The sequence below is a fragment of the Phocoena phocoena genome, chromosome 3, assembly GCF_963924675.1.
Source record: "Phocoena phocoena chromosome 3, mPhoPho1.1, whole genome shotgun sequence".
NCBI lineage: Eukaryota > Metazoa > Chordata > Mammalia > Artiodactyla > Phocoenidae > Phocoena > Phocoena phocoena.
This window is the reverse complement of record NC_089221.1, coordinates 153,470,245-153,535,006: the sequence shown is the minus strand read 5'-3', so window position 1 is coordinate 153,535,006 and position 64,762 is coordinate 153,470,245. Positions and strand designations below refer to the sequence as shown.

At 57.1% G+C, this 64,762-nt stretch overlaps 4 protein-coding genes and 1 non-coding gene across 9 annotated transcripts in view; 3 read left to right on the top strand and 2 right to left on the bottom strand.

Annotated features, from left to right (window-relative positions):
• Nucleotides 1-4,152: 4,152 nt before the first annotated feature.
• PDLIM7 (PDZ and LIM domain 7) lies at nt 4,153-19,916 on the top strand. Of its 3 annotated transcripts, none has more exons than XM_065873404.1 (13): nt 4,166-4,220; nt 5,176-5,281; nt 9,051-9,202; nt 9,283-9,313; nt 10,291-10,307; nt 10,581-10,717; nt 10,879-10,915; nt 11,882-11,937; nt 12,084-12,321; nt 13,327-13,507; nt 19,087-19,207; nt 19,305-19,420; nt 19,576-19,916. In XM_065873404.1, the coding sequence occupies exons 2-13, from the start codon at nt 5,186-5,188 to the stop codon at nt 19,660-19,662; spliced, it is 1,269 nt and encodes a 422-aa protein (XP_065729476.1). In that variant the 5' UTR covers nt 4,166-4,220; nt 5,176-5,185; the 3' UTR covers nt 19,663-19,916. The 3 variants fall into 3 exon arrangements, with proteins under 3 accessions (XP_065729477.1, XP_065729476.1, XP_065729475.1); XM_065873403.1 differs by lacking the exon at nt 10,291-10,307 and adding an exon at nt 9,769-9,887 and having other exon boundaries at nt 4,168-4,220; XM_065873405.1 differs by lacking the exons at nt 10,291-10,307; nt 11,882-11,937; nt 12,084-12,321; ... (2 more) ...; nt 19,305-19,420; nt 19,576-19,916 and adding exons at nt 9,769-9,887; nt 11,122-11,487 and having other exon boundaries at nt 4,153-4,220.
• A 3,955-nt stretch (nt 19,917-23,871) lies between these two features.
• Nucleotides 23,872-23,997, top strand: LOC136121797 (small nucleolar RNA SNORD97). The gene has a single exon (XR_010655806.1). It is a non-coding gene; the product is annotated as a small nucleolar RNA SNORD97 (small nucleolar RNA).
• Nucleotides 23,998-27,929: 3,932 nt separating this feature from the next.
• Nucleotides 27,930-41,771, top strand: DBN1 (drebrin 1). 2 transcript variants are annotated; one of them, XM_065873262.1, is made up of 15 exons: nt 28,058-28,143; nt 32,680-32,735; nt 33,315-33,427; nt 33,608-33,682; nt 33,762-33,908; nt 34,048-34,125; nt 34,363-34,514; nt 34,600-34,663; nt 37,911-37,970; nt 38,059-38,182; nt 38,944-39,081; nt 39,427-39,597; nt 39,982-40,661; nt 40,974-41,076; nt 41,257-41,327. In XM_065873262.1, exons 1-15 carry the CDS (start codon nt 28,058-28,060, stop codon nt 41,325-41,327), a joined length of 2,118 nt encoding a protein of 705 aa, XP_065729334.1. The 2 variants fall into 2 exon arrangements, with proteins under 2 accessions (XP_065729335.1, XP_065729334.1); XM_065873263.1 differs by lacking the exon at nt 38,944-39,081 and having other exon boundaries at nt 27,930-28,143; nt 41,257-41,771.
• A 667-nt stretch (nt 41,772-42,438) lies between these two features.
• Nucleotides 42,439-51,523, bottom strand: PRR7 (proline rich 7, synaptic). Its single transcript, XM_065875149.1, has 3 exons — nt 51,386-51,523; nt 43,238-43,891; nt 42,439-43,014 (listed from the first exon to the last, which is right to left on the bottom strand). The coding sequence occupies exons 2-3, from the start codon at nt 43,647-43,649 to the stop codon at nt 42,617-42,619; spliced, it is 810 nt and encodes a 269-aa protein (XP_065731221.1). The 5' UTR covers nt 43,650-43,891; nt 51,386-51,523; the 3' UTR covers nt 42,439-42,616.
• A 5,024-nt stretch (nt 51,524-56,547) lies between these two features.
• GRK6 (G protein-coupled receptor kinase 6) overlaps nt 56,548-64,762 on the bottom strand; it is a 14,568-nt gene continuing 6,353 nt past the window's right edge. Inside the window, exons 8-17 of one of the 2 annotated variants that reach the window (XM_065875322.1) lie at nt 64,704-64,762; nt 64,227-64,417; nt 63,399-63,436; nt 63,218-63,307; nt 62,009-62,217; nt 61,781-61,918; nt 57,525-57,662; nt 57,308-57,442; nt 57,192-57,193; nt 56,548-56,656 (exon numbers count right to left, since the gene is read on the bottom strand). The exon at nt 64,704-64,762 is cut by the window's right edge and continues 82 nt beyond it. In XM_065875322.1, the coding sequence (XP_065731394.1) occupies nt 56,548-56,656; nt 57,192-57,193; nt 57,308-57,442; nt 57,525-57,662; nt 61,781-61,918; nt 62,009-62,217; nt 63,218-63,307; nt 63,399-63,436; nt 64,227-64,417; nt 64,704-64,762 (1,109 nt within the window). The remainder of the gene's footprint in view (nt 56,657-57,191; nt 57,194-57,307; nt 57,443-57,524; nt 57,663-61,780; nt 61,919-62,008; nt 62,218-63,217; nt 63,308-63,398; nt 63,437-64,226; nt 64,418-64,703) is intronic. The other variant, XM_065875323.1, reaches the window with a different exon arrangement.

Here is a 64,762-nt window from a genome sequence, read left to right as displayed (position 1 = left end):
GCACTGAGGTCACGGCCATGTTCATTACCGCCACAGTCCTGTTCTCAAGGAGTCCTCCCTCCAGAGGGAAATAAGAGTCTCTTGAAGACTTTAGTGCCTGCCTTACTGTCCTCCCCTTGTTGCTGTTCCTGTCACCAACGCTGGGCCACCATGCACTCAAGGATCGTGCCCCCAAAGATCCGGCCTCCTGGCCCCTTGACCTCAACTCCACCTCAGCTGCTCACACCCTTGGTACATCCCAAGCCTCATCTTTATGACAGTGACACTCCACTGTCACTTCACAATGATACAGTCTTTTTTTTTTTTTAATACATTTATTTATTTATTTTATTTTTGGCTGCATTGGGTCTTCATTGCTGCACACGCAGGCTTTCTCTAGTTGCAGTGAGCGGGGACTACTCATTGTGGTGACTTCTCTTGTAGCGGAGCATGAGCTCTAGGCGCGTAGGCTCCAGTAGTTGTGGCACATGGCTCAGTAGTTGTAGCTCTAGGGCTCTAGAGCACAGGCTCAGTAGTTGTGGTACACGGGCTTAGTTGCTCCGCAGCATGTGGGATCTTCCCAGACCAGGGCTCAAACCTGTGTCCCCTGCATTGGCAGGCAGATTCTTAACCACTCTGCCACCAGGGAAGCCCATTTATATTCACTTTTATTTATTTATTTTTTTGCGGTACGCGGGCCTCTCACTGTTGTCACCTCTCCCGTTGCGGAGCACAGGCTCCAGATGTGCAGGCCCAGCGGCCATGGCTCACAGGTCCAACCACTCCGCGGCATGTGGGATCCTCCCAGACTGGGGCACGAACCCGTGTCCCCTGCATCGGCAGGCGGACTCTCAACCACTGCGCCACCAGGGAAGCCCTATATTCATTTTTAAATTGAAGTATAGTTGACTTACAATGTTTCAAATGTACAGCAAAGTGATTCAGTTACATATATACATTCTTTTTCAAATTATTTTCTATTATAGGTTATTACAAGATATTGAATATAGTTTCCTGTTTTATACAGTAGATTCTTTTTGTTTTGGCATACTTTTTTTATTACAAATCTAAACCTTTTTGTTTCATGGCTATTTTTGTGAGGTTCCAACCAGACTGTGGAAGAGAAAGTCTTTGGAAACATCTAGGGAACTGGCCCTGGAGCTGCAGGTGTCCTGACCACCAGGGGGCACTGTGTCCTAGCCCAAGGCCTGTTTCTACCCAGGGGCTGTCTGTGCAGGGAGCTCTTAGTGGCACCATCTAGGTCTGAGCCCTGCCAGGGACCCAAGGAATGGGAGCCCAGGGCCCTCTCTGTTGGAGGACTGCCCGGGGCCCCAGGCTGCCACTTCTTCCTTTGCTCATTTGCTGTTTCACTTTCTCAGTCCTTCCTTCATCTGTTCATTCATATCCACTGTGTGCAGGCACTGGGGAGATGCTGAACAAGACAGACAAGCCCCTGCTCTCATAGGAATGACTTTCTAATGGGGACAAAGGGCAATGAAGAAACAAACACTTAATATAATGTCAAATGGTGGTAAGTGCTCTAGGGAAAAATAAAGCAGGATAAGAGACTAGTGCATTATGCAGGTGAGGTGTCAGGGGGCTGCTGTTTTAGATAGGACAATCAAGGAAGGAGGAGGCAACATCTGAGCAGAGACCTGAACACAATGAGACAACCTGTTGTTTAGATATCTGGGAGAAGGCGTTTCAAGCAGGAGTCACAAGTGCAAAGGCCCTGAGGCAAGAATACATCTGCTGTGTTGGAGGATTAGTGAGGAGGCCAGAGTGGCTAGAGTGGAGTGAGCGAGGAGGAGAGTGATGGGGGGGTGGACCCAGTTTATCAGTGTCATGTATGTCTGAAAGACTTTAGTTTTAAGCACAACGCCAGCCCCCTGGAATGCTAAAAGCTGTGGGTGATGTGGTGTGATTTCTGCTTTAAAAATACCACTTTGGGGACTTCCCTGGTGGTCCAGTGGTAAAGAATCCACCTTACAATGCAGGGGACGCGGGTTTGATCCCTGGTCAGGGAACTGGGATCCCACATACCGCGGAGCAACTAGGCCCGTGTGCCACAACTACTGAGCTCGTGCGCCTCAGCTAGAGAGCCTGTGTGCCACAAATTACAGAGCCCACACGCCCTGGAGCCTCTGCACCACAACTAGAGAGAAGCCCGCGCACTGCAAATAAAGACCCTGCATGCCTCAATGAAGATCCTGCGTGCCGCAACTAAGACCCGATGCAGCCAAAAATAAATAAAATAAATGAATAAAATAATAAACACATCTTTTAAGAAAATAAATAAAAATAAAAATACCACTTTGGCTGCTGCATGGAGAAGACTCTGGACTGGGTAAGGGTAGAAGCAGGGACCTCTATCAGGAGACTGTTAAGACGTCCAGGCATGAGACAAGTGTCAGGGACAACCATGGAAGCCAGGTGTGGAACAGATTCTGAAGGTGGAATTTGCAGAATCTGATGTATGACACAGAAGATAAAGGAAGGAAAACCATAATTTTTACTGGACCAGGCAGATGAATAGTATTGCGGGGGTTTTTTGTTTGGTTTTTTGTTTTGTTTAACCGAGGTGAGGAAGGAGTTAGGGAGCTGGGGAAATTGCAAGTTTAAATTGGGACATGATGATTTGAGATACCTAGTAGATATCCAAGGTTTGACAAGCTGTTGGATACTAGAGTCTGGGGCTCTTGGGGGAAGGCCAGAACTGGACAGGTAAGTTGGGAGTCTTTGGCATGTAGGTGTTATTGATAGCCACAGAACAGGATGGGGTCCCAGAGAGTGAATGTAGAGAGGAAACATCTGACGGCCACTTTGGGAAGTAAATGAGACGCTGCCAAAGGAGGTGGAGAAGGAGCAGTCAGTGGGGCAGGAGGAAGGCATGAAGCCATGGGGAAGAGGGAGTGCACCTGGACCAGAGCTGCTCCTAGACAGGGTAAGAGGAAAGCTGAGAAACCACCATTGATTTGATAACTTGGAAATCATTATAGACCTTTTGAAGAGGGAATTAATTCAGAGGACTGGTGGGGACAAGAGCCTGACTGGAGTGGGTTCAAGAGAGAACGGGAGGAAAGCAAGGGTGGCAGGGCGACAGACAACTCAGAGGAATTTTACTCTCAAGGGGAGTAGAATAAAAGAGAGAGAGCTGGAGAGGGATGTGGGATCAAGAGAGAATTTCTTTAAAGATGAGAACGCTTACATCGGTTTCTGTAGTGAGGGGGTGATGCAGAAGATGATGGTGGAGGGGGGAGAATAGCATGGGCCATGCCCTAAAAGGAGTTGAGAGGTGAACGCCTATTCGTCCACCCACACACTTCGGTCCCTGCTCAATTTCCCCTGCCGCCTGCGCTTAGCTGCCGGGGCTGAGCACTGGGGCAAAGTGGGGACGCTGACACCACCATTGGAGGCGCTGCACGCTCTGGAGCGGGATACCAGGACACAGCCCATCGCGACAGTCAGCGCTGAGCCGTGGTTGCAGGGCCACAGGCTGCTGACTGCCGGGGGGGGGGGTCGGGGGTAGGAGTAAGGGCAGGGCCCACAGGTCAGGATCGGGGCCGAGCCAAGGGCCCTTCCACCTCCGTCCGCTGCCATTATTTTCTGCCTTCGGTGGAGTGTTCTGCAAACTTAACTTCAAGCTCCCCTGTGTCCTCCTCCACTAACCCCACCTCGAGGCACCCCCCCACACACACAACTCTCTACCAAATCCGTCCGATTTAGAAATTCTGGAGCCGCCAATGGCTGTGCCTTACGCCAAACTGTGCCTATCTTCACGGCGGCCCTGAGAGGCGAGTATTATTGTCCCATTTTTCCGAGTTGGAAACTAAGGTTCAGAGATGACTGAGGTCCAGATCTGTCTGGTTTCCAAGGCGGCTTTCCTTTCATTCCTCCAACGGGAGGCGCAAGGGGCCAGGAGAACGGCGGGTCGGGCTCCGGGGCAAGGAAGGTGTCCAGCAGCCCAGTCCCCGCCCAGGCCCCGTCCAAGCCCCGAGGGCCGTGTCTTACAGCTGAAAGTGAGATGGGACTTCGTGATTGGGCGGAGCGGAAGGATTGGGTGGGGCTTCCCACCGCCCGAGAGGCCGTGACTCTGACAGGGGCGTGGTATCTGGCTCCGCCCCCTTACGCGGGCTCAAAGCGGACGACGGCCACGGGGGCGGGGTCAGAACTCGGGCGGCGGATCCCAACGCTGCTCTTTGGAGATCGCCGGCGAGCAGCGCCCCGGCGGGGCCGGGCAGGTACATGCGACAGCGCGGGGCGTCTCGGGCAGGACCAGGCGGGGAGCAGAGGCCTACTGGGGACCACAGGGGGTACTGGGGGTCTTAGCCAGCTCTGCGCTTCCTCCGGTGGGCCGGAGCCCCTACCCCCGCCCCCGCCTTCCTGCGGCAAAGCCGGCTGCGGCGGGGCTGATTGGCGCCTGTGCCGCTGCCTACTCCCCGGACTCGGCCAGTGCATGGGGCCCGGGCGGGAGAAACTGAGTCACGTCTGGATGGTAGCAGGCCTGTGTGGGAGGCACCACCCCCACTGAGCTCCACGATGAATCCCCTTCCTTGGCCACGCTTTGGAGTCCCAGCCCCCACCAGCCTCCGCAGGGGCCGCGCCCCCGCGCAGTACCCCCCTAGCGACCAGGGGTCCCGCCCTGGCTCCCAGCAGCTTCGACTGGGCCTGGAATGGCTAGGACCCGCTCCAGCCGCCTCCCTCCGCACCCCTCCCCCTCGCGTCCGAAGCCCCTGTGTGCTCCCTCCGCTGGCTCTCCGCACAGTGTCAGCTTACATGCCTTATATAGTCCGAGCAGGCTCCAGTCGAGGCCTGCCTGCCGGGACCTGGGGGCGGGGGAGAGGAGCGCCGGCCCCGGACTGGCCTTGCCGTCCAGTCCGAGGCTCAAGGTTGGCTTGGGAGGAGGCCGTGCCAAATTAGCCCTGCGATCCACTCCTGGATGAGAGGAACCTCAAGACTGGATGCGGGCTCCCCTCACCCTCCCAGTTCCTTAGGGAAGGGGGGTTGCCCCTGTCTTTCTAAAGTGAGGTCTGCCAGCTAGTAGCCCAGCCAAACCTAACAAGGTGCCCGCCTACCCTCCCCCTGGGTGTGCTCAGCGTCTGCCCGTGCCTGCCTGGCACTAGTCCGAGGCTGGTGTCCTGTGATGGGCCTGCCTGTGCACCCACTATGCATCACTCACCTTTTCTCTCCTCTCAGGAGCGGCACCATGGATTCCTTCAAGGTGGTGCTAGAGGGGCCAGCACCTTGGGGCTTCCGGCTGCAGGGGGGCAAGGACTTCAATGTGCCCCTCTCCATCTCCCGGGTGAGCCTAGGTTGAGACAGGGGCTCCTTCAGGAATCTTTGGGTGCTCAGATCTCCAGTGAGTGATGGGAGGAGTCTGAGCAGGAGTGAGCTGAGGCCAGTAGGCCAGGAGGTGTCCAGGTCCAGAGATGTGGGCTCCTGCCACAAGGACTCCCAACTAGGCAGATACTAGGAAAGGAGCTCCCACACTTCCACAGCACTGCACTGTACCTGATGCCAGTCCACGAAGCTCCTGGGGCCACCTTCGAGGCTCAGCTCCTGGGGCCACCTTCGAGGCTCAGGGAGATGCCATTTCTGGAGGAGGGGAGCCTCAGGTCTCCAGGAAGGGTCTAAGCTGCTTCAGGGAGCAATGCTTGGAGCTGGACCCCAGGCAGGGCACTCTGACTGCAGGATCTCACTTCATCCTCATTGCCACCCAAGGAATAGCAACTGTCATCCTGTTTATCCAGTTGAGATAACTTGGAGAGGTGAAGGGGCTCCTTCAGCGATTCCATGGCAAAGCAGGGATTGGAATTCAGGCACAGGGATGGCCTGCAGTTTTTGTGGGTGGGTGGGTTGCCTCTCCCCAGCCTATGTGAGGACCTTTATCCCAGCCACTGGTCCCATTCAGGATGCAGTGGCCTTTGACCCCAAGCAGGGGTTGGGACCGGGCTCTAGGGCTGTGACTTCAGTTCCCAAGAGCCTGTTCTGGTGGGGGTGGAGCTGAGGGCTGGCTCCTCCCTATGGCAGGGGGATTGCCTTATAAGCCCAAGAATGCAGTCCCATGCTGGGATGGCCAACTGGTGGCTGGAGTCTGCAGAGCTGGAAAAAAGCTGGCCTAGGCCTGGACCCCTGAACCCCATGAGTGGGCCCCTCAGCTGATCACCACCAGGCTGTGGCTCCAGCTGTGGGGTCAGTTGTGGGACATAGAACAAACTGCCTGCACTGAGAGCACGAGGCCAGCCCTTGGGTTGGTGTCTCTGACTGTGGCCTGGGGGTCAGGAGGGGGTGGGGACTTCCTGTCACCATATCCGCTTGTCCAGAGAGGCCCACCCATGCTCCTGGTGGGCAGGCAGCTATTGGCAGGAAGCCCAGGGCAAGCACAGCCTGGAGGGGGCCAGAGGGCCCAGCTAGAGGGGGCCCCAAGGCAGAGTCTGTCAGAGTTGGGCTTGGTGGCCAGGGCAGGCAGGCAGTCACTGTTCCCAGGGACCCTTCCACAGGGTTCCCTGGAAGCTGCCCTACCAGCATGGTAGCCAAGGGCAGTGGTGTCCCTACCACATACACCTATCCCACACCCAGTTCTCAAGCCTTGCCAGCCCTGGAAACCTACCCTATACTCCCCTCCCTGGGAAAGTGCTGGCCAGTGTGGCTGGGGCCTTGGCTGACCTCTGAGCCTCAGTTTCTTCATTGGTGGGGATGGGCAACAAAGTAGCCTAAGGGGTGGACTTTCAGATGTGGCCTGTTGGGGGCACTCTGAGCCCAGGCTCCCTTGTCGGCAGCCCCAGCATGTGGGTGGGGCCACTAGCCGAGCCCATCCCTGGATTTGGACCTAGGCCCTGGTGGGTGGGTGTGTGGGGTGGTCTTTTCTGCGCTGGGCTGGCACCCTTTCTCTCCCCTGACCCCAACATGGAGGGGGGCAGGGAGGGGCTAGGGCTGGCTGTAGGCCCGGGCCTGGGAGATGAGGTAATGTCTGGGACTTGGGGGTTGGGCTGCTCAGTGGAGCCCTCAGGCTGACTCACCCCCTACTCCATGCAGTGTCCAGCCCCCTGGCTTTTTCCCTCCTTGGTCCCTTGGGCCCTCTTGCTTCTCTCTCCAGACACACCCCGCCCCCCCCGCCCCCCCCTTCTGCTTCTGTCTCCACCTCTCTGATCACTCCCCTATCCCTCCTGTGCTTCCTATCCTCCTCACTCGAGAGAAGGAAGTAGTCCCCAGCTCCCCAGCTCCTCTCTGGGAGCCAACTGCTCCTGCTCAACCTGAGACCCCCACCTCAGGCTTAGCCCACACCTCCCAGGAGCCAGCCAGTGTGGGTAGGGAGTGGCCAGACCAGGTTTCCCGTCTACTGACTCACCACGACCTTGAGTAAGTCACTTCCTTGCAAGGGCGTCACTTCCCCATGCCCATTATAAGGGGTTGGATTGGACTAGAGGTAAGTAGGGGATCCAAGCCCTAAACCCAGCTAGGAGGTCAGGGGGTCTTTCCAGCCAGAGGGCTGACCTCTGAGTTGGGCCCCAGCTCTCAGCAGAGATGGCCTGGTAGGGTGGGGCCTTAGGGTCAGGGTCCTGGCCTTGCCTCTTGAGTTGCTAGCTGGGTAACTTGAAGCAAGTTACTTAACCTCTCTGTTTTTCCATGTGTAAAATAGGTATATTCCCAGACTCTACTCCACAGGGTTGTTGAAGGATTCAGTGTGTGGCAGTACTAGGTACTCAATAAGCGTAAGCTGCTATTACCATTTAGCAGGTGAAGAAAGGGCCACCCAGCTGTCTTACCCTTCTAACTTCCCAAGCATGAAATAGAGCCATCAAACCCAGTTCTCCCTTCTTGCCCTAGTGCCATTAGTCTCTGCATCTGGTCCCTCTGCCATCTCTCTGGAACCCCTTACCTCCTCTCTCTGCCTCAACTGAGTCTGAGCATCAGCCTACCTGATGAGCCTCATGGGGCCACAGGCAGCCTGTACCCCTCAAATCTCACTGTGAATTTGCCTCCCAGCACTTCCCCACAAGCCTGCTCAATGCCAGGCCCCTTGCCAGATGGCCAGGCAGCCCTGTGGGCTTAGACTTATGAACAGCAGTGCCACTCCCGCCTGTGTTGCTGCCACTAGGCTAGAGGGCTGGGAGGGCCCAGTGGGGTTCTTCAGGGTCACCTCTATCTGGACCCTGGCAAATACCCCACCCTGGGCCTTAAAACTGCTGTTGGTTCCTCCCAATCTCAAGGCCAAATCCTGGTTCCTTCCAGCATTTGAGGGCTTCCTAAATAGCTGGACTCTCTCACACCATAGGCAGCCCATCCCACTCTCCTTTCGCCAAAGCCCACCACTTCCCAGAAGTCATCCTGATGGTTTCAGCTCATGCTGGTGGTGACCATTCTTTCCAGCCTAGTATTGCTTCTCATTTGCCATGGGAACCAGGGATTCACAACTCAGAGCCTGAAGGATTGGGAGCAGAGGGTGATGTGGCAGTTGAGGGCTTGGGGGTGACATCCATATTTATTTACAACCTATGAAGCCCCAGCTGACATTTTGGACCCCATTCAGTCACACTGATCACCAGGAACCTAGAGGTGGTGGGGCCTCTTCCTGGTGCTCGAAGTGTTCCGATAGATCCCTGATGATGGCCCCAGGACAGGGTGCTAGGAATGTAAGGGGTCAATGAGAGCACCCAACAGTGCTCAGGGAGGTACATGCCACACGCACAAGCCAGAGGGCATGTCTGGTGGGTGGAATGGCCTGGGCGAGAGGCCAGCAGGGGCCTCAAAAGGCTGCGGCTGGAGCTGAGAAGCTTGGCTTTTAGCCTGAAGGTGGCTGCTTGTTGATGTCAGCAGTTTCTGGACTGTGGGGAGGGTCCCTGGAGGTGAACGAATAAATAAGCAGGGTGATTGGGGCGATGGTGACGCTCAGGTGAGCCCCACCCCCTTCCAGATGGCTTTAGTATGCAGCAGCTGCCCAGAAATATGTTGAATGAAGAGGCCTCTGGGTTCTGCAAGTGGGGCAGCTAAGGAAAGGCAGGGGTGGCTGCTGTTGGCCTGAGTTTGGCCTGCAGAGCCTTGGGCCTCCATGATCCTCTGTCTCTCCATAGCTCACTCCTGGAGGTAAAGCTGCGCAGGCCGGCGTGGCCGTGGGCGACTGGGTGCTGAGTATCGATGGCGAGAATGCGGGGGGCCTCACACACATCGAAGCCCAGAACAAGATCCGTGCCTGCGGGGAGCGCCTCAGCCTGGGTCTCAGCAGGTATGCGGGCGCTGAGCAGGCCTGGCAGGTGGGCATGCCATTGGGGCTGCCCATCAACACCCCTTTCCCTTCTCTTTTAGGGCCCAGCCGCCTCAGAGCAAACCGCAGAAGGTACATGAGGGGCTTGGGACATCTGGGTGGCAGGCGGGGTGGGATTGGACGTCCGGGCTGACCTGCCCTCCCTGGTGCAGCCTTGGTACTCCCATCCCTGGCCGGGAGTAGAGGGTGGAGGCCAGAGCTGGGGAGTCTGGGGACTGGGAGTTGGGCCGGGGGCTGCCGCACGGTCAGGGTACCACGCGTATCTGCCTGTCTGTCCGTCTGCCTGTCTGCCTCCCGCCGGCCTGTGCTGCAAGCTGCACTAGTACGCCCTCGCCCTCGGGCCGCGTGGGCTGAGATCATCGCTCCCAAATGGGCCCCTTGAAACCCGAGTCGCCCCTTCCCCGTAGCCTCAGGCCAGATGTGTGGGGGTGGGGCTGGAGCGCCGCAGTCCTCTCCGCACCAGAGGGGCACCCCACTCTAGCCAGGTCCCCGCCCCTGCCCGCCCTGCCCGCTCTGTCTCCGCCCAGGCCCTGGCCCCAGCCGCGGACGCCCCGCGGTACACCTTTGCACCCAGCGCCTCCCTCAACAAGACGGCCCGGCCCTTCGGGGCCCCCCAGCCCGCTGACAGCGCCCCGCAGCAGAATGGGTACGTCCACCCTGCCCGCCCACGTCCCTCCTGCCCGCCCACCGCCCACGCCATCTGTCCACAACCCCACGCCCGCCCGCTGCCCGCTGCTGCTCAGTCTGCGCTGTGCCCCAGCCCGGCCGGAACCGTGCGGCAGCGACCCCTGGCGGCCAGGGCGGGGACTGCAGGCACAGGGCCCCACCGAGGGTGTGGCTCCTGCCTGGGCACTGTCCTCCTGGAGGCTCTGAACGAGGCAGCGCCCCCTCGCTGGTGGCCTGGGGTTGGGGTTTAGTGTCGGGCTGTCTGAGCCCTAGACGCTCAGTGCAGCCTTGCCTCAAGCTATTCTGACCCTTTGCCGTCTTTCTTCCTCCCCTTGTCTATTTCTTTGTCCCTTTATCTGTCCATGTGTCTATTTCCTTCACAGGTGCAGACCCCTGACAAGTCAGTGAGCCCCCTCTGCCTGTCCCTCTCTTTCTTCCTTTTGGCACTCTGGGTGGTGGCCCCTCCCCACCCTGGCTGCCCTACTCTCACCTTGATTGCCCTCCTCCCCTCTCACTTACCTACCCAACCTCCCACCTCCCAGGGCACCAGCAGGGCCCTGGCCTTGCCCTTCCCCACTCTGCCATCACCATAGCCCACATGTACCAAATCTGGGGAGGGGCTGCCCCCACTGCCCACCCCAGCATGAGGTTCTGAGCCACACCCTCCCCACAGACAGCCGCTCCGACCGCTGGTCCCAGACGCCAGCAAGCAGCGGCTGATGGAGGACACGGAGGACTGGCGGCCGAGGCCTGGGACAGGCCAGTCCCGTTCCTTCCGCATTCTCGCCCACCTCACGGGCACCGAGTTCAGTAAGTGCCATCCCAGGGCAGGGCAGACTCTCTTCCTGGCCCCCAACCCGGGCCTGGGCTTAGCTGGAGCCTGCTCTGGCACCCTGTGACCCTCTGCCAGGGCTCAGGGCTGGGGTGGCCTTCTGTCTGCTCTTGGTCAATGCCTGCCTCTGCCCTCTCAGTGCAAGACCCGGATGAGGAGCATCTGAAGAAATCAAGGTAACAGGACGAGCTCCAGCCCCTCTTTCTCACTTCCTGCCTCTCCCATTCCACCCACCATCCTGTGTCTGCTCCTGGCCATCCCTAGCCAGGCTTCTCCATTCTCCTTCCTTTCTTCAGTCCTCCCTCCCTTCCTCCCTTCCTCCCTTCCTCCCTTCCATCTCTCCTTCCTTCCACTTTCTCCTCCTTCTCTCTCTGCCCCTCAGGGAAAAGTATGTCCTGGAGCTGCAGAGCCCACGCTACACCCGCCTCCGGGACTGGCACCACCAGCGCTCTGCCCACGTGCTCAACGTGCAGTCGTAGCCTGGCCCTCGCCGGCCGGCTGCCCTCTCTGCCTCTCTCTTTCTGTTCCTCCTCCCAGGCACCCCCCACCCTTGGTGCCTCCAGCTTCTGCCTACCTCACCCCTCCCTTTCCTGCCCCTGGACTGAGCCTCCTACTGCCCTGGCCTCGGCTGCCCTCCTGGCACAGGGCCCGGCTCCGTCTGACACTGTCTTCACTCTTTGCCCTATGGTACTGCTGTCTGCCAGGTCTGTGCTGGCTTAGGCATGAAAATAAACATGCTCGGCCCTGCTTTTTCTGCCTCTGTCTTCTATCTTTGTAGGCTTGGTTTGCATTTGGGGTAAGGGGGTGTTAGATGGATAAGATCCAGTATGGGCCCTGCCAGTTTGGGTCTCAGTGGGTGGGGGTACCCAGAAAAGGGGGCCCTGCCATCAGAAGGAGACCCAAGAGTTGCCCCAGAAGTGAGAGCCTTGCTCCACCTCCCAGCCCTGTGCCACAGACCAGCCAGCTGGAACCTGGCTAGGAGAAGCTGCCCTACCCATCCCTACCCCAGTGGGACCTGGAGTCCAACCCAGCAGCTCTCATGCACCCACGCATCTCCCATGGGGCCAGCAGGACCAAGGTTGGGGGGTGGAGCCATGCCAGGAGCCTTAGCCGTGCAGGGCCTTGAATGGCAGATCTTACAGCCAGGTGCCCAGGACAGAAGCCCCAGCTTCAGCTACACCCCAGGAACCCTGGCCTGGTGAGAGGGAGTGGGCTCGGGCCTGGGGAAGGGTGGGTAGCCTCCAGAGGCATGGGGGTGGGCCCCTCCAAGCTGCCCCGGGGTCTCCCCACGGTCCTGTGGCGTCCCTGGGCACCCCCCTGGAGTCACTTTCCTGGCCTTGGCAGGCCCTACCACCCCCAGCCCCACCAGCCGCCCGCCCTGGGCTGTGGACCCTGCGTTCGCTGAGCGCTACGCCCCGGACAAGACCAGCACGGTGCTGACCCGGCACACCCAGCCAGCCACACCCACGCCCATGCAGAACCGCACCTCCATTGTGCAGGCTGCCGCTGGAGGGGGCCCTGGAGGCGGCGGTGGCAGCAATGGCAAGACTCCCGTGTGCCACCAGTGCCACAAGGTCATCCGGTGGGTGGCCCTGTTCCTTTCCTACCGTGGTCTTTCCTGACCTCAAGTCCAGCCCTGGTGTCTTTCTGATCTCTGCTCCCCCATCTATCTCCCCACTCATCTCAGCCGCCCCTGCGGGAGGATGAGGATTCGGTTCCCTATTGGAGTGAGGGTAGGGACCTGGGCTGGTTCCTCAGGTTCTGAATCCCGCACTCCTTACCTGCAGCCCACCCGTCACTACCTTCTGTTCAGCATTTGCCCTGGTGAAATGGAGGAAGTGCCAATGACACAGCCAAGCTGCAGCCCTAGACTCGCTGCTCTCTGGGCAAGGAAGGGCCTCCCCTTCCCAGTCCCTCTGCCTCTCTCCTTCCTGCTCACTTGGTCTCTCTCCGCTAAGCCTCTGAAGTCCCTCCCTCTCTGCACTGCTCCCCGGGGCCCAGCAGAGTCACACAGCCCCCCAGAATCAGTGTGACAGTGTGCCTTCGTAGTTCTCATCCCAGGCCCTGCACTGCTCTAGATTCCTGTCAGCTCTTAGGCTCTGTGAAGCACCCCCTCCTTCAGACATCCCCATTTCTCTGGGACCTGCAGGGCCCTCCCCAGGCCAGATGGAACAGGCAAGCAGGACAGGGTGGGCACCAGGCTCAGCTCAAGTGCCCACTGGTCTTCAGGGCTCACGGGCACTCCAGGCCTCCTGCCCTGCCCCCCACCCCCAAAGGGCACCAATTCCCTGGGTTCAACTTATTAGGCCCAAATCAGCAGCTCTCACCCAGTGTAACCTTCCTCCTTTTCCAACACTGCCCCTCTCCCTCATCTCCTGTCATCAAAACAGTGCAGCTTTGTCTCTCTTGCTGTGTGACCTTGGGCAAGTCACCTCCCAAGCCTGTTTCTCCCCTATTTGGAGATGGAGAGAATGAACTTTCCCTTCAAGACTTCATAGTAGGTGTTGGGTAAACCCCGTGGGGTTCTGGCCAGGAACCCCGACTTCGTTTGCATCCATTCCTGCTCATTGCCCTTGCCTCCCGCCAGGGGCCGCTACCTGGTGGCGCTGGGCCACGCGTACCACCCCGAGGAGTTTGTGTGCAGTCAGTGTGGGAAGGTCCTGGAAGAGGGTGGCTTCTTCGAGGAAAAGGGCACCATCTTCTGCCCGCCCTGCTATGACGTGCGCTATGCACCCAGCTGTGCCAAATGCAAGAAGAAGATCACTGGCGTGAGTGGGGCTGGCGGGTGGCTGGGAAGGCAAGTCTGACCCTTGAGTGTTGAGGAGTGTTGCTGAGCAACTCCTGAGCCTGGGAGCTCTCCCTGCAGGAGCCTCGTGGAACCTTACCAGCCTAACAGTCGGGCTGCTATATTGACCTTACTTTTCATTAATCAGGATCCTCTTAACAAATGACCTAAATCCTACTCAAAAGGGCTCAAGCAAGAGAGTGTTGGCACAAATAATCAGAAAGGCTGAGGGGTGCTAACTTCAGGCCCAGCTGAATGCGTATCCCGGGGTCATCAGGAGCCTTTCTACTACTTGCCTCTGGTTTCATCTTTGTTGGCTTAGTTCCCAGCATGCTTTTCCCTAGAAAGCGGCAAAGATGGTGTCACAGTGGCTCCAGGGTTACATCTCCCCAGGTTAGCACCGCAAAGTGAAAGAGAGCATCTCTGTGCCAGTTGATGTATAAAGAGTCCCAGTGCTGATGCCCATCTCTGAACCAAGCCCCATGACTCTAATTGGCCAGGCCTGGGTGACACCCCCTCCTGGAGTGGGGTCTGGTAGCCTTGCCTGAACCACAGGACTGGTTCCTTGAAAATAAAACCAGGATAACATTACCCAAAGAAGGGAGGTAAGTGCTAGTCAGGCCAAAACAAGAGATGGCTGCTGTGTGGGGATTGCATTCAGCTTCGGTAATAGAAAACCCCACTACAGAGGTTGAAACAGAAGGAGTAATATTTACTTCAATCACAAGAATTCCAGGGGTGGAATAGCAGCTCAAGGATGCCTTTAGGCTTGTTCCTCTTTTTAAGTTCCAAAACCCTTAGCATGTAGATCTTTGTCCTCAAGTGTATTGTATCATGGTTGGGGGCAGATGCTTTCTTTTAATGAGGTTTTGCCTTTTGACTCTGGAAGAAAAACCAGGAACTTGAATCTTTATCTCAGTTGTTGGAATTGTTATCCTGTGAGCACCTGGACCATGGGGGAAGCTGGCAAATCCAGTATTTTAGCTTCTGTCCTCTGTAAGGGAGAAAGGCAAAAGAGAAGGGGGTTGTGACAGGCGTTTGGGAGGCTAATGCACTGTGTCTGCCGCCCCTAGTACATATGAAAACCGGAAACTCTGAAAGATGACTTGATGGGCTTGAAGGACACAGGACTATTGATTTGCAAAGCCAGAAATTTAGGCTCAAAATCTTGTGATTCAAAATCCTGTTCTTCTCGCTGAGGCTAAATATGCAGCATAGCCTGGCCTGGTCTCCTGCAGGGCAGCCTAGCTACCACCCAGAGCTGGGCTTGGGACTTGAGTCAGCACATGTCATGGGTTAAGAGTGATGCACTGTCTACCTTCTCCCATTCGTTCTCTTTACTGAGTGTGGGCAGTATGCCCCACGCTAGGGACACCTCGTGAAGAGACAGGCGTGGCCCTGCCCCCAGGAGCTCACACAGAGGAAGGGGACTCCGAGGGTGTCAGGGGCTCAGCAGCCTGAGGAAAGGGGAGCATAACAGGCAGAGTAACAAGTTGAGGGGGTTTTCAGTTGTACCTGTATGGAAACTGAAGTCCAGAGAGAGGCAGAAATTGCCCAAGGCTGCAGAGCATGAGGGCCGAGCCAGAGCAGCCCCAGGCAGTGCTGACTTTCAGCTTGGGCTCTTCTTGCCGCTCATGCTTCTCCCCATTTCTGGATTCATAGGCAGAGCTTCCAGATGTGGCTAGAGAGCTCTGTAGTGATGGTCATGTTAGTGACGATTACCTTGACCGCAAGTGATAGAAAAAATAATGGCGGCTATTACTCACCTAAGAAAGTCCAGAGGTGGGCAATCTGGGACTTGTAGGCAGATCCAGGCTCCTGGATCTTGTTTCTCGGGCATTCTCAACATTGGCTTACTTACCACTCGTAGTCCAAGATGCCGCTTGAGCTTCAGGCAAAATTTCCACGTTCCAACCAGCAGGATGTTGGAATGAGAAGAAGGCTCTTGGGAGCCATCTTTAGAAGAGGCTGCCACCCAACCCTTCCGCTTCCATCCCATTGCCCAGAACTCAATTGCATGACCACACTGAGCTGCAAGGGAGGCTGAGAAATATAGTCTGGTATAGATATGTGCCCAGCAAAAAATGGGGGTTCCATCAGTAGACTGGAAGGGAAGAAAGGATATTATCACAGTCTTGTGTTGTGGGTCATTTACTATGTGTAAGCATCCAGCTAATCGTACTACGAAGTCAGTTTGATGATTCTCATCTTACAGGTGAGGAAATTTTGCCCAAGATCACAGTAATTTCTCCGCCAGCCTAGGCCATACCCTGTTGGACTGTTCTAGCAGAACGGGTTGGATCCCAGGACCTTTCTTAAGCTGGCATCTGGGTTTGTTTCCCACAGATCAAGGCCCTTCTGTTCGCTGATGGCCCTGCCTGTGTTGCATGGCACCCTTGTTCCTCCCTGCCCCGATTTTGGGTGGGCAGGGTTATCACCCAGGCCACAGATGAGGAGGCAAGGCTCACAGAGCCTGACTGGCTCCTGGGTCCTAGAGTAAGGTGGCAAGCCCTGCTCCTGCCCCAGCCCAGGCCAGTGGTTCCAAGGGCCCTCAGCTTCCCCTCTTGCAGGGACTCCAGGGCCTGACAGACCCCAGGAAGCTCCTACCTCACCCTCCCATGGGGCAGGAAGCTAACCTTCCCATTTACCACGCGCTTTGGGCTCTGCCTGTGCCTGGTGCTTGGGACTATGCCTGCTCTCGGAGCTCCGAGTGGAGCATGGGGAGAGAAACACAGGGCAATCACGTTGTTTCAGCAGAGTTGGAGGGGACACATTAGAGGGGACCTGTCCCCTGGTCTGGGGACCCTCTGGAACACTATGCTCTCAAGGCTCACCACTCACCACCAGCCCCCCTCACTCTGTGCTCCAGCCACATGGGCTTCTCCATTTTGCCAGTGTGCTGTTCCCTTCACCACAGGACCTTTGCACAGGCTGTCCTCTGCTAGGAATACTCTTTAGCACTCTCTTTACCTCATTTCTTCTCATCCGGGACTCAAAAAGCACTTCCTCTGGGGTACTTTCCCTGATACCCACCCTCCCCACCAGCCCAGGCTCCCCACTGTTTGCTCACTACCTTCCAGTCCTGTTGTCCCATCTCTTCCCCAGGGTGCACTTCATGGGTTGGGACCAGGGCTGTTTTGCTCACACATTATGCTGTGCCCAATATATAGGAAGTGGTCAATTAACACTTGAAGGAGTGGATGGAAGTGGCCTCTAAGCTGAACTTAAAACATGAGCAGGAATTAGCTTGGAGAAGGATCAGGGGAAAGTGCTCCAAGAGGAGGGAAGAGCTGTGTCACAAGGCAACACCCAGGGAGGGTGTGAGATGAGGCGGAAGAGGGGGGCAGGGGCCGTGTTAGAAGTTCAGAGCTGGGGACTTCTGAGGTCAGGTGTGCCTGGCAAGCTTCCCTGGGGCAGGGGGAGACAGCTAGAGGAGGAGAACTGAGCTGCTGGCCCTGGGTCAGCATGGTGGGATGGGAGAGGCAGATAGATTTAGGAAGCTTTGGGCATGAGATAGGGAACACTGGCTCACGGGTTCTTCTGGATACTGGCAGAGACCTGCCTCCCTGCCCATGCTCCCACTGGGCCCAGCTCTGGGCTCCCCATGCTCCTGCCAAGACCCTGTTCTGTGGGCTCACAGCCAAGTTCCTTCCCCTAGCCCTTTGTCTTTTCCTTGCAAAGAGGCAACACCAGGCAGTGGGAAGGGCCAGCTTTGTAGCGAGCCAGACTTGGGCTCAAAACACATTTCCACCATCTATTGGCTGTATGACCTGGGGCAAGTCACTTTCTCTGGGCCTCACTAAAATGGGGGTGGCAGTAACTTCCTGGCCAGGGTGGTTGAGAGGTATATGTGAGATGTGACAAATTTTTTTTTTTTTTTTTTTTTTTTGGCCACTCCACACAGCTTGTGGGATTTTAGTTCCCCGACCAGGGATCGAACCTGGGCCCTCAGCAGTGAGAGCATGGAGTCCTAACCACTGGACTGCCAGGGAATTCCTGTGACAGATTTTATAGAGGTCACACGGGCCAGCTGAGAGTTAGGTGCTTCCCACACTTATGTCTTGTCTTACTTGGTCCACACTTCATTTTTAAATTAAAGGCCAACATTGAAAAACTGGATTTGACTTTAACACCTAGATTTCCACCTGAGCCTTCCAGGCGTTCCTGAATGAAGTGGTCAGCACCAGCCCCACAGGGAGAACAGGTGCTCTCCCACAGCACAGTCCCCACCTGGCCTTGGCAGGCACTGGGTCTGGGACCCCTGGCTTTAGATGTGGGACCATCTTTACAACACCCCTGCAAAGCTGGGATTAGGCTCTCAGTTCAAAAGGGAAGGAGCCAAATGTAAAGAGAAGGTAAAGCTGTTGGGCAAGCCACACAGCTAAGGTCTGGCTGAACTCAAAGATCTGATCCCCCCTCCGGGCTCCACATTGCCTTCTGCCTGCTCCGGATAGGAATGCTGCTGCCCTGGTTGGCCCAGGGGTCCCAGCCCCAGGGAGAGCTCAGCCCACCAGCAGCCTCTGCTTTGGCAGGCCTCCATTGGAGCAGGTTAACTCAACTCACGAGCACTTGTGATGCATACCCATGGACCAGGCACTGTTGGGATATACCTACTAACAGGACAGTTGGTATTTCATGCCCTCCTGGACCTTACACTGGATCAGGAAGAAGAGGGGGGTGGGGAGCAGACAATAAGCAACGACAAAATAGGTAAATTACCTGGTAGTACGTTATGGAAAAAAGGAAAGCGCTATTGGGAGTGTGGCTTTGGGAAGGCGGGTTGGCCTATGAACTGGTGGTGTCAGAGTGGGCCTCATGGAGAGGGTAACCTTTGAGCAGAAACTTGAAGGAGGTGAGGGGTGGGCCTTGCAGGTATCTGGTGCAGAGCAGTCCAGGTAGAGGGGACAGCTGGCGTGAAGCCCCAAGACGGTGTGCCTGGTGTGTCAACCGGGGATGAGAGGCCATATGAGGAGAGCAGAGGGACAGAGGCCAGACTTGCTGGCCTTTGGGCCCTTCCCAGGGCTTTGGCTTTTGCTCAGAGAAATGTGGACTAGGCAGGAATTGGGGCCGAGAAGGATGTGGCCTGGCACAGGTTGATATCAGGCTGTAAGGGCAGAGGGAGGAGCACAGAAGCCAGTTTCATGCAGTCATCCAGGTCAGAGGTGTCCAAGGCTCACATCTCACATCAGGGAGGCTGTGAGAAGTGCTCAGAATCTGGACGCATCTTGAAGGTGGACCCATCAGGATTTCCTGGTGGACCTGAAGTGAGGTGTGGGAGAAAGCAGGGAATTTGGTCCACGCGGATGGAGTTGCCATCAACTGAGATGGAGACAGCTGTGGGAATGCGAGAGGTGTGGGGTGCAGAGATTGGGAGCTGAGCTTTAGACGTGGCGTGGTGGACAGCCACGGGGAGACCTCAGGGTTGGAGAAAGAAAGTAGCAGCAATGCGTGTGCAGACGTAACATTTACCCTGAAAGAAAGAGGACCCAAGCCTGCTTTCCTGTGTCCCCGGCTCTGGAGAGGAGGGTGCTGAGCTGCCAAGTGACTGTCGCTTCCTCCCAGGAGATCATGCACGCCCTGAAGATGACCTGGCACGTGCATTGCTTCACCTGTGCGGCCTGCAAGACACCCATTCGGAATAGGGCCTTCTATATGGAGGAGGGGGCCCCCTACTGCGAGCGAGGTATCGGGTGGAACAGGCAAGGAGGCGGGGCTGGGTGAGGGGGCGGGGCGCGGGCAGGGGAGAACCCAGGGGCCCCTTCCTCTCTGTGTGTCTCCAGACTATGAGAAGATGTTTGGCACAAAATGTCGAGGCTGTGACTTCAAGATCGATGCCGGGGACCGCTTCCTGGAGGCGCTGGGCTTCAGCTGGCACGATACATGCTTCGTGTGCGCGGTGAGTGCCCCTCCTCCGACTCAGTCCCCGCCCCCAGAGCCCTGTGTTCTTCACCAGCCTCCCTCCCACCCCTGCCTCTGGGGTTCCTAAGAGGTTGGGAAGGGGCCTCTCTTGCCACCTCCAACCCCATGTAACTGGACTTTGGCTGTTCCCAGATATGTCAGATCAACCTGGAAGGAAAGACTTTCTACTCCAAGAAGGACAAGCCCCTTTGCAAGAGCCACGCCTTCTCCCACGTGTGAGCCCCTCCCACCCACTGCTGCCACCCTGCCCTGTCCAGCTGGAGGGCTTGCTGGTTCTGGAGTCATCGCCCCAGATTTCTGGGTAGGGCCAGCAAAAGTTGCCCAACCCCGACTCTTGGCCCGAGCCTGCAGTTCCCCGAGCCCCTGCCCACCCGCTTCACCTCCCCCGACTCCCTCCACCACCTCCGCACACTGGTGCTGGCCTCACCGGCCCCTCTTCACGTCCAGTGCCACAATAAACCTATATCCAGCTGTGTCCAGCGTGCACTTTCCCCTACGCATCAAGAAAGGTGGGATCTGAGGCACGTAGCAGGGTGGAGATTAAGTTTTCCAGGGCTTACTGTCCTGGTGGTCCTGTGATGGGGACATGGAGGACGCTCAGTCAGCAGGAGGAGGCAAAGGGGAATCGCATGTGCTGGGCCCAGCACCCGCAGAAGTGGGGGGCACCTGGGCTGGCCTGGCGTGGAGGTCAGAGAAGAGGAGTTGAGGGGCATCCTCAGGGATGGGACGTGGAGAACAGTACACCAGAGTGAGGGCCTAGAGGGACCGCTGCCATCTGTATGCTGCAGGCAAAGAAGGTGGGGCTGGAGAGGGCAGCCCTCCGGTCCTGGGAAGCCACAAGTGCCAGGACAAGGAGCCAGGACTGCTTCCTGAGGGCAAGGTGGCGGTGGGGAGATCAGGGCACAGAAGTGTTCAGATCTGTGTTGTAGAAAAAGCCCCGAGAGCCGTGAGTGGGGTGGACAGAAGGAGAGAGACTGGGAGGAGGGGCAGGACTCAGGGGAAGAGAAGAGCAACAAGCCAAAAGGCAGAGATGGGATCCAGTGACAGGTCCCAGGGAGCCCAGAGTGGAGACCTGGGATGAGAGGTGAGGAGAGGAAGGAAGGCAGGTTTGCTAGACATCTGGAGTATACCAGTCATTCCTCACATCATCTTACATGATCCTCCCAGCAACACTGTGAGGTACCTGCAGTTATTCTCATTTTATAGATGAAAGCTTAGGAGACCTGACCAAAGTCGCACAGATGCTGAGCCATGAGCCAGACTAGAAGGCAGGCACGAAGCTGGCTGCACTGCCCTGGGACTGGCCGGCACTGAGTGCCACGCTCCAGGGAGGACGCTTCGGAAGCTTACTTCTGTCTGCTACCTCCAAACCTGGAGGCTATGGTGGTGGCCCCATCTTTCCCTGGGGTCTCTTGCTTCCCACTGGTGCCCTCCACTACCCCAGGGGGACTGTCATTTCTCCTGTTCCAAGTTAGGACTGGAGAAGGACTGAGGAGAGGCCCCAAACTAGGCCAAGACAATTCAGTGCGCCCGTGGCCACCTGTCCTCCAGGGCTCCCTTGGCATGAGGAACCTCAGCACATCTAAAGTTGTTGGCATTCTCAACAGATGCTTGGGCCTGTCCTCTTTAAGAGAAGAGAAGGGCCTCTCTGTTGTGTTCTCTCGAGGACCCCTGGAGCATGAGTGCAGGGCTTCCTGTTATTGGGTTGGCCAAAAAGTTCATTCGGGTTTTTCCCATTTCATGATGTCTTGCCAGAGCCTAGAACAGTGCCTAGCACACGGTGGATGCCCAGTGAATGTTTGTTGAATGACTGAATGAGGTGCCTATGGGACATTTAGGAGACCAATTCAGGGAGCAGCAGAATATTCAAGTCTAGATTCACCTTGGATTCAATTTGGGAGTGAGTTTGGGGTAGTTATCACAGATACTTGTCTTTGATGCCCAGAGAGGGGCCCAGGCGGGTCACAACAGGAGTAAGGCAGGTAGGATGTCATTTTCTTTCAACATAGTTATCCCTGGCTTATTTTTTTTAAGAATTTCTTGTTGCCTTTTTAAAAATATTTATTTAATTTATTTTTTTTGGCTGCGTCGGGTCTTTAGTTGAGGCATGCGGGGTCTTCATTGAGGCACGCGGGATCTTTCATTGCGGCATGGGCTCTTCGTTGTGGCGCACGGGCTTCTCTCCAGTTGTGGCGTGCAGGTTTTCTCTCTCTAGTTGTGGCATGCGGGCTCCAGGGCGCGTGGGCTCTGTAGTTTGCGGCACACGGGCTCTCTCGTTGAGGCACATGAGCTCAGTAGTTGTGGCACTCAGACTTAGTTGCCCCGTGGCATGGGGGATTTTAGTTCCCTGACCGGGGATCAAACCCATGTCCCCTGCATTAGAAGGCGGATTCTTTACCCCTGGACCACCAGGGAAGTCCCTAGACATCCTTGGCATATTAAATGCAGAGTATCTTTCACTTCCACAAAGAAATATACTCCCTCCCACTTCTCTTGAACCATGAAGCTCTCTCAGTCCATCCTTGGTTTCCATGGAGAGGGGTGGATGGTGAGTGCTGCTGGAAGCCGTCTGTGGGGGTACTTCTGGGGGCAGCCGTGTGGGAATGCTGAGCTGTAGCCAGATCTGCCAGTTTACCAACAGCGTCCAGAGATTCAGACTTCTATGTGAAATTTGGTTTTTCAATGTTGGCAACTAAGTTAGATTTTTTAAAAATCCTATAAAAAAAAAAATAAACGTGGACCAAATCCAGTGTGAGGATGGCCAGGGCCGCAGCATAGAGAAGACATGAGAGATGGAGGAGTAGCAACATCAGAGCACAGGGCAGAGAAAGCAGAAGCAGCTGCCAGAAGTGGAGGACCACAGCCTCTGGAGGGAGGGAGCTTGAGGCAGGGAAGCCCAGGTAGGCCAGGAGTGTTTCCAGAAGTCGCCAAGAGTGTCAACCAGGCAGGTAAGGCCGAGGAGTCCCCATGGCCTTTTGCAACAGGGTGAAGTTTGCCAGATCAGTTTAGCAGAGAGCTGGGGCCGATGCCAGGATTGGAAGATCAAGGGGAGGGTGTAGAGAGTGTGTAGATGAGAGTGTAGACTGCTGTCTTAAGAGGCTTGGCTGTGGTGGGCCCAGAGGACCACTAGCAGTCGTGGTCAGCTGAGTAGCCAAGAGGGGTGGAGGAGGCAGCTTGGAGGCTCCTGCCAAGGGAGGGTGGTTGAAGAAATTGGAGGGCAGATGTAAAGGGAGAGTAGAGCAAAGAGCAGAGAGCTGGGGACTGAACCTCAGGACTGAACCTCAGGAAAGCAGAGCTGGTCTGGATGGAAGTAAAAACAAGCATGGGCACCTGCTCCGAACAGCCACGTCTCTCTCTGCCGGAACCACAGAGCAATCTCTTAGATGTCATTTAATCATCAAAACATGCTTAAGAGAGATATCATTAAAGATGTTCAGATGAGGGACCTGAACATCTGAGGGACTTTTCCCTCAGAGAGGGAAAGTGACCTGTCCAGAGCCACCCAGCCTGAATGGCCCGGGTCTGCTGCTCCATGGATCAAAGGCCAAGGTACTCCCCCATGGCACCTCCAGGCACCCGCCCTCCCCAACACAGAACTGCAGGGATCACGGTGTTCTCAAGCTTGGGTGTGAGGCTATGCCGGTGGAGGCCAAGGGTACTGGGAAATGTCTTTGTACGGGGCATGGGAGGCCATTAGCACCCTTGGAGAGTGCAGTCCCCCCAGCCGAGGGGGCAGAGCCCTTGGCGGGGGGCTGAGTGGGCAACTGGAGAGACAGCAGGCCAGGGAGGGGCATTTTCCAGCTCTGAGCAGCTTGAGCTCATCGGAAGTCAGCAGGGAGACAGGCGGTGGAGTACAGGGTACACAGGCAGGAACTGATGATTCTGGTGCTGCCTTCTTGGTGCTGGGCCCCACCTGGGCCTTGGAACACTCACAGGGTACACAGGGTCCTGCTATAGGAAGGGAGCTGAGGCTACGGGCTAAAGGCCCCTACCCCATGGCACACAGGGGGCAGCAGCCAGGGCTGGGATTCGAACCTGAGTTGGCCTGAGTCCAAAGCCAAACCTGAGAGTGGAGGAAGGGCTCCTCCCCAACTGGGACCTAAAGTGGGGCAGGGTAGGGCATGTGGGGGCGACCCTAGGGTTCCAGGAGCTATGGTGGGGCAAGAAGAAGCTTGCTGGGAGCCTGCGGAGAACTCAGGAGGCTGGGGTCAGCCCTGGGAGACTGTGCAGTGGGGTCACTACAGAGTGGCCAGGGAGAGTCCCAAGACCAGCCTAGGTTCTCCCACTCAGGGCCCGGGAGCAGTAGAAGGTCAACTCAGCTTTCACCCATGTCCCTTGCCACTGACAAAAATGACTACTACTTGGAGACTAGGTCAACTAGGAAGGACCCTCAGCTGCATTTCAAACTAGTTTAAGCAAAAACAGGGATAGCCCAATGATTATAAAGAGACACGTTATTAAGAGGACTCAATGCTGGAATTCTTTACCTTCTTTCTCTCTTTTCTGTACCTCTATGTTCGCCTGTCAAAGAAAAAAAAAAAAAAAACAGGGATAATCTGTCTCATTTAACTTAAAAGGTTAATGGCTTCAGACATAGCAGGATCCAGTACCCATGGATGTATATCAGGAGTCTCTGAGCCCCCGGGTCGCTGTCCGCACCCCCCACCCCAGATCTCCCCCCCACCTCCATTTCTCAGTTCTGCTTTTCTCAGTGCTGGCTTTATTCTCAGGCAACTCTCCCCATTATTAGCAAAGACGCCCCTCAGCCAGCTCCAGGCCCACATCCAGTGGGGCCAGCTCAGGGCTGGCTTCCATTGGACTGACTTGGGTCATGTGTCCATTCCTGAAGCAGTCACTGGTTCTGACCCACTGGCCTGAATCACATGCTCCCCTCTGGAGCCTGCAGTGGAAAATCAACTGGAAGACGGGCAGGGATGCCTGACCATGGACATCCACTGCACTGGGCAGACATCCTGCTCTCTACGCCTAGGATCCCTGCCCCCTGACTCCTTCCCTAGACCCCACAGCTGTAGCCTCAGGAGCTACTACCAAATTCCAGGCCAGCCCCTGGATGCAAAAATGGGGGTGCTAGAAGGGGAAGCAGGGAGGGTGTGTGCTATGCTGAAATGATGCAGGACAGACTGGGGTTCCCATACAGATTTTGCCACTCACCAGCTGTGTATTACAGGGCAAGTAACTGCCCCTTTCTGAACCTCGGTTTTCCCAGCTGTGAAATAGTAATAATGGCCAACGTATGAATAGCACCTACTATGTGCAGTTGCCATTTTAAGCATTTTCTAGATACTTTTTAAAAATCCTCAAACAGGGTCTTCCCTGGTGGCGCAGTGGTTGAGAATCCACCTGCCAATGCAGGGGACATGGGTTCGAGCCCCGGTCTGGGACGATCCCACATGCCACGGAGCAACTAAGCCCATGCTCCACAACTACTGAATCTGTGCTCTAGAGCCCGTGAGCCACAACTACTGAGCCTGTGTGCCACAACTACTGAAGCTCGCACGCCTAGAGCCCGTGCTCCACCATGAGAGAAGCCACCGCAATGAGAAGCCCGCGCACTGCAACAAAGAGTAGCCCCCCCCCCTCACCGCAACTAGAGAAAGCCCATGCGCAGCAACAAAGACCCAGCACATCCAAAAATAAATAAATAAAACAAACAAATTTTAAAAAAGCCCTCCTCAAACAGACCCTATGAGGTGGGTACCATCATTATCATCCCCATTTTATAGTGAGACAAGAAAGGCCAAGCAGAGTCTAAAGTCACACGGTAGTCTCTGCAGCTCAGGAGCACAGTGGTGAAAGTGGCTGGCCCCATGCCAGGGGCAAGACCTGGAAAGTGCTGGGAGCATTGTAATGATGAGGGGGCAAATTCTGAAGGTGTGCTTGGTAGGAACTTGCAGAGGGAGGGTGAGGGCAGAGAAGGCTCCACCAGCTGGTGCTAAAAAAGTCCTGAAACCTACATGTCAGCCTTGAAGCCTTCTCTGAGAGGTGTGGGGGAGTGCAGAGCAGGAAGGTGGGCGTGGGAGGGCGGGGCTGCAAGGAGGAAGGGGAAGGGGTTCTTGCTTCCTAAGCCTTCATCCAGTCATATCTTATCCTCACAACATGTTGTCAAAGAGGAAACTCAGAGAGGGAAAGCATTTTCCTCAAGGTCACACAGCAAGTGACCAGCTTCTGGATCTCTTTCTTGGCTTTTCCACTCTGGGGACCCAGAAGCCATTGGACTAGGCTCCCAGTGCTGAGCGGGGGAGGGGCAGGGAGGAGCTGGAGATCTAGGAGTGGGAGAGACTTGAAGGGTGATCAGTGCTGGGAGTGGTAGACATGAAAGGCTGGTGGGAGGGCCTCCAAGGAGGCACCCAGCACCCACCCACCAAGGCTGAGTGTGTGGGTTTCAGGGGCAGCAGGTAGCTGATGGGAGGCAGATTTGCAGAAGAGGTAGTGATCATTGGTCACCCTGCTCCCACCGGTTGAGGAAACTGAGGACTACAACAGGGCCACTGAACTTGGCAATTTAGTGGTCTCTGGTGACCTTGGCCAGAGCAGTGCCAGGGAAATGCGGGAAGGAGACAGACTACAGATGTACAAATTATAGGATGATAATGATGTGGAGGGGTGAAGGGTAGGCTCCAGGGAGGGTGAGCAGGGAAACTTCTTGCTCCCCTGAAAATAGAGAAAACTGGGCATGGGGCATATGGGGACTCTGTACTATCTTTGTAATTTTTCTGTGAATTTCAAACTGTTCTAAAATTAAGTTTGTTTAAAAATATAGATGGCAAAGAGGTAAGAGTGGGTGTGGCTGGAGTTTGTAGGTGGCTGAGGGGAAGTAGGAATTTGAGGAAGGGAAAGCATGCAGGTAGGGCTTCTGTTTTTTGGATGTGAAATTGAGTGAGCAGGAGGCTGGGGAGGGGGCTTCGGGATGGGAAGATGAAAGGCATTCTGGGCTGGGAAAGGTCAAAGGAAGCAGGAAGGGACTGAGGCTGGAGATCCCTCTACCTACCGCTCCCAGGCACCCCTCAGCCCTGCTGTGGGGTCTTCCTCCCTCCCCGGAAATCCTACTGACTCTGCCTGGGACTTGCTCCAAGTGGGGGCCGTGGAGAAACTGCCAGGCCCAGGGGTCCATGGGCATAGTGGACGCAGAGAGTTCCCATGAAATGTATTGAGTTTTAAGAGGTTCTTCCCACCCCAAAGTGCTGGGGCCCACTGCTGGAGATCAGTGCACACACTGCTCTCCTCCTCTTGGCCCAGCTGGTTACCCAACTCAGAACTCAGAGGCCCAGCCCCACCACCTCCCAGATTGGACCAGGTAAAGTTTGCTCAGGTTCTGTCACCTCCTCTGGGAGGACAGGGGTGGGAGGCTTTGTAGGTGGTGGTAAAGGCTTCTGAGAGCTGCAGAGGGTTTCAGGATTCCAGCTCAGACAGGAGCAGAGATGCTCCAGGAGGCCCTGGCAGTGGTGTCCACTTCCCCTCGAGGGACTCCTCTTAGGCCCCAGTGTTTTCTGTGTTCAGAGCTTTGGGAAATTAAGGTGCCAGGAAGCTGGCCCTGGAGTGTCCTTGGAGGAGCCCTGCCCTGAGAGTCTGGGGTTAGATTCCTCTGGGAGGCCTGAGGCTTGGGAGAGAAGGCAAAGGATCTCCTAGTCTGGCCCCACCTGAGAGGACTCAGGGGGCAGCTGGTAAGGGAGGGGTGCTCCGCATAGGGTAGGACAGGGATGGGGTAGAGGTTGGCAATGTTGGGTTAAGGAGCTGAGAATGGTCTAGGAGGCAGGGATGGAGGGGTGTGGTTGGGAACAGGGATCAGAATGGGAATAGGGTAGGTTGGAAAGAGGAGGGTGCAGCTAGGGATGGGGTCTGATGAATGGGTAGTGGGTGTGTGCTAAGCATGGGGTTGGGAGTGGGGCTGGAGCTGGGAGGGGAAAGAAATGGGCTGGATTTGGGGATGAAGACAGCAGTGGACAGTGATGGGGATGGACTAGGAATGGGCCTTTCAGAGGTGGGGATGGGCTGCAGATGGGCCAGGGGTGGCTGGCACAGGAACTGGGTTGGGGCTGGAGGTTGGGATGGACCAGGGATAGGGGTGAGGCTGGGTGGAGATAAATTAAGGACGGAGTGGGGCTGGGCCGGGTTGGAATGGAGTGGATTTGGGATTGGGACCGGGAGCTGGGAAGGAGAGGGATGAAGCTGGGCCTGGATAGGGATTGGAAAGGTGGGGACGGGGCTAGGTTTGTGGCTGGGGACACCACAGGTGAGAATTTGGGACACGGGAAGAATGGCCCCGTGCAGATGGGTATACCCGCCCGGGCGCGGGGTGCAGGGACTGACGGCGAGGGGCGTGGGGGCGCCCCGGGGCAGGCCGGGAAGGGGGGGCGGGCCTCCCCCCGGCCGGGTCGGGGCGGCGCTAGGACCGAGCGCGCGGAGTGAGCGAGCCGGGCGGAGCCAGCGCCCCCCGCCCCCCGCCGGCCGGCTCCCCTCCCCCGGCCGCTGGCTCGCTCGGCTCGCAACGCTGCAGAGGCTCCGAGGCGGCGGCGGCGCGGCGAGTCCCTCTTTCCCTCCCTCCTTCTCCGTCCGTCCGTGCGTCTGTCCGTTCGGCCTCGGTCCGGCCCGCAGCATGGCCGGCGTCAGCTTCAGCGGCCACCGCCTGGAGCTGCTGGCGGCGTACGAGGAGGTGATTCGGGAGGAGAGCGCGGCCGACTGGTGAGCCCCCGCCCCCGCCCCCCAGCCCCTTTGTCCCCGCGCCGCCGCGCCTTTGTTTCCACCCGGCCCAGTCGCCCCGCAGCCGGGAGGGAGGGGGAGACCCCGAAATGGTGCAGCGGCCCGGGAGGGCCAGGGAGGGGCTGCTTTTGTGCGCGCCGGGGGAGGGGCCGGGCCGGGCCAGGCGGGGCACCGGCGGACCCCAAGCGCCCGGAGGCGGCCCCAGCCGCGCGGTGGGAACGGTGGCCGGACGCGGGCTGGAGAGACGCAGGGTGCAGATGTGTGGCCCGGGGCCTCCCGGCCTTGTGGAAGCCCATCGCCCGCCCCCTCCCCTTTGCCTCGGGCCGGGCGGACAGGTGTGCATGGGCGGCCAAGGGCACCTTTGCCACCTTTGAGCGGGCGAGGACGGGGCAGGGACCGAGCTAGCAGAGCCAGCGCAGCCTACCCGGCCCAACCCGGCCCCGGCCACAGCACAAAGGAAAGCTAGGGCGGGGGAGGAGTAGAGCGGGCTGGGGGCCGGGGCGCCCCGCCCACCGGGGGGCCTCTCGGAGTTGGGGTGTGATGGAAAGACGTTCATTGCCACAGGGCCACCGCCAAGTGACTCCTGTTCCCCTGAGGGGTCGAGGCGGAGGCAAGGATAAGTGCTCTCCTCGATGCCAAGGGGATTGCAGGGAGTAGGCAGCTGGGCTGGGACATGCCAAAGGAACTGAACTGCCTGCCTAGGGAGCCAGGTGGGGTCCCTGGGAGGAAGCCCCCAGGCGCACCACTCTGCAGGGAGTTCCCAGAGAAGGATGAGGGGGTGAGTGGATCCACTGAGCCCCTAGCCCGGTGGCCCAGGGGCAAGGGGCTCTCAGCTCCTCTGTGGGGGAGGAGCTGGGCTGCCCTCTCCTCCCCTCCCCAGCTGTTGTCTCCCCCTAGGCTGTGGGAGGGGTTGGACCACCTGCTCTGGGACTGGAGTCCCCAGGGTGGCAGGAAAGCCAGGGGGTTTCACACTGCCCCATTCAGGAATCATCATTCTCCCAAGATACTCTTCTCCTGGGGCAGATGCCCATTCTGTTCCCTAGGGCTCTTCTCTCCTTGGCAGGCAGGAAACACAAAGTGAAGGCAGGTCTGAGGGACCTCACTTGGGCTGGCCTCACCCTCATGCTGGGAGGACACTGACCTGGGGGCTGGAGGAGGGGACAAGATGGCCAGGCATCCATGCCACAGTACTGCAGCACTGGCGGGCGGCCAGGCCTGGAGGGATGGACGCGGGAGACAAGCAAGCTCTCGTGTCCTGCGGGTCAGTCGCAGGAGAGGCCAGCACAGGCTAAGCGGGCAAGCGGCCCATCCGTTGTCCCAGCCCTGCCCCATGGGGACTGAGATCATGGGAGGAGTTCAGGGCAAGTGGCCGGCTTGGCCTGGTGGAGGAGCTGGCCTTGGGATATGGGCCATGCCTGGAGAGAGGCACAGCCCACCTCAGAACCCTTGCCCTCCAGTCTGGGGGTGCTGCCTGCCACCACCCCATTTACCCCTACCTTCCCAAAGGCAGAGCTCCCACAGCCACTGCTGGCCCACATCCTGCTCAGCAGAGGCCTGGGCTCCCACCACCCAGCAGCATCCATGTGGCCAAAGTGAGTTATTCATCACTGGCGTGCCTCACCCCTCCCCCACCCCAATCTGCGTTGTGTGTGGGACACACACAGATGTACACATGCACCGTCATACATACATACATTTGCTCACTCCCAAGGGCCCAGATAAACATTTGGTAGAAAGGATGTGAGGATCACCCTGCAGAAGGGGACATGAGGGCCCCCAGCACCTAGCACAGAACTCCACAGGGGTACAGTGGAGTCTCAAGACTCAGGGGCAGACCCTGTACTCAGAGGCTGGAGGAGGGCGTCTTGGGTAAAATTGCTGTCTGGGCAAACGGGGCTTGGCACTTCCCTCCCTTACCTTGCCTCTGAGTGGGGAGTAGGGGTGGGGGAGTTCACTCCTAGGTGGCTCGCTCTGAAACGGACCGCTGCCCTGATGCTGGCAGCAGGGGACCCAGGAAGTCAGACTGTGTAGTGAAAAGAACTAGTGTTGTCCTGGATGTGATCCGACTTGCTATACATAGCCACACCAAGTCTCTGCTCCTCTCTGGTCCTCTTGAAAAGAGGAAAAGGGGATTGGGCTCAACCATACCTGGGATACCCGAGGCCCTTCCAGTTCTGATATCCTGAGAGTGTGATTGTCCTGAAGAATCCACCTGCCCTGAGCCCCCCATCCTCAGCTGACCCCAGGATCTCCCTGGAGCTGCTACATTCCAGCTCCCACCTCACCCCAGTCCACTTTCTCTGGCCAAGATGGTCCCACCTTCACGAAGCTTATAGTTCAGGACAGTGTCTGTCTCCAGGGGTTGGAGGTGGTGTAGATTCCTGCCCCGCTCCATCCTGATTCCTTGCAGTTTCACCAGCTCCCACCCACCCAAGGCTCAGGCCACCTCGAATGTGTTTGAGAAGCACCGGTGGTCTAGTGAGCACTGGGGCAGGCTCAGGTGCCTCTTCCTGTCCCTGCTGGAGTGTGGTAAGCGCTTTGGGGAGGTGCAGCGCAGGGCAGGGCTTCATGGGAGCTGGCATTGGGTCCCTGAGAGATTTCAGTCCGGGATGGGCATGGGGTGGAGAAACAGGTCTGGCCTCCCTGTGAAGGGAACCACACATGCAGAGGCTCCAGGTTGGGAAATATCCAGAACTGGGCTGGGAATCAGGGAGTCATCCAGTGTGACCCGAGTGTATGGTATGGATACGGAGGTCTGGTTGGAAAGGCAGGTGGGCGGAGCTCAGGGTTGAAGGCCTGCTGAAACCTTTGAACTTAACTATGGTTTCCACCAGGTAAGGGCCAGGGCTGCAGCAGGAAAGGTGGCTGCAGGTGGGTAGGCAAGGAGTAAAGAATGGAAGGGGCAGGTTCCTGGGAGGAGCCAGGGTCCCTCAGAGAGCCTAGGAGAGGCTGACAAGTCACCCCAGGGAGGTGTGATGGCCAGAGCAGTGTCTGGGAACCAGGGTCTTGGAGTTCTGCCTCAGTTTCTCATCTGTGGAATGGAGAAGGTAAGACCCTGCTTCTCTAAGGGCCTTTTGTTCCCAGTGGTGGGTTAGGGCAGCCAGACAGGTGGTGGGACAGCTGTGTTGAGAAGCAGCTGCCAGGACTGTAGCCTGGGCAACAGTTGGACCAGGAGCTCCCGGCCCCACAGCCCACCTGTGTCCCTTTCAGGAGGGAGGGATCCCGAGAAGCAGGGGGCTGGGGGCCCATTTGGCTCTGGCAGTGACTTGTGCTGACCTCATGGGGCTGGGCCTGGACCAGGCCCTCCCTGCTCCCTCCTTGCTCCGCCCTCCACCCTCCTCCCTCTCTCCCTTCCTCCCTCTTTCCTTCCCTCCCATTTCCCTTGCTCCTTCATTTTCTCTTCATCCCTTCACTTCCCTCCCTTCTCTTGTCTTCTCTGTCTGCCTCCTCTCCCTGCTCGCTTTCTCTTCTGCATCTCCCTGGTGCTCCTGCTTCCTCTCCTCCTAGCCCCCTACCTTGGCAGTAAGGAAAGGGGAGCTTGGGGGAGGGGCTGAGCCTCCTGCACCTCCGGTACATGACCTTTATTCCTGGCCCCAAGCCTGTCCTCCAAGTGGGTCCTGGGGAGGAGCTGTCTCTGTCTTCCCTTCTGTGAAATGGATGCTGTGCCACTGCTACCTGTGTAGAAAAAGCTAGGGAGGAGGAGGAAGGAGGAAGGCTGCTAGGTCAGCTTTCTGCCAAAGCTGAGAGGGAAGGCAAGGCCAGCAGTCCCAAGAGGCCAGAGCCTCAGCTAGGGCGGAGGAGACCTAGGGCTGGAAGGCTAGGAGAGCACATTCACCCAGGGGCCAGAGTCCAGGCAGGAGTGACCATGGTGACCTCATCCCCATTTCAGAGAGACTGAGATTGAGACTGAGGGCGTGTCCCCTTGGGGTCCTTTGTGTTCAGGAGAATGCAGCTGGGGTGGGCCGGTCGCGTGCCAATTGCTGGGTTGCCATAGTTACCAGGGGATGCCCAGAGCTGAACAGCACCAGGTTCTCTCTCCCCATCCCCCTCGGTGTGGGGGGAGGGGCAGTGGGTACCGAGGCACGCGCCAGGTAGGTTCCTGGCAACGGCCAATGGGGATGAGGAGCGGTAGCCAGGGAACGGTAACCAAGGAACCGTCGCCTTGGAATCTCCATCTCACACCGCTGGCTGGGTTGCAGGCTGCTAGGGCCAGGGCTCCGAGGACGCAGCACACTGGCTCACTGGAAGCAAGCGACTGGGCAGCGATTTCTTCCCCACTGCTTGCTCCCCACCTGACCCAGTCCCCCTCCATCAGATCCCAGACTGTCCCTCACTGGGTTCCAGCCTGAAATGGTGCTTAGCCATTGTTGTCATGGTGACAAGGCTTAAGTGCTGGGCTGGAACCCCCCTCCTGTCCTGCCCCCTCTGTATCCCTCCTACCCCCCCGAGAGCCGTCTCCACCCAAAATTGGCTGCCTGGGCCCTGCCAGTTCTCCCAGCCACCCCTCCCTCTCCCCAGGGCTCTGTACACATATGAGGATGGCTCAGATGACCTCAAGCTTGCAGCGTCAGGAGGTAAGAATTCCAGCCATTCCTTTGCCTTCCTCTCCGCTCGCTCCTCTGGTTGTTTTCTTCCCCACCCGCCTGGCTCCAGGCCACCTCGCTGCCTTCATCCAGCAGACCCACACTTGTCTGGCCAAGTGTCCTTCCTGTGGTTATCCCTAAGATCCCCAGGGTGGGGAGGGAGGGAGACTTGCTTCCTGTTTGATTATGAGAAGACTGAGCCTCAGAGAGGGAGAGTGACTTGCCCGAAGTCACACAGCTAGGCGGGAACGGGCCTGGCAGGGATGGCCCAGATCACCCCACTTTCTTGAGAGCCCTAAAAGGTTTTATTTTACCTCAGTGGGTGCCAGCCCCGCGTGAGACTTGATGTGTGAAGAACACTTCCTCACTTCTTCCCCAAGGTCCTGGGGGATTCAGAGGCAAAGCTCACACCTGCCTGCTGCCTCTTTCACACCAACACAGAACTCTGGGACTTCCAGATCTCTGGCGGTGCCTGCAGAGCCCACAGGAAGAGTCTTTGCTTTGGGTTCCAGGCCCTTTGTGGGGGAGGGATTCAGGAGATGGCGCCTGACACCCTCCTGATTCCCCCAGATGGGGGCTTGCAGGAGCTCTCTGGCCACTTTGAGAACCAGAAGGTGATGTATGGCTTCTGCAGCGTCAAGGACTCCCAGGCTGCCCTGCCGAAATACGTGCTCATCAACTGGGTATGCAGCTATGGGCTGGGGAAGGGAGCCGAAGGCCCAAGAACGGTTATCCTCCGTCCCACTCCACTCACTGACACTGCTGGAGAGAACCCCACTAGTCCCGGGAAGAGAGCCCTGGGCCTCAGCCTGCCGCCAACTCTTGTCCTTTCCCGACACCCCCTTTCGCTGGGTACTTTGCAGGTTGGCGAAGATGTGCCTGATGCCCGCAAATGTGCTTGTGCCAGCCACGTGGCTAAGGTGGCCGAGTTCTTCCAGGTGCGAGCAGGGTCAGGGCTTATGGGGGCGGTGATGGGAGGGAGCCCTGCCGCCTGAACACGCCTTCTTCCTGCTGCAGGGCGTCGATGTGGTCGTGAACGCCAGCAGTGTGGAAGACATAGATGCGGGCGCCATCGGGCAGCGGCTCTCCAACGGGCTGGCACGGCTTTCCAGCCCCGTGCTGCACCGACTGCGGCTGCGTGAGGATGAGAACGCCGAGCCGGTGGTCAGTGTGCGCCCCGGGCAGGCTGGCCCTGCCCAGGGCTCCGCCGTCCGGTTCCTCTCAGTCCTCACCCTTTGCGTGTGGGGGCTCCTGAGCGCTCGGCCTGTGGGCTGCGCTCACGCCAGGCCGCTTGACTCTGCAGGGCACCACCTATCAGAAGACCGACGCAGCTGTGGAGATGAAGCGGATTAACCGCGAGCAGTTCTGGGAGCAGGCCAAGGTGTGGACCCCGACCCCGGCCTGCAGGCTGAGCTGCCGCTCCCTGTCCTGACCCCATGGGGTAGCTCTGCCTTCTCTCCCTAAGGGCCTCGCTTGCACAGCATGGCCCATCTTACGTGCTTCCCCTACTGAAAGAGCGAGCCCCTGAGTTCTCAGAACCCTGGGTTGGGGATGGGCTGGAGGGCTGGGGCGGGCCCCAGGCTCAGGGCCTGCACTGCCTTGGCACGGGGTGCTGCAGAAGGAGGAAGAGCTGAGGAAGGAGGAGGAGCGGAAGAAGGCTCTGGATGAGAGACTCCGGTTTGAGCAAGAGCGGATGGAGCAGGAGCGGCAGGAGCAGGAGGAGCGGGAGCGGCGCTACCGGGAGCGGGAGCAGCAGATCGAGGAGCACAGGTGCGCCCCGCCCCACCCCCGGGGTGCCGGACCGTGGGCCCCACGTGGGCCCATCCTGAAGGCTTGCCTGCACCTCTCATTCCAGGAGGAAACAACAGACTTTAGAAGCAGAGGAGGCCAAGAGGCGGTTGAAGGAGCAGTCTATCTTTGTAAGTTCTTAGTCGGGGTTCCTGTCTCCTGCCCAGGGAAGCGAGGATGGTCCTCGTGTTCCTGGGCCTCTTGCGGGGGGAGTAAGTGTCTTGGGGACAGTGCTGGGCATTCTGGGTACCGCTGCATGGGCATGGGGTAGCATGCAGTGTCAGGCCTGGTACCCGATCATGTGAGGCTCTGTTCCCTGGCTGTGGAAAGAGACCTCCTTGGAGAAGCTAACACTCTAGACCGAAAGAGAAAATCTACCTTGACCCAGACCCTCACTGACCAGGCTCCTCCTGGCCCCGCCCAGCAGGGCCTGAGGGGCTCGAGGTGGATTAGACATGCTTCCTGCACTTATATGGGGCTCGAGGCCTGGTCCCCACGGCAAGAATACTGCAGAGCCATTGAATGGATCTGGGCTGGAGTTCTGAGCATCTACATACAAGTGTGTGTAGTGTCTCTTTGAGAACAGGTACTTGTTCCAGGGGTGCTGGCTGAACCTCCAAACACTGGGATGGCCCATAGGGTCATCATGATTGACCCCTTCAGAATCACAGTGGAGTCAAATCTTCATGCTTTGAATTTAATCTTATACTTGAGAAATAGTTAAGATCATTCAAAGCTGAGCATGGTTAGAGTTTAGGACAGGAGGTGGGCAATAGTCGTCTGGACTGGGACTGTGTTGGGTAGCCGTTGGGCCACGGGGACTCAGACAGACTCCAAGGTCACACCCACAGGAGGCTGGGAGGGAGCTGGCAGGACAGCCCTGCCGGCACTGGCATTAATGGCTGTCATAGGTCATTCCACTCACGTTAGCCCCTGGGGGTGGAGAGGACGTGTGGTTAGTAAGCTGCAGCCTCATTCATTCAGCAAACCCTTGCCACCTGCCATGTGCCGGTGTGAGAAACATGGTGGAGAACAAGATGAACAAGGCTCTTTTACAATTAATTGATTAATTAGTTTATTTTTAATTGTGGCAAAGTGTACATAACATAAAACGTACCATCTTTACCATTTTTCAGTGTACAGTTCCGTGGTGTTAAGTGTATTTATATTGTACAGCCGTCACCACTGTTTATCTCTGGAATTTTCTTCATCTTCCCATACTGAATCTCTGTACCCATTAAACACTAACTCCCCACTGCCCCCTCCCCCAGCCCCTGGCAACTGCTTTCTGCTTTCTGTGTTTAAGAATGTGACTACTCAAAGTACCTTGTATGAGTGGAATCACGCCGTTATTTTACCTTTTGTGACTGGCTTATTTCATTTAGCATAGCATCTTCAAGGTTCATCCATGTGTCAGAATGTCTTTTCTTTTGAAAGCTGTTAATGTTCCATTGTATGTGTATACCAGATTTTGTTCATCCATTCAGAGCAATTTCTTTTCAAAAAAGCTTGTTTTTATGGAAAATTTCACATACGTACACAAAAGTAGAAAGAATAGTATAGTGAACCCACTGAACTGATTGCTCATCTTCACCAATTACCAGTGTTTCAGGCAAAGGCCTACAGTGTCACATCATTATTTTATAGTCTCATCTGGCCCTTCAAGTGTGGCTCATGTGACAGTGGCAGTAGGTGTTTTAGCAGGTCACTGTGGTTACCCTGCAACTTCAGGTCCTCTGAGGGAATTCCCACATGAGAAACTTTGGCATTTAGAAGTGCTTTACATTGGCTTAAGGAGCTGTTCTGCTTTCTCTCTTCTGATAAGAATTGCATTCCTTATGTGAGTTCCCTTTTTGCCCGGGATGCCGGGGAGCTTCCATTTATCTGAAGATGCTCAGGCATAGCAGTGCTATTGACCTTTATGGTTAGTGCATTGATGTCTCTCTCCAACCCCAAGCTCTAATTTGTTTCAGTGTTTTTTTTCACAGTGTTATGTAGTTAAGGTTTTTGTGGTAAGCTGCCTCTGGTCCTTTTTTTTTGAACAAGGCAGAGGAACCTAGCAAGGTTATACTAGGCAGGGGCAGCGTAACAGCAAAGGCTGGTGGGATGTACATTTTGGGGGGAAGGCAAGGAGCCTTCCCCAATGACTGGAGCCCGCTGGGAAATTTGGGAGGAGAGAGCAAGGTCAGAGGAGGAGTTTAGACTTCATTCTGGAAGACACAAAGTGGCAGTTGGGGTGACAACCCTCTTGAGGCTTTTGGTGTGATGAGTTCAACTGAGGAAACAGGTATGAACTGAACCTTGGGCTGGCCACTCACACACATAAGTGAGTTCTTATCCTGTATTACCCACAGAGGGTGGGAAGATGATCCAGAAACAGGAAATTATGACGCAGTGTAATCTGCGGAGTATGCCTGGAACACCTCATGGGGACCCAGGGAAGGAAATGACCTGAATGGGCCAGGGACCCCTTCCCAAGGAGGCAGTGCCCAAGCTGAGGCCGGAAGCAGGAAGAGCTGGACCTGGGGTGGGGGTCGGGTACTTGGGGAGAGAGATTCGTCTCCCATGCCAAGGCACGGAGGTGGGAAGTTGTATGCATGTTCCAGGAACTGCAACTACATCATGCTGAGGACTTTATGCCTGCATCTCACAGGGTGTGGGCGAGTCAGGGTGGGAGGGGAGCGTTGTGAGAGGTGATGGACTAGATCAGGCAGGGAGAAGGGAACATGGGCCAAGCAAAGGGGCCCCACCTACCTCTACTCCTGTGGTTGCAATCTCAAAACAGCGAGTGAAGTGGACATGTGAAGGGCAGTAGGGAGTGGTGGGGACTGTGGTGAACTGGACAACACACGCCCTGTGGGCTGCTACAGTGCAGCTCTAGTCGATGGCTGCTTTGGGACACGCTGGCCTGTGTTGCCAGGGCTTCTGGCATTTCGAGAGAAACTGGAGACCCTGATCTCAGTAAGAAAACCTGATTTTTAAGTGATGGCGACTAATTAACATTTTGAAAAGATCCTTTCAGGTCTGTAGAGAAGAAATGGGGGGAAAGAGAACAAGGAGGCAGGGGACTAATGAAGAAACCTTAGTCGTGATACCAAGATCCACGCAGCAGTGATGGAGGTGTGGTTGGCTAGGTGCTGGGGTAGGAGGTTCGAGAAAAGTTAGCTGCAAATCAGGGAGTGCTCCTGGGTGGCCCTGGGTGCCCAGGGGCCTATCTGGACTGGAGATGAGGTGGCTGAGGACCTTGCAGATAGAAGGTGCTGTGTGACTGGGTCGTGAAAGTGGTTCCAGATAGTGGAGGAAACATGGGGGCTGTAAGAAAGCCAAGAGCTCCTGTGGGAGTGGGGTGCTCAGAACACCTTCCCTTTTGGTTTCCAGGGTGACCAGCGGGATGAGGAGGAAGAGACCCAGATGAAGAAGTCAGAATCGGAGGTAGAGGTGAGAGCCAGGGGGACCAGACATCTGAGTTTGGTAGGGCTGCCTCAGTCGGGCCCCGCCTGGCCTGACCCTTTCCATGTGCCCCCAGGAGGCAGCAGCCATTATTGCCCAGCGACCTGATAACCCACGGGAGTTCTTTAAGCAGCAGGAAAGAGTTGCATCGGCCTCCGCAGGCAGCTGTGATGTGCCCTCACCCTTCAACCACCGACCAGGTAGTCCCAGCTCCCACCCCCACCCAATCCCCACTCCTCAGGTTTTGGCCTTGAGCCTCTTTGGGACCTTTCTTGGAAGGGAAACCTTGCCCAAGGACCCCTTGGAGAAGGCAAGGCCAGTCATCGAGTGTGCTTCCACCCGCCACCTCCAGGTGGCAGGGCTGAGAAGGGCTCGGGCAGGGTCAGTGTTGGGCCTGGGCTGAGCAATGGGCTGTGCTCGAGCCATCTGGGCATTTCACACCAGGGCTAAGGCATCCCCCTGGCTGCAAGGAGTAGCCCTGCTGGGGTTGAACTAGGTCTTATCTGAAGGGCTGTGGGTGCATGGGGAGTGGGCTCTTTCCCTGGTCCTGAGTTTGAGCAGCCTGGAGCCTGTACCCAGGGTTCCCTGTTGGATTCTCCCTGTGCAGCTTCCACCTCTCCTTGAAGCCCCCTTCTGCTCCCTGTCTGCTGGTCTGTTTGCCCCTTCTGTGTGCTTGGCTCTGGGCTAGGGTTCCAGGGGTGGGGCAGGCTGTTCCGAGGCGTGGGCTGCCCTGAGGCTGGTTGCATTGTGGCGTATCAGGCTCTTTGCTGTGTGTGGCTGGTGTGGTGGAGTCATCTGTTGGCTTGAGGCTCTGGCCCAGCTTGGCTGAATGTGCGCCCTGGCTGAAGGCAGCTTGGACATCCAGGGCCAGCTTGGGGGTGGATGAGGCCTCGGGGTGGGGGTGGGGGAGACTGACCCTCTCTTGTCCTCTGTCTCTCTCTCTGTCTGTCTCTCTTGGCAGGTCGTCCGTACTGCCCTTTCATAAAGGCATCGGACAGTGGGCCTTCCTCCTCCTCCTCTTCCTCCTCCTCCCCTCCACGGACTCCCTTTCCCTATATCACCTGTCACCGCACCCCAAACCTCTCTTCCTCCCTCCCATGTAGGTAGCAGACCCCAGGCCTCCGTGGGGGGGGGGTAAGGAGGGCCCCCCGCTTCCCAGCAGCCCCCCTGCCCTCACTCCCCCAGCCTGACTGCTGACCTCTGGTGTTTGTCCCCAGAGCAGGTACCGCCTGCCTCTTTCCCCTGGCCCTGAAGGGACACTGGCCCTTTGGGGCCTGGCTTATAGGGTCTGGAGCTGTGGTCTGGCCCCTGGGGGGCCTGGGGAGCTCCCAGCCCCGACCCAGACTCTAGAGAGGAGGGGCTGGTCAGGCCCCAAGGTGGACAATCCTGGTTCCACCTGGCTCCCTGGCCCTTACTGACCAGCCTAGGGGTTTATGTTCCACAGGCAGCCACCTGGACAGCCACCGGAGGATGGTGCCCACCCCCATCCCTGCCCGGAGCCCATCTGACTCCAGCATGGCCTCTACCCCTGTCACTGAGCAGATCGAGCGGGCCCTGGATGAGGTCACGTCCTCGCAGCCTCCACCACTGCCACCACCACCCCCAGCAGCCCAAGGTGTGTGAACGGCCCTAGCCCCTGGGCTGGGAACGCCAAATGGCCATGGTAACAACCCCCCAGGGATCTGGGCCAGACTGTACTGCCCTGGAAGTGGCTGGGGCAGCGAGGAGCCCTGGTCAGACCTGCCCTCTCTGAACCTCAGTGTCTCCCTGGAGTGGGGATTGCACCTTCCTCCCAGGGCTGCTGAGAGGTTGAAAGACACTAGGTAAAGGGGCGGTGGGGCCCAGTGGGTGCTAGAAGGCACTCTGCATGGAAGTCTTAGTGGAGGCCTTCTTTCCCGGACTCCTCAGTGGGTGGGCAGGGTACTGTAGGGTGCCTGCCCAGGGCCTGCATCCTTTCCTGGGAGCTGATCACATGTCTCCTCCATCTGTGCTTTGACAGAGACCCAGGAACCCAGCCCCGGCCTGGATAGTGAAGAAACCAGCAAGGAAGCCAGAGCAGCAGACCCTCAGGCCTGGGCCAGCCCGCTGGAGGAGTCCCCTCAGGCACCAGAGCCTCCCCAGGGCCAAGGCAGCCCCACAGAGGACTTGATGTTCATGGCGTCTACAGAGCAGGCAGTCCTGGCTGCCTCTCTAGAGCCTGCCATGGCTGGAGCCTCTGCAGCTGACACCCCAGCAGCTGATGCCATTGAAACCGACACTGCCGCTGCTGACACCAGTGTTGCCAACACCGTCACTCCTGCCACTGCCAGCCTCATTGACCTATGGCCTGGCAATGGGGAAGGGGCCTCCGTACCCCAGGCTGAGCCTAGGGCCCCCACACCACCCTCAGGTGCCGAAGTCACTCTGGCAGAAGTGCCCCTGCTGGACGAGGTGGCTCAGGAGCCACTGCCGCCGGCTGGTGAAGGCAGTGCCAACCTTCTCAATTTTGATGAGCTGCCTGAGCCACCAGCCACCTTCTGTGACCCAGGGGAGGAAGTAGAAGGGGAGCCCCTGGCTGCCCCCCAGGCTCCAACTCTGCCCTCAGCTCTAGAGGAGCTGGATCAGGAGCCGGAGCCGGAGCTGGAGCCAGAGCCCCAGCTGCTGACCAATGGCGAGACCACCCAGAAGGAGGGGACCCAGGTGGGGCTGGGGCTGCCTAATGGGAGGGGAAGTGGTCAGGGCTGGAGCAGGGGGCTGACCCTGCCTTCCTTAGGCTTGCAGCAGTACCCTGCCCCCTTTCTCTGTGACCCACATTGTTCGAGGGTGGGGGGGAAGCTGTATTTCATTCCCCCTCCCTGGGCCAGCTCTGCTTTTATTCCCAAGGCAGGCATCTGTGTTTGCCTGGCAACCGCTGATAGAATCGCTGGTTGCAGGGGAAACGTGCTCAGGCCTGGTAGGTCAGCCCTAGTCCTGCTGGGTGGGACCCAGTGACATGGAGCTTTTCTCCTACAGGCCAGTGAGGGGTATTTCAGCCAATCACAGGAGGAGGAGTTTGCCCAATCGGAAGAGCTGTGTGCAAAGCCTCCACCTCCGATGTTCTACAACAAGCCTCCAGGTAGTACTGGGATGGGTGATGGAGAAGAATTTGGGTGGCGGTGCTGTGTTCAAGTGTGGACAGGCAGCGCCCCCCTCCCCACCACACACACAGCTGGCACAGCTCCCCAGGGTTGGGAGGGACACAGGCATGGATCTGCTGGGCCATCTCCTTAACTCCCCTCCCTTCCCTACACCATAGAAATCGACATCACCTGCTGGGATGCAGACCCGGTACCAGAAGAGGAGGAGGGCTTCGAGGGTGGCGACTAGCGGTGATGCTTGCCCTCAGGCTGCCCTCGCCAAGGCCGCCCACCTGCGCTGGCCTCTGGCCAGACGGCCCGTAGTGCCTGCACTTGCAGCAGCTCCGCCTGGCACCCACTCTGGATTCCGGCCCTGGCCGGGGACTTGGCCGCTTCCCTACCCACAGGGCCCTACTTTTACAGCTTTTCTCTCTTTTTTAAAGTTGATAGGAGACTTGTACAGTTGACTGGTTTTCCTCCCGTTGGTAGTTGAGATGCTGTTGCAAATTCCACCCCCTTCCCACCCGGTCCAGATTGTAGCTCTTAGTCCTCCCTGCTCACTCAGCTGGCCGGGGTGGAGGCCTCACCCTGCTTGGGGCCTGGCGTGGGGGGAAGTTCTGGTGGGAAAATGTTCCCCCCACCTCTTTTCCTAGTTTTCTGTTTCTTGGAAAAATATCACTTTGTATTCTCTGTCCAGGGCTTCAGATATTTTGCACGAATTTTAAAACATGGCAATAAATGGCTCGTGGGCTCTGGTTCCCTGGGACCCGCCCCCTCCCCCCTTCTCTTGACCCCTCCCAACCTGGTCCGAAGGAAGTAGCAGGCCCAGCTGGGGCCTCTCAGCTTCCTGGCCCTTTCCTGCCCCCTCCTGCTGGGCAGGTCCCAGGCTGGAGGCCCTAGGCGTGATTCAGGTCAGGGCTATGGGTGGCCCCTTTCCACCTCCTCCCTCTTTGCTTGGGTTCCTTTTTCACGTTCAGTAACTGTTTTTTGGAAAGCACAAACTTCTGTAACAGGTCGTGCTCATGTCTGTTAATAAAGAAATCCAGATCCCTTCGGGCCTGCTGCTCCGGGCCTCCAGGGGCTGATCTGGGGTGGACCGCCTGCCACGACCCCAGTCCCAACTCTTCCCACTTCCAAGGCTGCCGGGGGCGCCCTCGCCAAGACCTCAAGGGCAAGGAAGGTGGGGTATGAGGCTCCCTGGGGAACCGGCCAGTGGTTTGAAGCAGGCAGACCTCAGGTTTAGTTCTACACCCTCAGGCCGGTTTGTAGCTGAAAGGCGCAACAAGGTTCGGTCCCGATAAGGCCGGGCACACCTGGCCGCCAGAACCTTGGGTGCAAGCAGTGGGTGCCCCCTCCGCTTGTACCAAACCAGATCACACACCTTTATTATCCTCAAAATGTAACAAACAGGGTAAGAAATCCCTCCCTCCCGCCCCGCCCCACCCCCACCCCCCACCCCCGCAGTCCAAGGGAAGCGTTTAAAAAGCCCCGCAATCAGGCCAGGAGTCCGCGGGTGGGGCCCGGGACGCCGGGCGCCCTCTATACGGCTGTAGTCCTCCCGAACAAGGGGATGGAGACCGGCAGGCGCCAAGCTCCGTGCTCCAGTGGCTCTCGGCTGCTGAGCTCTGAGTCGGTCCAGCTGGGGAAGACCCGACGGCTGCGGTCCGCCTGCAGGCAGAGCGCAGGGCAGGGCGGCGCGGGCCGCGGGGCACTGGGCAGGTGCAGCGCCGACGTGTAGCCCCGGTCCAGGAAGAGCGGCTTGTAGCTGGGCGGCGGCTGCTCCTGTTTCTCCGCGCTGTCGCGGCGGCTCAGAAAGGGCGTGACAATCTTGCGATAGAGGCCGCGCGTGTCCGTGAGCACCTCGCTGTAGGGCGGCGGCGGCTCGGCCATCAGCACCGCCTCTTCGTAGCACGGTGGCTTGGACGTGTCCGATTCCGCTGCAAAGTGGGAAGCGGTCCGAAGACGTGAGGCTCTCCGTCCTCAGCCTCCCGCAGAGGCCTTGGCCAGCCGCCAACCCCAGACCCAGCCCGCTCCCTCCTCCTAGCTTCTCAAGGAGGCTGTCCTATGGAAGCCCCGCGGGTAAGCAGCGATCCCGCCCCCTTTCGAGGCCTCGCCCACCCTAGTGACCCAGGCTGCCCTCTGGCGGAGGTCGGTACATACCTTGGCGCGGGTAGCTCCACGGCCGCGGCGGTACTGATAGGTGCTGCGGCGGTGGGTGCGGAAGCGCGTGGTGGTGTGCGTGCGGGTGCGCGTGCGGCTGCGCGGGCCCGTGGTGCAGCATCGGATGCACGTGCACATGCTGGTGGGCGTGCGCCGGCGCCTCGAGACGGCCGCGGTGAGGTGGTGGCGGGGGCGCCAGGCCAGGGGGGCTCCCGGCCTGGCTGCCCTCGAGCTCAAGGGGCTCCAGCTCAAGCGCGCGCAGATTCTGCTCACGCAGCCGCTCCTCCTGGCGCCGTTTGAGGCGGCGGCGCAGGAAGCTGCAGAAGCAGCAGAGTAGGACGATGAGACCCCAGATGAGCCAGAAACCGGCAAAGCACGTGAGGAACGTGTAGGTGCCCTGGGACATAACCATGGCGGCGGCGCGGGCGGCGGGTCCTCGGCTGTTTCACTGGACAATGGGCTCCTCGACGTGGCCCCGGGCCCGCGCCAAGCTCCCAGATGCCTCCAGCGTCACTCGGGGACCCGCGGCCGGGGGCTGCCCGCAGCTGGGTTCAAGTCGTGCGCGCGCAAGCAGGGGGCAGCAGCAGCGGCGCCCGCTTCTTCCCATGGCGCCGACAGGCACGCTGGCGGGCCTCACCCGGGGCCGCGCGGGACCTGTGGGACAGACACAGGGCGCGGTGAAGGCGTGCTGTAGCCCCGGACGACTTCCCTGCCCGCCCCGGTGCCCTGCGCAATCCCGGGGAAGCGTCCTCTACGGAACCTCCGCACTCCGCGGGGGCCCGGTGACGTCACCTGGATGACGTCACGCTCAGAGGTTTCCCCCGTAGGGCTTTCCCGTATCTGAGACCCGGCCGCCGCCACCTCCCAGCCGAGGTGACTCCAGGCAGGCCAGCAGGGGGCGCGCGAATGCCAGGTTCGTCCTCAGTGCGAACGGAGATTCGCCATCCGCATCCCCGGGGTGCAGGGTACCCCAGCTCCGAAAGGGCTTGAGAGGCCCATAGGCAGACTCCCAGGGCGCCGAAGGGGAGCCATGGCGCAGTTGTATTGCGGCGGAGAAAAGGTGGTCCACCTCCTAGGCCCCCAAAGCAGCCCGCCGGTGCCCAGCTTCAGCCCTATGCATACACACCTGGCAGCTCCTGGCGCCCTAGGCCTTGTATCCGCTCCCAACCCTGGATGTCCAAAGCGTGTAACATTCTGGACCGCACCGCGGCTTCCTGCTTGTCTCAGCTCTTGTAGGGGGGGATCGGGCGGGTGGTTCCCGCGGCTACTGCGTGCAACCCGCCTTTGTCTGAGCCCAACGCGCCACCGCCGAGCGTGGGCCGTTCCCTCTTTTCCTTTACTCTAGGCGCCTCCGCTCGCTGAATCCCAGCTCCGTCTCCGCTTCCTCAGCCTCCTACCCATGCGCAGCCCCACTTGGCCCTGCCCTTCTAGCTCCAGGCCGCCATGTCTCTTCCCCCAATTCCTTTCCCTCTCTGCAGAGGGTAGGAAAATTAGCTCAAGTAATCGGTACCACCTGGTTCCACATCACTCCAGATGGGCACCTCTAGTTCCATTTCCTCTCCACAACCAGGGTTGAGAGGGGAACCTTGCATCCTAAGAGGTATGTAGGAGGGAGCCCTAACTGAGGAGGGACAGGCGACTGTTCACCACCCCCTCAGAACAGGAATGACCCCTTCCTGACTGCCTTATACCCAGGGGCTTTCACATACAACCCTTTGGGGTAACAAATTATTCCTGTTTTACAGATTTTACACAATTAGCTGTGTGGATGGCAGTTGACGGTTCCATAATTTGAACCCAAGCCTGGCCACAAAACCCTAGCCTGGGGTGGGAGAGTGCTGCTGCTTGAGCTACTTTGTGGGTCTCTTCCAGGAGCCCCGTGGACCCCCCATCCTCAGCATGCCCAACCAAGGCACACATGCATTCAGCTCTGGGGGCCACAGTGAGCCTGAGCCCCAAGCTGGGGACCCCACATTAAGTTGACTTAGACTGGTCTGAGAGCAAGCTGGGGGGAAGCCAGGCCACACAGGCCACCCCACACTTCTCCCCCAGATGGCTCCTTTCTGACTCCGTGACTGCTTTGTGCCATGTGCCATTGGTGCCCGTGCCAGTCCCTTTCTCCTGGGCCTGTGTTCCAGAACACACAATGGCAGGAACAATAGCTCCACCCGCCCCCTCGACAACCCCACCATGAGGCTGCCATGGTGACGCAGCCCAGATAAAAACACGATGCTGCCAGTCACTGGGAGTTAATTAAATCTGTTATTCTCCTTTTCCTGAGCCCACAGGAATTTTCAGGAGGGCTCTGAGGAAGCTGGCCCTAACTAGGGGGCTCCTTGGCCTGCAAAGTAGGAACAGCTCTGGGTCAGGAGAGCACTTCTGGGGCTGGAGGTGATGGAGTTTAGCTGAATTAGAAATAAAAATACCTGCCAAGGGTTGTCTACTGTGTGAAGCCTCATTCTAGGCCCCTTCCATGCAGAGTAATCTAATGCAATCTTCAACACCACCTTCTCACTGGGGGTCATGCCCATTTGATGGATGAGACAGTCTTAGAGAAGGAAGTGACTTGCCCTGGGTCACACAGCTAATAAGGGGAAGAGCTAGGATTTAGCCTGAGTGTGAATCCAAAGTCTGTGTTGAAACACTTTCCCCTAAGTGATGAGTGAGATGTAAATAAATGCACGTGAGCACTCAGTACAGGAGATTTGGCAGTCGTGGGGACACTGGCCAGGCTGGCCAGCCTGTGGCCAAAACGCGCCTTCCTACTCCTTCCTACCAAAACTTGGTGCTTCTGGCAACCAGTCCTCAGCTCAACAGTGGGAAAGGCTACAGGATGAAGGAGAGATGGAATGGCAGCTCTAGGGTTAACAAGGAACAAAGGACAGGGACTGTGCCCTGAGGGGTCCAGCTCAGCTCGCTGGGCATTAGGAGGACTGGGACAGGCCACACCCAAGACCCACTGGGTGCCACTGTCGCCTCTCAGCCTGTCTCATCTATCAAATAGGCATGACCCCCAGTGAGAAGGCAGTGTTGAAGATCACATAAGATTCTGTGTGGAAGGGGCCCAGAACAAGGCCTGACACACAGTAGACAAGCCTTGGTGGGTATTTTTATTTCTAATTTAGCTAAACTCCAGCTGAGAGGCAGGAACTATTGCTGAATTTTACAGACTTGGCCTCTGTGGGTCTGAGAGAGGAAGTCTGCTTAAGGTCTCACAGCTGAGCTGGCCCTCTGACCGCCCCCCACACAGGGCTGGTCCATAGGAGTTGCTCAGTAATATCTCATCTAATCCACAGTAGTTGCCCAATATATAAATGTCAAGGAATTAATTCAGGCTTTTCCAAGTGCTCTTCCTGACCAAGCCAAGCTTCTCAAAGCCTTTCCAAAGGGCTGTTCCTTTATCCCCTCACGCCTGTGCATGCTCCTGTCCGGGTCTGGGGCGCCCTTCAGACTCAGACCCTGCCTCTTGCTCACAGCCACTCACCTTCCCCATCCCCTTCAGATGCATGCCTGGTCCCTAGTAAATACCAACTCCAACTGTGTGCTGGGAGCAGAGCCTTTGGCCAGACTCATCCTTAAGTCTGCCGTTTTATGATTTGTTTTCTGTTTGTTTCCTTATTCTCTTTTCTTACCTTTTTGCGGGTTATTTGGACGTTTTTCAGGATTCCATCTTGGTTTATTTGTGGAGTTTGTGAGTATATCACTTTGTAGGGTTTTCTTAGGCCACACACTCACTGGGAGCACAGCAGGGGATGGGAGTGAGAGCTGGAGGGTGACATGTTGTCTCAGTTTCCTCGTCAGTGGCCGTGGAGAAGAGTGAGCTAATCCATACAAAGGGCTTGGAGATGCCCAACAAACATGAGCACTGCTGTCCACAGTTTCAGAGCTGGGGGTGCAGAGGTGTGTGCCCCCGGGCTGGATGCCACAGAGAGTTCTCAGTCACCCTATAAACTACGTGAGCATTCTGCCCATTTGACAGATGAGAACACTCGGCTCAGAGAGATTAAATGACCCCCAAGGTCACACAGATCTCTTACTCTAGGGCCTGGTGCACTGCTGTGGGCACCTCCCACATTACTCCTCTGTATGGAGAACCCCGGCCCCCTAACCTTAGACCCCAAAGATCTGCTGCTGGCTCTTTTATCTCAGCAAAGGGCCCACCGTTTACACCATCTACCAAATCCTGTTGTTTTTAACCCTCAGTATAGTGTGTCTTCATCTGTCCACTTCCTTTTGTCCCCCCACCGTAGCTGGCTGGGTCAGGTCACTGTCATCTCTCACCTGGGCCCCCATTACCGTGCTTGCCACCACTCTCTCTACTTCCACGCTGTGCTTCTGCCTGGCCTGCCACTCTCCACACTGTCCATTTCCCCCTGGCCTGCTCCTGAACCCAGCTGCTACACAGCCTCGCTGCTCTCGCCCCAGCGTGTGCTCCTCAGCCTCACCTGTTACCTCCCTGGACGTGTCAGCCTCCAGCTACCTCACCCTGCAGGGCTGGATGAGAGGTCCAACGATATCAATCACAGTGTTCTGTAGTGGCCTGTGTCCAACACGAGGGCTGCATCTGCCTTGATCATCTGGCATACGGTAGCTCAAAAACCACTTGTTGAAGGAGTAACTGGAGGTGTCCAGTTACCTGTTTGGTCTTTTAGCTGTCTGACAAGGAATACCTCAAGAGCTAGGTCTGCATCTAGTTCATTCCTGGGAAATGTTGGCCATTCACCAAAATGTCACTGAGAAAGCAGCTCTCAGCCCTCACAGGGAGGTTTGTAAGCAAGCTGAGGATGCATACGTCTATGTGAATAAAAGGAAAAGTCTACGTGGAGATGTGTACCAGGGGCTCTGGAGTGGAAAGAAGGAATCCCAGGCAACAGGGGCTCTGGGTCACAAGGGGAAGCTGTGGATGTGACACCAGAGTTGCTGGTCAAGTGAAGGAATAGGCATTCAGGCTGGGGGACAGAGGAGAGGAGGAGAGTATGGTGTGTGGAATGAGGGTGGGGTAGGAAAGGTGACCGCTCACCTGTCCTGCGTGCCCTGCACGTGCCAAGCCCCCTGCTAACCTCTCTAGATTCATTACCTCAGCGAGGAGGGAGCTGCTGCCATCCCCACTCTACAGGCAGGGAGCTGGGGCCTGTACAGGCCCACATAGCCTGTGGGCTTATGAAATCCAGGGCACTGTAAAGCCCACTGTCCTGGCAGGAAGGCCATTTTAGGGAGGCACTGGTGACATTTTTACACTCCTCCCACACCAAGACAAATGAACTGAAACCAGAGAGAGATGATGGCAACTGTCCCACCTGCCACAGTCGGCCAGGCGCAGAGCTGGCCAGAACCTCATTTCCAGCGAGGCCAAGGTACTGGCTTGACACCCTCACCTGCAGGCAGCATCTCTGTGATCCAACCTCAGCACAATGCCAGGAACCCAGGGCTTGCGAAACTGCAAACAGTACAACAGAGATTGGGGCCCTAGTGGGCTGGTGTCTACTGTACTCAGATCTGCCCCTCCAAGGGAGTTGGCCACACCTCAGGGGTTGTGGCGGGGGGGAAGCGGAGGTGATTGTACCCTCTTTTGAGGGGCAGCCTGGTGAACACGCAGAGCACTGAGCAGGGAGCCCTGGGTTCAAATCCTACTTATACCCTGCCCAGGCTGTGTAATCCCATCCCAGCTATTCCCATGCCTGAGCTGAAGTTTCTTCACCTGTATGACAGAGACAATGAGACCTTCCTGGCAGTGCCAAGGTAGGAGCAGAACCGATGGGGGATGTGAAAATACACCAGCATATACAGCTGCACTTGACAAACCAAATGCCAGCACCTTGCAGCCTCAAGAGGCTCAAATGTGGAAACTGGCCCATGGAACTACATCTACACAAGCCTGGAGATGGTCTAGCAAAAACTGCCATCACTTTCCCTTGGACTAGAGATCTCAGCCTTGTGACTCTCAGGCTGGACACAGTTCATGGACATGTTTTGTTGGCCCATAATCATTTTTGAAAAATATGATTAGCTGCCAAGATTTAAAAACCAGGAGATTTAACATAAATTTCTGGGTCAACTTGAAAACTGGACAACCTTGTCATACCAAGTCCACATTCTCAGATGGTGACACAGACTGCAGCTGATTAGTGCCCTAGTCCACCTGGGCCTTGAAGGCATTTGGGTTTCTAGCCCCTGAGCTAGACTGAGCACCCATAGGGGCCAGCAGTGCATGGGCCCATCATTGCTAAATTCCTTCTGCTACAGCCAGGGCTGCAAGCTGACCAGGCCACAGAGCCCACAAACCAAGGAATAGGGCCTTGGGGGTTTCCCGGGGGACTGAGGTAGCCCTCACTGCTCAGCTTCCCTCAGAGAGAGAAAATGGAAGGAGGGAGGAAAGGAGGCAACCCAGCCATAGCACGGTCCTACAGAGCATCTGGGGGCAAGAATCTGGCTGCTTTTGCTGGAAGAAGGAAAGGTGTGCCAAGGCCTAAAAGACATAGGGAATTGCCTCACTGGAGGAATGCAGAAGAAGGTTAAGAATGCTCCTCTAGAAGGCTCTACAGTTCTTTTCCGCCTGGCTCACAAGAGATAGCATGTAGCAATACTATAGCAAAGAGGGGCCATGCCGGCAGAGAAACCTGCACTGGAAACCTAGCTCCACCACTTATTAGCTGTACAACCTTGAGCAAGTCATTTTACCTCCCTGAGCCTTGGAGTCATCATCTCTAAAATGGGGATAATAAACTTACCTTGCACAATGTTGTAAGCACTAGGAGATCATGGATGCAGAATGCTCAGCACAGGTCTCACACAGCAGGAACAGAATGAAAGGAGCCTGTGAGTAATTCCAAAGGCACTCCTGCCTGTGGGAGACTCAGGCGTGACTTAGGATACCACCCATCTAAGGGCATCTATGTCAAGGCCTCACATGCCCAGGTAATGGTCACCTCTGGTACCCAGGAGACCTCCCTGGATGGGAAAGGAAACCCAAGGGTGGTTGTGGTCACTGGGATGCTGGGTCCAAGGCCTGCGGTTGGGGCTGGCATCTGCTGAGTCAGGCCCGGGAGAGATGGCAGGAGGGCCATTTCTCTCCCTCAGCACGCTATCCACTGAGGGGAGGTTGGGAGGGGAGCCAGAGGTCATTTCCTCTGACTCAGCGGCCATTCTCCTCTCAGAGGAGCTCCCCTGGAAGATAGGACATCTCCATGTGGCGCTGGCCTGCCTGTCGGCCAACCTGCATGCCACCCAGCACAGTCTGGGCTTTGTGCTCAGACAAGAAAGGGACACTTGTGATCCAGACAGGGGGTCGGGTGCTTCTCTTTGGCCTGGGATTCAGCTTCCCTGGGTCAGCAGTGTCCTTTCCTCTGCTACTGCCCACGCTCCTTCCACCCCTTCCCGGAGAATGGTGGCTTGAGAAGAGGAGCAGAGACCCACCGCGGGCCCAAGCCACGGTGTGGCACATGCTCTGGCCGTGAGGAGGAGGGATGCGAGCGTCTTTCATCTCCCCTGGTAGGGACCATCACCTTTGGGGCGCCCAACTCGGGTCAGGCCATTTCGCTGGCGGGGGTGGCGGTGGTGGGGTTTGGGTTTGGGGTGACGGGCACAGACCCCGGACCCATGCCTCCTCCTCCCGTGGCTGGCCCAGGGGCTGGCCCGCCCCCACGTTTGCTGCCACCCCAGGAGCCCTGCTGCGACGACTGCAGCCACGTGGGAGCCAGCTCCTGCCCACGGGGCCGCTCGCCCCCCACCCCCACCCTCGACGGCTGTGGAGGCAGGAACACCCAGACGGGCCAGAGGGTCGAAGTTCCCCCCACCGCGAGAGGGAGAGTCCCCCGGGGCTTCAGCCCCTCGTGGGGGCGGGGATAGGGGGTCGCCGCCCTGCAGCCGCGTTGCCGGGGAGCGCAACCCGGTTGCTGTGGCAACCGTTTCCAAGCGAACCGGCGGCGGCTTGCGCCCTGCTCCCGCTTCTTGGCTCACTGGCGCCTTCCCTCTCTCTCCCTGCCTCCCTCCCTTCCTCCGGTGTGGGCTGGGGGAGGGGCTGGCCGGGGCGGGGGTCCGGGGCGGCGACCTGGGGCCAGGGCGCGGAGCCGCCCGCGGGGAGGGGCTTAGCCCCGGGACCATCTTCCGCCCGCGCTCCGGACCCGACCGGCCCGCCACCGCGGTACTCACGGGCCCAGGCATCCTCCTCGAGCTCGTCCTCCTGGCTCGGGGCGAGCGGCACGGGCCCCGCGGACAGAGCCCGCGACCCGGGGGAGGCGGCGGCGGCCCCAGGGAACGGACTGTGGCAGCGAAGGCGGCTCCGAGAGCTGGGCTGGAGCCGCGGGGCGCGCGCACGGGCGCGTACACGGCGCGTACCGAGCCCGGCGTGCGCGCGCGCGCGGCCGCCGGCAGAGGGCCCCCACCCCCAGTCAGTCGCCGCCGAGGATGCTGTCCCGGGAGCGAAAGGCTGAGGACCCGGCACCCACCTGCCGCACCGAGACTCGGCAGGCAGGGCGCCGGGTTCACCCTGCACAGGGAATGCCCACGCCACGCCGCACAGCTCCTGGCAACAGGTTGTCCGGACCCGGCAGACGCTAGCAGACCCGGTGCACACCGTCGTCGGCTGAGCACACAGGATGCTCAGCCAAGGAGCTGAGATGGAGAACGAACCTACCTACCTACCTACCTCAACCCGGAGAACGCACACATGTCCAGGCCCTGGCCACATCCTGACAGGCACCGCACACACGCAGTGGGCAGGGGCTGGAGCAGGCAGGCACCCCAACGTGGCTCCAACTCACAAATACATAGCCCACTCCCAACTCACGGCCCTTCCCACTGTGTTCCCAGCACACACTATCACATGTCTAGTAAGAAGTAGCACAGGGAAAACCTAGTGCTGGATCCATAGTCCTGGCTTTCATGGACCCTGCTCATCCCCAGGGAACAGAGGTGAGCTCTAGTGAGGGCCCCGCTACCTAGGCTGAGTCTGAACCTGACTGTCCATCAGCCTCTTAATTGGGTTCTTTGTTTCCAGTCCAAATTCTCCACCATGCTTAGGGTGGTTTTCCAAAAACATCCTCCACCATCATGTTGGCTGGGGCATTTTGAGTTCCAAGTGACAGAACCTCAGAACAAATAGGCCTGAGCTCAAAGGCATTTGGCACATGTAACTGCGAAGTCCAGGGGTAGATTTTAGCAGTGATCACAATTGTGTTCCAGCAATGGAATGAGGCATTTATCTGTTCTCTCCACTCAGTTCTCTTCTGTTTGCATTATTTTCAGGCAAATTTGCCGCCAAATGGTGGCGAGGATGACCCCACAGCTCTAGGCACAAGCCACCCATCCCCGGGGGAACTGAGAACCCCAATTCTTCCCCAACAGTTCTAGCAACCCCCTAGGTTCTTTTTGGATTCATTTTGGCCAAGTGCCTGTAGGTGATCCAATCGAGGTATGGGGGAAGGGATATGTGTTCAGCCACCCAGTATGTTACCTTTTCTTTGAGCACCCTGATTTCATTGGGGGACTAATTTCACCCCATTAGTTGCCCCCGATGTACAGTGGGCAGGTTCCCAGCCTGGTCATTTGGATTCCTTGGATCTGGAGCTCAGTGGTGCAGAGACATAAACATGGCTGTAGCATATTGCTTCTGGAGGTTGTGCCTTGATGAGCTGCCTCAGTTCTGATTCTTCCCCACTCAGCTCCTCCATATCTTTTTTTTTAAATTAATTAATTAACTTTTGGCTGCACTGGGTCATCGTTGCTGCGCGTGGGCTTTTCTCTAGTTGAGGCGAGCGTGGGCTACTCTTCATTGTGGTGCATGAACTTCTCATTGTGGTGGCTTCTCTTGCTGCGGAGCATGAGCTCTAGGCTCACGGGCTTCAGTAATTGTGGCACGCGGGCTCAGTAGTTGTAGCTTGCGGGCTCTAGAGCACAGGCTCAGTTGCTCTGCGGCATGTGGGGTCTTCCCAGACCAGGGCTCGAATCCATGTTTCCTGCATTGGTAGGCAGATTCTTAACCACTGCACCACCAGGGAAGCCCCTCCATATCCCTTTAACACTTTCTAAGTTAGCTATAGGACAGCTCTGTCACTTGCAACCAAAGATTCCTAACAGCCCAACCTGGGTCACATGCTCTGGGTGTATGTGTATGCAGGGGGTGCAAGCCCAGTCTCATATAAACCAAAAGGACTGAGGGGAGTCTACCCAAAGGAAACATGGGGTGCTTTTGTACATGCTAGGGAGACACCCTGACACAACCACCTACAACCCTTCAGGACTGCCCCACCCTCCAGATGAGACGCCGCATCTTAACACAGCTTTCAAAGCCCAGGATGGCAGAGTCTCACTGACCTCCGCTCCAGCCACTACCTCACGTTCAGCCATCCTAAACCACTAGAGGCTCTAGACCATCCGTCTCCTCCCCTGGGAACATCTGATTCTGTATCCTGGAGGGTACCACTTGACACCTTTGTGGCAAGGGGCCTCCCCTGTTTGGTGTTGGCCCCCAGTCCCAGCATCATCTCTGCTACAGTGCTGATCACACTGGGTCCCACTGTCCCCACGTCTGCTTGCCTACCAGACAGAGCTCGAAGCTGGCAGGGGCCTCATTTCCATCTGGGTCCCCCAGCTCTTACCATAGGGCTGGATGGAGGAGGTGAACTTGGGCAAGGCTTGTTAAGAAGTGAATTCTGGGAGTTTTCTCTGCCAAGCATCCACTGTGGTAAGAACTTTAGGGTGGGTTGAACCCTAGCCAAGAAGTTCCTACCTAGCCTAAGGGGAGTCTGGTGGGAGGTCTGGACCCACCCAGCTACCTGGCACTCATTTACCCTCGCACACCTGCCCAGAGCTGGGCTGTGGCTTCTGCACACTAATACCTATCTCCCCCCCACCACCCACAAGAAAGCCCGGAGCACCTCAGGCCCCAACCTCTCACCTCCAGCTTCTTCATCTTCAGCTGGCTTCCTCTCCAAACTGCAATGGCCACTCACCAGCTGGAAGACCTAGGTAAGGCCCTCTCCCTACCCCATTTCCCTCAAGTCAATAGAAGCAGCGGTGCGCACTCCACATACCAAGAGCTAGGCCGCCACCAGAGGCCCCTTCGAAGTTGGTACTTGGAACCTTGACTTGTCCTTAAGATAGCCATCAGCCTGACCCCCAGCACCCACATACCCCCAACAGGCAAGAGTCCTGCCAGTGACCCAGGGGCTCAAGGGGGTGACTGGCTACTTAGTTGGATTCTCATAGATGCCCAGTGAGGCGATGGGTATCACACCCAGCTTTCCAGACGAGGGAAGGGCCTATGCAAAGGCAGCTTGGCAAGTGGCCAGGCTGGTACTTGAACCCAGAGCTATCCAACTGCAAAGCTCATGTGGCCTCTGTGGCACTGGGTACCCAGCCCAGAGGCAAGGAACAAACACTTATGGTGGTTACGGAGCATCCCTGGGGGGCTGGGGCCACTGGGATGCTACAGACCAGGAAAAGACTTGTGAAGTCTGGGACAGACTTGTGGTCAACAGGCTGCCACTCCCAAGTCTCTGCACAGGTGGAATGCTCCCCAGCTTCCTCTGTCCCCCAGGTGAATGTCTCCTTCAAGACCTGGCTCAACTGCTACCTTCAGAGAATCTTCCCTGATGGCCACATGGCTGGTCTCCACCCACCTCTGCCACAGCCTAACTTCCAGCATCACCAATGTCTGTCTCTGCCCAGCCACATTTCCTGCTTCAAAGGCAAAGCAGAGGAATGGCTCTAACACATGTGTACTGGCCCTGGGCAAATCACACAGCAGGTGTCCAGGTAAGACAGACTGGGCAGGTGCTTCTAACTGGCAGGTGTCCAGGTAAGACAGACTGGGCAGGTGTTCCTAACAGCAGCTCCCACCTTACTCCCCAGGCCGCTCCAAACCCACGAGCGGCAGCCAGGCCACCTTGGCCTCGGAGGGGATACTGCCAGCTGAGCCCACCTCTCCAGCACAGGCCCACACCCTAGTGGTTCCAGAGCCAGACCCATACCTAGCGGGGACCCAAGGCTTCTTTTCTCAGGCCTCAACCTGCTGAGGAAGCTGCTGGGCCCAGAGGCCACCAAAGCCTGGCTGCCTGGAGAGGCTACACCAAGATCGGCCCTGGGGGCCCTTGGGCCTTGCTGGAAGGGCAGCCGCCACTATCCCCACTTCCAATCTCTTTCTACTTCCAGCAGGGCCAGGGAGGCAGGAAGACCCCTGGACCACCAGGGGGCAAGAAAGAGGCAGGCAGGGGCAGCTGGCCAGGTTTGTGCTCGGACTGTATTCACACAGAGACATGTGGCAGCTTATATTGGACAAAATGGGTAATAAAAATTGGCTTTAAATATGGAAAAACTGGGACCCTGGGACCCTGTAATCCCACACTACCCTAACACTGGGACCAGGATGGCCATCACAGTCCGGGAGGGGCCAGGGCTGGGGCCTGGGCCAGGGCAGGCCCACAGCCTCGCCTGCCCCCTTCTCTCTCTCTCTCTCTCTCTCTCTCTCTCTCTCTCTCTCTCTCTCACACACACACACACACACACACACACACACACACACACACACCCCACAGGCACACACTGGGAGGGGTGGATTATTGCTGGGCACATGTGTCTGTTATGAGGGGAGTCTGGAATGTTTGAGGGTTGGTCAGGGACACCCCCACCCCTACCCTTCCCCTGGCCTGGGCTGGGGTGTTTCTGCACGAGGTGTCTTCAGGACAGGGCCCAGCACAAGGGACAAGGTGACCTGGGAGCTGGAAGGCAGAGGCAGACCCATCTGGGACAGCTTGGGCAGTGGACTGAGGGGTCCCAGGGTCAGCCCAATCTCTGGTCACACTTTGGCACAGGCCTAGGGGACAGAGAGGTCCCAGATCCAGCTCTGACAGGTGCTGAGAAGGGACAGTATTGGGCCCCAGAGGTGGCGGCCTAAGCCCAGGGCGGCAGGGGCAGGCACGAGTCTCACTCGGAGGTCGGCGGTGGCAAGCACAGTGCTGGGGGCCCAGGGGCCTGGCCTGGCCCAACCTCGCCCGTCTGAGCTGGGCCTGAGGTGCCTGGAGTGTGGCAGCAGCCCCTCTGCCGGCTCCAGGGGGGGGTCTTAAGAACGCTCTGGTTGCTATATACATTCGTACAAAGACATAAATACAGAAAGCCCCGAGCTCCACAGACAAGAGCTGAAGGGACGCACCTTTGTCCCAGGGACAGTCCAGGCCTTGCCAAACTCAGCCAGACCAGGGGCTGAGGGGCAGAGGGCACTGGGGACAGCTCCGGCTGTGTTCCCCAGGCCACAACTTGAGTGGACAATGGGGAAGACCACTGTGCAAAACTGTAAACAGCGCTTGGAGTAGCTGCTACCGCCAACCGCCCGGCGGGGCCTCAGGTTGGGGGCTAGAGGCGGGTGGGGAGCTCGAGGCGGGCGGGAAGCTCTTCCTCACTGTCGCTGCAGTTCCCACAGCAGTCCTGGAGGGCGGGGAAGACACGGAGGGAGAGAGGCAGAGCAGGCGCAGTTAGCTACCAGGGCTGTCACCTGGGCCGGCCCTGCCAGGGCAGACCAGGAGCTCCGTGCTCCAAGGAGGGGGCTCCCCACGAGGGGCCCAGAGCAGCAGCTCAGGCCAGACATGTGTGGACATCAGTGCAGAGGCTGCTGGCAACAGGCTGAAGTGAGGAGGACCAGGTGGATCCCAGGCTCTGCCAGGGTCCTCTCCCTGGGGCCGGTGGAGGCAGGGCATGGGGAAACAGATGGCTAAGCAAGGCTAGCAGCTTGCAGGTGCTGGGCACAGAAGCAGTGGGCAGGGGGAGGTAGGGAGCGGGCACCAGACTTCTTTCGCCCACATCTCGCCTCTGCCATGGATGGGCTGTCTGTGGCTCCCCAAGGCCGGGCAGCAAGGCCAACCCATGGGGAGCCCACACTGCTCACCTCTGGAAAGAGAAAAGAGGCCGTGAGCCCAGCCGGGGGTGGGGGACAGGCGGGAATGAGGCCAGAGACCCTGGGCACCGCTGACACGGCTGGAGGATGCCTACTCCCCGCGCATGCAGGCACCGGCTCTGCCTCCCACCCACCGTCCCCTGGAGCCAGGTGGGGGACCCAGGTAGGACACTGCTGGGGGTTACCTGGCGACTGAAGAGCCTCTGCAGCAGTCCCTTCTTTGGGGGTGCAGGCGGCTGGCCCTTCCAGTCCAGGTCTGGGGGAACCGAGCCATCCAGCCCGAAGACATTCAGCTCCTGGAAGCACTCGGTCTCCACCATCTGCCACAGAACAGGTAGCTATGAGTACTGACCCCAAGGGTGCCCCTCTGGAGCCCACCCCATCAGCTGGGCAGGTCCCCACCTCATTCTGCCAGGGGATGGACACACTGCCCGTGGCAAATTTCTGGTAGAAGTCCTGGTCAGTGGCTTCCAGCTCCACACCCTTAACTGTGGAGAACTGTTCGATATCCAGAACATCCTTGCAGTAAATGGCCTGGGGCTGGGGGGACAGAGACAGTGGTTAGACAGGAACACCACACACACCCCTCCTCGACAGGAGGGCAGTTCAACCCTGAGCTGGGGCTGGGTTTGCCCTGACCCTTGCAGCTTCCTGGTTTGCAGGTGCCCCCAGCGTTTACAGCAGCACTATTAACAATGGCCATGACATGGAAGCAATCTAAGTGTCCATCCACAGATGAGTGGGTGAGGAAGATGTGGCATATGTATATAAATAATGTATAGTGGAATATTACTCAGACGTAAAAAAAGAATGAAATAATGCCATTTGCAGCAACATGGATGGACACAGAGATTATCATACCAAGTGAAGTAAGTCGTACAAAGACAAATATATTGGGCTTCCCTGGTGGCTCAGTGGTTGACAGTCTGCCTGCCGATGCAGGGGACACGGGTCTGTGCCCCGGTCCGGGAGGATCCCACGTGCCGCGGAGCGGCTGGGCCCATGGGCCATGGCTGCTGAGCCTGCGCGTCCGGAGCCTGTGCTCCGCAACGGGAGAGGCCACAGCAGTGAGAGGCCCGCGTACCGCCAAAAAAAAAAAAAAAAAAAAAAAAAAAAAAGACAAATATATTTAACATGACATCACTTATATGTGGAATCTAAAAAAATGATACAAATGAACTTATTTACAATCAGAAACAGACTCACAGACATAGAAAACAAACTCATGGTTATCAAAGAGGAAGGGGGGAGGATAAATAAGGAGTTTGGGATTAGCAGATATATTTTACAATATATAAAACAGATAAACATCACGGTCTTACTATATAGCGTGGGGAACCATATTCAATCCCTTGTAATAAACTACAATGGAAAAGAATCTGAAAAAGAATATGTATACACACACATATACACATATATACATCCGTACATATATATATCTGAATCACTTTGCTGTACACCAGAAACTAATACACAACATTGTAAATCTACTACACTTCCAAAACAAAACGAAACAAAACACAAGTGCCCCATGCACTTCCTGAGCATGGCAGTCCCTTCTCTCTGACACCCAAGTTCCCCTCTAAACTGGGGCTCATTATCCCTCACTGCTCACTGCCTGACAAGGCTGCAGAGCTGACCCACGGTGGCCAAACAGCCCCCACAGTGCCATACGGAATCAGTAACAGGCACCCCCCTCCACCTGTATACAGCTGTCTAGGTGCAACTGGTGAGGGCAGCGTAGACTGAATCTCAGCTGGGTACTCCATGCGGGGCCTGGAGCTGATAGGTCCTCTGTCCTGGGATGTCCAATGGCATATTCCATCCCCTTCTGCTTCACAGCCAACCAAAGGATTAGAACATTCCTCCCACCTCTCTGTGCCCCCAGCCCTCTGCCAGGAGCCCACCTCACTCCAGAAGGCCACTTCTTTTTTCATCGTTACATTTTTTTCTAAGTCCTACTGTTAAGGATGTCAAAATATTATCATGTAAAATCATACAGCCACTTTTTGGAAAAGTCTGGCAGTTCCCCAAAAGGTTAAACATAGCGTTACCATATGAGCCAGCATTCAACTTCTAGGTGTATGTCCCAGAGAAATGAAAACACATGTCCCCACAAAAACTTGTACGTGAATGCTCAAAACAGCATTATTCATCATAGCCCCAAAGTGGAAACAACCCTAATGTCAATCAACTGATGAACAAAGTGTGTCATATTCATACAATGGAATATTATTCAGTCATAAAAAGGAATGCAGGACCAATAAATGCTACAACATTGGTGAACCCTGAAAACGGTATGCAAAGTGCAAAAAGCCAGGCACAAAGGACCATATATTATATAATCCCATTAATATGAAATGTCCAGAATAGGCAAATATAGAGAGACATAAAGTAGATTAGTAGGGATGTCCCTGGTGGCGCCGCAGTTAAGAATCTGCCTGCCAATGCAGGGGACACGGGCTCGAGCCCTGTTCTGGGAAGATCCCACATGCCGTGAAATAACTAAGCCCATGCACCACAACTACTGAGACTACACTCTAGAGTCCGTGAGCCACAACTACTGAAGCCTGCATGCCTAGAGCCTGTGCTCCGCAACAAGAGAAGCCACCGCAATGAGAAGCCCGTGCACCACATCAAAGAGTAGCCCCTGCTCGTCGCAACTAGAGAAAGCCCGCGCACAGCAACGCAGACACACACACACACACACACACACACACACACACACAAAAGGTTGATGAGTGGATGCCAAGGGCCAGGGGAGGGGAGAATGGGGAATGACTGCTAATGAGTATGGGGTACTTTGGGGGGAGGGGTGATGAAAACGTTCTAAAATTGATTGCGGTGATGGTTGCACAACCTGACTATGCTAAAAGCCATTTAATTATATCCTTTCAAGGAGTGAGTTGTATGGTATATGAACTCAATAAAGCTGTTAAAAACTATATCATCATCAAGCACATTTTTCATCTGCTGCTTCTAAAAAAAGTTAAACTACAGGGCACTGATTTTCAAGGTTGGTATGCAGGGAAGGAGGAGTAAACTCGAGTGGCAGGGCCAGCCCTGAGGCAGGCTGCCGGAAGTCAGGCTCTCAGTTCAACTGCCCACACCAAGGCTAAAACCGTGGGTTGCTGGTGAGACCCACCTGCAAGATGCAGTTCTGCAGAGGCAGCAGCCCACTAGGTGGCCTCCCACTCCCGCTCCTGCTCCCCTGCTCTGTGGCCCACACCCCCACCTCACATCCTTGCTCCACGTTCCCTGCACATGCTCACGCCAGCTATACTGGCCTTCACTGCTGCTCCACCTCAAGGCTGGTCCCTGCACTAGGATCTTAATGCCTGGCTGCTCCTTCTCCCTGGAGTGCTCATGCTCCAATCCTGGTACAGCTCTGTGCTTCACGTATTGTAGGCTTCTACTTAACCAACAGCTCCTCAGAGACCATCCTGTCTAGAAATACTCCCACCCCCCCACCACTCTTTCTTCACTTACTGGTTTATTTTGCTGTGTCTTCCCACTAGAACATGAAGGGAGGACTGGGTCCTGTTGACTCTATTAATTCTGAGGTCTGGTACATATGGGCACTCAGAATATTTGTTGAATGTGTAAACAATCACGTGCATGGTGGACAGCCACCAACCTGGCCTGCCCATCACCTACCTTCCTCCCCCGTGTTCCTGGTATACTGTCAATCACAGGTCCCAGTCCTCTTACACATGAGAGGGGGGCAAGCACGTGATCTAACCTTGGCCAATCAGAACCTTCCCTATGACTTTATACAGAGAAGCCTGAATTCAGTGGGAGAACAGTCAACAGGCTGCAGCAGAGCCAAAAGATGGAGTCCTGACAACATGGTATGAAACCCTGACATTGGCCCTACTCTGGGACTTTCTGGCCAAATGAACCAATAAGCTCCATGTTGGGTGTAAGTTTGAGTTGGGCTTCTGCCACTTAGAATTTGATGACTCGAGGATGTTTCTGCCAGGAGGATGCCTGACCCACTGAGATGCTCAGTAAATGAGTGAGACTCTGCAGAGGGGAGTGTCCTACTCCCAGACAGGAGGTCAGCGTTGCCAGGTGTAGTGGGCAGCAGATATTTTGCCAGCCCAATGGCCCTTTCCCCTGCTGGCAAGGCATCTTAGTTTTCCTTTGGGAAACCGATCTCCCACCACTGGCAGTGGCTCAGGTGGGTATAGGATACAGATGTGGCTGCTGAGGGGCCTCTGGGCAATCAGGCAATGAGCATCAGCCTCAGGCCTTGTTTTTCCTTTTCGGACTTCTTTTGAAATTATTGGGCAAGAGGCACTCTCTGTCTTCTAGGGTGGCTGAGCTGTTAAGATGTAGGCCTGCCACACCCTGGGGACAGCTGCCTGAAAGAGAAGCCTGCACACTGACCAGTAGTGGTCAGAGAGAGGAAGACAGAATTCCTGCAACATTGTTGGAGCCCTGGATCGGGTGGGCCAAAAGCAAGGCCTCTCCCACAGCTTTTCATTTTTCTGAGCCCGGTGAATTCTGTTTTGTTGGTTAACACACTTGAGTTTTCTAACACTTGCAATGAGGGTGTCCCAACCAATCCTCCAAGAGCCCCCAACCTTTCCCACCTACCCCTGCCCCCCAGCCAGGGCTTGGCCCTGCCCTCGGCAGGAGTGAGCAGCACTCACATCAGGCTTGAAGGGTGGTTCTAGCATGCCGGCTCCCAGCCGCTTGAAGTTCAGCTTCTTGAAGAGGGGGTGCTCCTTCACCTCGCGGGCACCGCCCCCCCCACACCCCAGGCGCTCAGCAGGGTCCTTGCAGAGGAGCTACAGCAAGGCAGGGTGGTCAGGGTAGCCCCGGGAGAGGTGCCCCCAGCCCCAGCCCTGGCCGGTTGGGCCTCCTGCTGGCTGCTGTACCTGGGAACAGAGCGAGCGGGCCTGCGGAGAAAAGTGCTCCGAGTACTCCTCGGGCACCTCCTTTACCAGCCGCTCCACCTCCTCCCGCTTGATCTTCTTTTTTCTCTGCTGGAAGGGTGACTGGCCTGCGATCATCTCGTACAGGAGGCAGCCTAGCGCCCACCAGTCCGGGCTGAATGTGTACCGTTCGTTCTTCACCACCTCTGGGGCTGGGAGGGACAGCACAGGAGTTAAGACGGGGCAGGAGGCGGAATTGAGCCCCGGGGCCCCAGGAATGCCCAGCATGCATGTCAAGGTGGGGTAACCAGCTCAGACACCCACTGGCACCACCCAGGCAGGCACCATCAGCAGCCCGGTGGGGACTGAGGTGAGTTGGAGAGCACACATCCCATCAAAGTGCGCTGGTATGGCCCTGCAGGGGGCCACGTCTTCTGACTTTTCAAGAGAAGTCAGAAATCTGTATTTTTAACGTGAAGCTGTCTGGGTTATCAAATGTTGGCGATCAATTCAAATTGTTTGAAAAACAATTTGATTTAAACACAGATGGAGGCCAAATTAGGCCTAGTGTGGCTGCCAGTTTGCAACCTCTAGATTTAATATCAAAGAGAGGAAAGAAGACAGCAACTGATTTGCTGGATAGCTACTGCCTGCCAGGACAGGCAGGTAGGGATTTTTGCCTCTACTACCTCTTTTCATCTTCAAGGCAACCCTGGGAGTAGGTGATGATCACTTTACAGTCAGGGAAAGTGAGGCTGGGAGAAGCAGAATGTCCGGCCCGAGGACACGTAACAAGGAAGAGGTGGAGCCCATAGCTGGAGCTCTGTCGACTGTGTCACGTGGTCCCAAGGGGAATTTGGGGCCATATCTTGGCCTCCGCCACAGATGGGCACTCCCACTTCTAGCATGGGCAGGTCTCGGGAGTGGAGAGCCGGGGCCATGGAAACAGGTATGAGGCCCTTGTCTTTCACTGGTAGGCACCTGTAGGCCCGGCCAGTAGGAGTAGCTCAATGAATATGTAGTGAGTGAATGCTGTGGATTCACAGTGTGTGGGGCCCTGGCTGAGTCTTGGTCCCCTCATCTATAAAAGAAGAACATCAGCTCTTTCTATTCCCTGAGGTACAGGAGACTTCCCAACAGGGGTGGTGGGACTGGGCCCAAGACAGGGAGAGGACCCAGGAGGCTGGCGGGCCAGGGGGAAGGGAGACTCACCCATGTAGCCCACAGTGCCCACACGGCCTTTGATCGTCTGGCCCTCAGGTACGTGCACTGCCAGCCCCAGGTCGGAGATGCGGATGTGACCTGAATGTGGATGGAGAAGCAGGGAGGCCCGTTAGGCAGGTGGGCCAGACCTCCCCCATGCCTCTCCCACCCTTTGTGGCCCCTCACCCACCGTGGTCATCTAGTAGGATGTTCTCTGGCTTTAGGTCCCTGTGGGGAGAGAAGGGCAGGATCAGATGCTGCTCAGTCTGCCCAGCAGCCAGACAGGGCCACCCCCTCCTAGCTCGCTCACCCCCTAGGATGGGATGTGCAGCAAGGTGTGGGAGCCTTTTGTTGCCAGAAGACAGACAGCCCTGCCTTCCCTGGCAGCAGCCCCAACCTGAGGGAGCAGATGAAGGATCTATGCAGCCAGGACTCCTGGGACTCGCTAGGCAAGTGGAAGGCAGTTCCCACTCAGAGGGAAGCTTCCCAGACATCACCAGCAGCTTTGTTCACCTCTAGTGCTCTCCCTCCACTCTGGTGGCTAACTCTACCTTTTCCATCTGTCAAATGAGGCTACTCATCCATCTCCTCATGGAGCTGTTGTGAGGCTAAAATGAAATCATCACCAGTAATAGTAGTAAGAGGAGCTCTCCACTACCGAGTTCTATGTACTTTACAGCATTATCTCATTCATTCCCTACAACAACCTGAGAGGCAGGAGTTATATATAGTCTTTGCTTCCCAGGAAAGAAAATGGTGTTGTGAGCAGGGAGCTGAGTGGCCAAGGTCACAGAGTGAGAGAGGGGCGACAATGCCGGGATTCACAAATGGTCAACCAGACCCCAGAGCCTGGGTTCTGAGCCTCTCAAGTCTGCCTAGTGTGGGTGAGTGTGGAGCCCCCAGCCAGAGCCCAGACAGACTTGTGCCTGCAGTGACAGCCCCAGCACACCAACATCTCTCTGCAGCCTCCAACCAAGCCCAGTTGTGGCCCCTGGCCGGGAGGGCTACACCCCTGCACCTGTACACGATGCGTTCCCGGTGCAGGTCCTCCAGGCCGCAGCAGATCTCTGCCGCGTAGAAGACGGCCCGAGCCTCGGGGAAGCCAGCCTGGCCCATGTGGTAGATGTGGAACTTGAGGTCGCCTCCGTTCATCAGCGTCAGCACCAGGCACAGTGCGTCCTTGGTCTCATAGGCGTAGGCTAAGCTCACCTGTGACCAAGAGGGTCCGAGCCCTGAAGCAGGGGCCGTGGGCCACCTGGTGGGGGGGCTGGTGCCAGCCGCCCGAAAAATCCTTCTTAGTACCACTCCCTAGGGGCCCAGCCTGCTCCCTAGGCCAGGTGTCAATTCCCCAAACCCACCCTTCCCAGGCATCTCTGAGGACAAGGGAGGCAGTCGTGCCTAGAGGGGGCCTGTGGCAGGCAAGAGATCTTAGTCCAGCAAGTGGGGAGAGCAGGCGTGGCCAGGGGAAAGGGAAGGGTCTCCTGTCTGTACTTACTACAAACCTACTGTTCACTTTCTCCAAGATCTGCTTCTCATTGAGGGCCATGGCCTCCC

Bases quoted from the DNA above. Each gene is read 5' to 3' on its own strand.
- PRR7 (XM_065875149.1), bottom strand. From the start codon at position 43,649: ATGGTTATGTCCCAGGGCACCTACACGTTCCTCACGTGCTTTGCCGGT. The intron at 43,015-43,237 runs GTATGTACCGAC...CCCACTTTGCAG, and splicing joins GTGGAGCTACCCGCGCCAAG to CGGAATCGGACACGTCCAAG.
- DBN1 (XM_065873262.1), top strand. From the start codon at position 28,058: ATGGCCGGCGTCAGCTTCAGCGGCCACCGCCTGGAGCTGCTGGCGGCG. The intron at 33,909-34,047 runs GTCAGTGTGCGC...TTGACTCTGCAG, and splicing joins ATGAGAACGCCGAGCCGGTG to GGCACCACCTATCAGAAGAC. The intron at 34,664-37,910 runs GTAAGTTCTTAG...TTTGGTTTCCAG, and splicing joins TGAAGGAGCAGTCTATCTTT to GGTGACCAGCGGGATGAGGA.
- PDLIM7 (XM_065873403.1), top strand. From the start codon at position 5,186: ATGGATTCCTTCAAGGTGGTGCTAGAGGGGCCAGCACCTTGGGGCTTC. The intron at 9,888-10,580 runs GTACGTCCACCC...CCCTCCCCACAG, and splicing joins AGCGCCCCGCAGCAGAATGG to ACAGCCGCTCCGACCGCTGG. The intron at 19,421-19,575 runs GTGAGTGCCCCT...GGCTGTTCCCAG, and splicing joins ATACATGCTTCGTGTGCGCG to ATATGTCAGATCAACCTGGA.